Here is a 69,859-nt window from a genome sequence, read left to right as displayed (position 1 = left end):
CAAATTTCGCCCAAATCACGCTCCCCTTAACAGACTTGCTGAAAACCAAAGATAAAGGGGACCAAGCTAAAAAACCCTCTTCCAAACTACAATGGACCCCTGATTGCCAAACGGCCTTCGAATGCCTAAAAAAGCAATTTGTAACGGAACCCATCCTCTCCCACCCCAACGAACAATCCCCTTTCATAGTACAGGTCGACGCCAGCGATACGGCGATAGGGGGGGTTTTACTGCAGAAGGGGGAGGATGGGAGATTGCGGCCTTGTGCTTTCTTGTCTAGAAAATTTTCGGAGGCGGAAAGGAATTGGAATGTGTGGGAGAAGGAGGCCTTTGCAGTAAAAGCAGCCCTTACTAACTGGAGACATTGGCTGGAGGGGGCGCGATACCCTTTCGAGGTCTGGACAGATCATAAAAATCTGGAGGCCCTCCGAAGCCCGCGCAGACTGAATGCCAAGCAATTGCGATGGGCGGAATTCTTTTCCAAATTCAACTTCACTCTAAATTATCTCCCGGGCAAGACTAACTTTTTGGCGGACGCCCTATCGCGCATGCCCCAACATAAGAGCAAACGGGAGGAGACTGTCGACACGGTCTTCTCGCCTACGCAACTTGGGGGCGTGGTGACTACTCGCAGTCGTGCCAAGCAGCCCCTCCCGGCCAACCAAGAGTGGAAATCGAAACTTAAAACTGAAGTGGAGAAGGAGGGGGATAAAGCTCCGCGAAACAAACTGACCCAATCCCCACACGGGGATTGGCTAGCTGGGAGCAAGTTTTATGTCCCAGACAGCCTCAAGCTGGAGGTCTTGCAGCGCTGTCATGATGCTCCCACTGCTGGACATTATGGGTATCTGAAAACTTTGCACCTAATCCAAAGGCAATTCTGGTGGCCGGGCATGCGCAAAGACATTTCCCAATACGTTAGTTCCTGCCCTGTTTGCCTCAGCGCCAAAACCAGGAAAGGGAAACCTCCGGGTCTCCTGCAACCATTGGAAACGCCAAACAGACCCTGGGAAATAATATCCATGGACTTTATCACTGATCTACCTATCTCAAAAGGACATAATTGTATTTTAGTTGTGGTAGATCTGTTCTCCAAACAAGCTCATTTTATCCCCTGTACGGCTATACCCTCCGCTCGAAAACTAGCGGATTTGTTTCTGAAACACATCGTAAAATTACATTCTTTTCCGTCCAAGGTGATTTCGGATCGCGGCGGACAGTTCGTTGCCAACTTCTGGCGGGAGCTTTTGAAAATGTTGAATATTGAGCAAGGTATCAGTTCAAGCCACCACCCACAAACCGACGGGCAATCCGAAAAAACAAACCAAATATTAGAACAGTTCCTTCGTTGCTACATCAATTTTCAACAAGATAATTGGGTGGACCTTCTCCCTCTGGCCGAGTTCTCATATAACAACAGTGTACACGCTTCAACGGGAGAGGCCCCCTTCAAAATTGTCTACGGAACTCACTTCAATCCCTTCCCGTTGGACGCACCCCCTCTCCATTCCTCTAAATCGCCAGAGGTGTCTTCGTGGTGGGGGGAGGCGGCGCAGCAATGGACTCTTATTAAGAAACACCTTGAAAAAGCCAAACTGGATTACAAAAAATACGCAGACCGCCATCGTGTGGCCGAATGGGAATTATAACCCGGAGATCATGTGTATATTTCCACAAAAAACCTGAAACTAGCTCAGACAAGCCGCAAACTCGCTCTGAAATTCCTGGGACCTTTTCCTGTGCGCAAGATAATAAATAAAGTGACTGTTGCTGTAACTTTGCCCAAGAACCTGCGCCATGTGCATGATACGTTCCATGTCAGTCTTCTAAAGAAAGCTCCCACCGACAACAAATGGCACATCAAAGCTCCACCCATTCCAACTTTAATTGACGACCAAATACACTATGAGGTACACCAAATCTTGGACTCTAAACTCAAACGGAATCAGCTTTTTTACCTCATTAGATGGAAGGACTTTGATTCTGGTTACGATGAATGGGTGAACTCTGCACATGTTCATGCTCCTAGATTAACCAAAGCTTTTCATACTCGCTACCCATATAAACCAGGGGGGGATCTGTTTTAAGGGGGGCAGAATGTCAGGTCCAGTGTATATCTAAACTGTACTGACTCCATTTTCTAATGCTTCTAGTGTTTGAGTGTTTTCTTCCCAGGTGCACCAGTTCCCAGGCAGCATTCCCACCGGAGGAGACTGTTTTGTCTAACACCGTTCCACCAAGCATTGGCCTTGAAGGAGAGCAGCTTCCCAGGACTGAGAGATGTTGTTTTGAGAACTGTGGGGGGAGGCTGATCCAGATGGGTATTGTTACTCTGTACCTTATGCTTGCTCTTCATTGGTAACAATGATCATGTACCATCCTGAGTCTCCTATTCAGGACAGTGGACTATAATGGACCTTTTCTGCAGTAAAGTTTCCTTTTTCAAACAATGGACTTGTGTTTGCTTCTAAAGGGAACCCTGTAGTGAGCGCCTTATTTAGCCACAGTCTGACAAGAGGCACCTAAGAGACCAGGAAGATTTTCAGAGAATGAGCTTTCGAGAGTCAGAGCTCCCTTCTGAAGAAATAGAAAGTTGTAGGAGACTCCAAGGCTCATCTAGTCTGCCCCCTGCATAATTCAGGAAATTCACAGCTCTCTCCTCTACCTCGCCAATCCCTGCTGTATGCCCAGAGGAAGGCAAAAAAACTCCAGAAGGGAGCTCTGACATTTGCAAACTCGACGCTGGAAAGTCTTGATGCTCTCTAGAAAACCACTGGATTCAGAGACTGGGCACACGTCTAAAGACCTGAAGGCTGGCCAGGATGGGCTTATTTTCAGTTGAGATGGCATTGGCAGCCCTAATGGAACAAGGACCTGTGGCATATTGCGACATGGCACTCATCTGCAAGAACTTCTCTTAGGAAACAGAGATCCACTTCACTCACGTGCCTGGTACCGCCTGCATAGCCATGGTGTCAACGGAGCAATCCTAAACAGTGTTACTCCAGTCCAAGCCCACTGAAACCAAGGATTGCACTGACAGTCAACTGCCTGCAACATAACCACAATGGTGGTGATGAAGAGCTGCCAACCTGTGGGTGGGGTCTGGAGTTCTCCTGGAATTATAACTGATCTTTAGCCTACAGAGGTCAGTTCCCCTAGAGAAAATGGTGGCTTGGGGGGGGGGTGCAGATTCTATGGTATTATAGCCAGCTGAGGTCTCCCCCAACCCTGACTTCCCTCAAACCCCCCCCCCCAAATCTCCCAGAGCTGGCAAGTCCTAATAGTCTCGATATATTAGTCCTAGTCCTAACATAAGATACTACAAGACTTTTATCTTTGGATTTTGCTTTGGACCCCTGTGGGAACTTGCAACCTCCACTCAGCTCCTTCTAGTTCTCTAATGCCATTCATAAGATCTCAACCCGTAGCTATTAACTGGTGACCATGGGCCTGCCTTCCAAAGATTTCCCTACTGATTTCTGGTCATCATCTGTTTTCTGGTGGCCACTTGGCAATTTGACCTCTACCCCCCCACAGATCCCAGTATACCCAACCGTTTCTGCACAAGAGATTGTGTGTCCATTTCCACCCAGTGCCTCCAGCCTGGAGTGGGGGGGAGCTAACTCACCTGCACGGAGCTGGGAGGTTTGTGAACTTGTTCAGCTGAGATCTCATGGGAGGGAGCTGGACTGCCGGGTGGGGGAAGATTTGTGGGGAGGCATCATAAATAGTCGTGGTGTTTACAAGATGCAGCCACTAACATGAGCAGAAATATTGGTATGGGTCAGTCCTTGGCAAGTCAGCATTAACAGGAAAGGAATTCTTAAACGATTTTTAAAGAAATGGGAAAAGGCCAGGAAATGCAGGCATGTGGGAGATTCTTCAAGGGCATGGGTTCTGAGGTCTTGTATTCCTGATGCTTGGAAGTCCCAACTAAAGGAGTGTCTGTCCGGTGGGTCAGTTCTTACTGATGCGATTTGCATGTTCCCTGTTCACGTGGACAGTGAGGTAGGACATGTTTTTTATTATTTATTATTATTATTTTTACAGCAACTAAGTGTACGTGTGAATGAATGAAACCACACCTCTCCTACTGTTGTGCGTTGTTTCTTCTGTTTTTGGCACCATGTTAAAGAAGCGGGCAGTAAAGACACCGAATCTAGACTGAAGCTGATATTTTGCAAAGGCGTTTTGTTTCATGGCGTGCAGAACTTCAGTTCTCTGAAATCCCTGAAGATCAAAATGGAAGTTCAAAATACGGAGCTCCAATCTTTCTGAAACTGAATGCAATATGCTGGCAGCTTTGGAAAGATAGATCAACCGTTTACTAGCTAAATGTCATGTGGCTAATTTTGTCCACAGTTCCTATGAGATTTACTGTGTATGGTGATGTTACATGACTGTAAAGATCCATGTTTAGTGTAGTGGTGAAGAGCGGCAGGACTCTAATCTGGAGAGCCAGGTTTGATTCCCCACTCCTTTGCTTGAGGCCAGCTGGGTGATCTTGGGTCAGACACAGCTCTCTCAGAGCTCTCTCAGCCCCACCCACCTCACAGGGTGATTGTCATGAGGATAATAGCAACACACTTTGTAAACTGCTTTGATTGATTGTTAAGTTGTCCTAAAGGACGATATATAAAACAAATATTATTATATTATTATGGGGTTTTTGAAAAAAATCCAGATTTAGTTAATACTGAAATCTGTAGGGCTACACAAAGTCAAGGGCTTTCTTCAAAGAGCTGGAAGCAGTTTGAAGGAGGGGCTGTGTTTTCTGAAGTGTGCGTAATCCCCACGAGCAGCAAACTGGACTGCTGGGGTGTATTTTTCTCCAGCGTAATCCACACAGGTTTTAGTCCTTCTGGTTTAGCCTTGTTCACATGCCTCTAAAACGGAAGTGTTTTCCACAGAGGACCCGTGCTTTCTGTGCCTGCCGTTCTTTTGCTTATGAGGTGAGGTAAGCAGAGTGACAGATGACAACTGGGTCAGTCTTGGCTCAGAAACACTCACTGGGCATCTGTGAGCCAGTTACTGCCTCTCAGCCTAATCTACCTCACAGGGCTGTTGTGAGGACAAACTGGAAGGGCAGAAATCGTATTTACTGCCCTCAGCTCCTGTGAGGAAAGGGAGGACAGAATACAAGACAGACCTTGTGCGAGGTTTCCTTCTGGGTGTCTTTGCTGTCTTCACAGTCTGCCTGACAACCTAGCCTCCATTGCTCCTCGTTCTATTTTGGAAATTTCCTCCTCTTGTTTTTTATTTTTTCCACACAGACTGATGCGAACTCTTCTCTGGGAGGTGCTGAGTGCCTGGTGGTGCCTTCCCGTGGAGCCCCATCCCGGTCTTTTCCTCAAAGGGCTTTTTCTCTCCTTTCCCACCCTTATCTGCCGACAGATTTCTCCCACACTTTTTTAAACGGAGTATTCAAACCAGGCTTCCTTCTTTGTCCCTTTGCTGAAACTTTTACATTGTTGTTGGTGTGTTGTCTTGTGTGTGTGTGTGAGAGAGAGAATGAGAAACAGCTTTGATGGTGAGCTTATTTCCCACTATTTCCCCCCCCCCCCGCTCACATTTTCTCTCAGTCTCTTTTGGACCATTAATAGTATCTCCTTACACGTTTACCCCTCATGCTGCCTCCTTCCTTTGCCCTGCAGGGTGCCAGTTTTTGCTCCTTGGCGGGGGGGGGGCCTTCAGCCCCCCCTCCATCTGATGGCGCTCTTTCTTTATTGCCCTTGTGAGAACTCAGCCGCCATTCCGCTCCAGCTGCCCCACCCCGGTTGTGTTTTTTACACACATCTAGAAACAATCTTGGTCTCCTCAGACAGCCGTTGCTTTCTGTCCCTGCCTTTTTCTGGCTCTGTAGGAAGCTTTGCTTTTTGGGTGGCCTGGGTATGACTTTCTCACCGCCTTTTTCATGGTATATTCATGCCAGGCTTCTTCTGCATCCCTTCACTCGATGACAGGAATCTCTAACGCTGTTATTGGTATTTTAGGAAAGCTGCCATGTTCTTCTCAGCCTTGAGTGTTTTGATGAAAATTGCCAAAGTGCGTTTTGTTCATGAGCGTCCTACAACTCTTGACATCAGTACAGTTCCAAATTACAAGAGTGCTGAAGTCCAAAATTGGCATACTCTGAATCGAGAAGGATTCAGGTGGGTAGCCATGTTGGCCTGCCCTGGAACAGAAACATTTGGGTCCAGTAGCTTCGTAAAGACCAACAGGATTTCCTGGACGTGAGCTTTCAAGAGTCAGCACTCCATTTCTCAGATACTCCCAACCTCTAATACAATGATCTGAAGAAGAGAGCTCTGACTCTTGAAAGCTGGCGCTGTGGAAATCTTGTAGGTCTTTATGGAGCTATTGGGGCTCCGACCTTTCTGAATAGTGAAGTGTCCCTTCCCCCTGTTACCAGAACTGCTCTTTATTATAATGGGGAATTAGCTGTAGCAGTCTGTAACTATTAATATTAAGCGAGGATCATAACCTATGTTTACGGAGGTCCCGATCCCAGACACTCTAGTGAAAAAGAGGCAGACAAGGAGTAAGGTTCAAACACGTGTATTGAGTGTAGCGTAAGCCTAGCTTGCACAATCATACAAAGAACATACAAGGTCTAAGAAATATAGCGTAGGAAATACAGAGACGTTCGCATTAGCGGGTTCCCAACGATGGTAAGGGAAATACTCACAATCCTGGAGCGAAGCAGAGACACGACAGCGAGGGTGGCCCAATGCCAGCACTGGAACCACAGACGGACAGCAAGGAGGTCTGGATAGGGAATGGCCGAGGCACCGAGTGGTCTGGGAGACCAGCTTAAATACCCCAAAACGTACCCTGGGGCTGGTGCTGTACTTGGTGGTTCTCACAGATTAAAACAAAGGGTCTAATGGGCTACTGAATGGCTTGGATGGGCCACTTTGGTAATCAGATTGTGATAAGTGACACCTCAGGAAGAGGGGACAAAAGAGGGAGGGGGAAATCCAAGTGGGCTGAAAGGATGTTCCAGCGGACAGGGCTTGTCCTGATGTCATCAACTTTGGAATGCGGAGGTTTCTTTGAGATGCATTCTTTAAGTGCTTGGGATGGTCGGCACTTAGTTCCTTCTCCGGGGCGGCTCCTAAGATATGCAGAGCGGGGCGAGGTACTCTCGCTGCGGACGTGGTGTGCCCGCTTCGCCGAAATGGCTTCTCAAAGCAGTCTTCTTCCCAGGGTCTTCTGGCTGCCTGAGAACATGGATGCCGGCTGGGCATAGCTGGGGCTGGATAGCAGGCTGCCCGGTAGCGAGGGCAAGCTCGGCGACCGGCTCGCGGGAGGCTCCAGGCGGGAACTGACCAGGGAGCGCCTAGCCAGGCTCGCTGGAGGTTTCCCCGGCAGGCGCCCGGCTGCTAGCAGCGGCTTGGGCCCATATGAGGCAGACTTCCATGGAGGCAGGGGAAACAACACTTTAAAACACAGTCCAAAGCAGGGAACAGGCACGGTCCGTGGCAGATGGCAATGCAGGCACGGGGCACACTTGTAACACAGTCCAAACACACACTGGAAATCCAGATATAGGTCAGGGCAGGGCTGCCCAGAAAGAGAGTCCTTTGTGCAGTTATCCAAACATGGAGTCAGTAAACTACACAGTCTATTACAGCAGCAGGGCAATTGACACGCAGGCAGGAAACTGACACGTGCATCAGAGCACACACGTGCAAAGCAGTCTTTGGTGCAGCAGTAAAACAGCAACGCAGGAAACTTTAACACAGTCCATGGCAGGCTTTAAAGCAGGGGAGGGGGCCTACTTGGCAACAATTCCCCCCCTCGGAGACCCCGGGACGTCAGGCGCGCGGGTCTCCGAACTTGACTTTAAAGGCGAGGTGGTCGGCAATGTCCGGTGGTCGAGCTTCGAGCGAAGAAGGAGTGGGAAGGGAAGGAGGGGGAGGCGTCACTCAAAATTTTAGTTTGGAGAACCACCTAACCGAATAAGTGCAATTTAGATCAGCCAATGGGCTGCAGGTCTCTGGGTTCACACCAGGGGGTGTGCTAAGTGCAATCGTCAGAATAAATAGCAATAATTCATAGCAATAGTAATTCATAGTAATAGGCAGCAATGATCAATTCATGCATATAAATAGCAATAATTCATAATTGTGTACATTGATTAATTCATGATTGAAGGCAATTCACACGGAATTCATGATGGGTTAAAAGCACTAAAAACCAGGAGCAATTAATATACATGGATCAATTCATGGATAGTTAAAATCATAAATAGATACATAGGATTAAAAGCAGGGACAATTAAAAGCAATTCATACAGGGTAAAGTGAAATGTGCAAGCATGGCATAATTCATAGAGTAATTCATAAATGGCTAAAATCATAAATACATATACGTGATTAAAAGCAATAGTTCATGAAGTCAAAAGCAGCAAGAATAAAAACAAGTGCGTGGAAACAATTCATGAGGGGTAGGCGGCGGAAGGGCTCATGGGGGCAGAAAAATACACTCTGCAATTAAAAACCAAATCAATATGGCTGGATTAAAATCAAATTCATAGACTAGAACTGCCTCGGCGGAGGGAGTCAGGTTAAAAAGGCAATTCAAAAGGTTAAAATCAAATTCATAGGGATAAAGTTCATGGGCGCACTTGCAGTAGATAGAGGGAGGGACTAGTTCGGGGCTAAATTCATGGGAGTAAAATTCATAAAAGTAATGGAAAGAAATTCATAAGAAACGTAAAACAATAGAGCAGCAAAGATCACAGACGGCTCAGTCCGCAGTACAGCTGCTAGACTGGGTTGCATATTTACAAGAATGAGCAAGCTTAGTCCATGTGTTCCCCAAAACACACTTCCACCCCCCCTTGCTGTCTGCGTCAATCCGCAGAGCAGGGTCGGCTGGCGGCAAGAAGGGCTTCAGGCACACAGTTCTAGTCCTCATGGAGGTGGCGCTGCTGGCGGTCGTTTGGAGACGGGCCGTGGGCCGGGAGGTGGGAAAATATGTCCCCCCCTAGTCCACAAGAGGGCCTCGGAGCGGTGTCCAGCAGCAGAGCGTCCATGGGGCTGGTTCAGGATTCGTACACATAATAAAATACAAGCATAGTTCATACCAGCGCAAGCAATAAAACAAACAAGGGTGAAAGGAGGGCGCCAAGAATAACCATTAGGGCAGGAGGAGGTCGGGGTTGTAATGATCCAAACGGTAAGACAGCTGGAGTTGCTGGAGCTGTCGGCGGCTCCAACAGCCCAAATAAAGTATTGAGGCACATAATAAAACTTGAAAGGCCAAAATGACAACGATCGGGTGCAAAGCCAAATTGTAAATTCCAGTGGCAGTGGGGCTCCAGCCAAAGAGGGTTTCCCACCACGAGTGCTCGCCGGTGGTCTTAATCCGCTGGACCAGATCCAAAATCTCCTTTCCGTTGTGGGACACAACCAAAGCAGTGGTGTCCCCGTCCCTCTGGATGCTCTGGAGGGTGCGGTGGAGCTGCGGGTGGGCCAGGAGCTCGTGGATTAGCTCCAGACCGATGCCAAGGGGAATGGGCTTCACATGTCGATAGATGGAGGGTGCCACCAGGATCTCTTCTTGGGTCCAGACCGGTACCGTGTAGGTGAAGTCGCAGGCTGCTACCGAAGACAGGTTGCAAAAGCAGCGATTGACTCCCGGGATCACGGGCTTCAGCTGGAACGAGTTCAGGACCACAAAATCGCAGGCCGTTCGCACGCAGGCACATCCTTTCCCAATGTAGACGACAGCGGAGCTGTTCTCCCGGACGACCTCGAAGGGGCACTCGTTGAGGGCGTCGACTTGCGGGGCTACACAGGGGTGATGAGGTGCAAAGGCTTGGTCTTGGCAAATGAAGCCGGTCTGGTCTCGATGCTGGCACCCTTGGAGGCTGACGAGCTGCCATCCGGTCGGGGTGAAGCGGGCCCAATGGTCGGGGTGTCTGGCGTAGAGGACTTCGGTGTCGCTGACTTGGAGTCCCAGAGGCACGACTGGATACACATGGAATGACTCGTGCGCACTGGCCGTTAATAAAAATAATTTAAGTTCCTGGGTGGTCGGTGAGAATGAGGAATTTACAAGAGACCACCAGGATTCAAGCTCCAGTTCAATGGGTGACAATTTGGGCGTAATCAATCTTTTAATTTCCAGGGGCAAGTGCCCATCCGTGGCTTGCCGAATTAGCCCCATGGCCACAGCCTGGTTTAATTGTTGGGCTTGCATACATGCCATGGCTATTGACACGTTGCGTTCAAAAGACTGTGTCCCTTTGAGCAGCAGAGAAAAATCTCTTTCAATTTGACTCTCCCAGTTAACTAAAATGGAGCTGATCTCGTGTTGCCCATTTGAAATGGAATTTAGGGACTGCACCACTGGTTTACCTAAGTCGGAGATGCTAGTCGTGACATGGGCAAACTTATTAGCGAGAGTCTCTATATTGACCGAATCCATGATTGCTAAGCCTCCGGCTGCAGGAGCAGTCCAGTCGGCAATGCTTCGTCTGGCACGCGAGAGAGAAGGAGAGGGATCGATCCACAGTTGCAGCCATGCATTCCAACCCTTGCTACCGGCCTCCAGATAGGGAGCGCACTGCGGCAGCCTCTGGGTTATATTTAGCTCAGCTAAGTCTATGCGGATCTCTTTTAACGACATTTGCGGGCGGACTAGAACTCTCTCTCGAATGTCAGTTTTCAAAACATGGGAGCCCACTATATGCGTGCCGCCTTGGCTCAATTGTTCATTGCTAGCAATCAAAGGGTCAATTTGGATGGTGTGGGTCTCCTGGGTCCGGATCAGCAGGGAATAATTGCCTGGTTCGTGAGTCAAATTTACAAAGAGCAGCCCCAGCCGGTGAAATTTCTCTACTAGGGGCTTAGTTTGGCATTCGGGCGTCTGCTGAACCAGTATCCAATCGGGTGGGCCATGTTTGGCTAGGTCTTCCTCCTTTACAATCCAGGTCAGGTTCTCCCAGCGTTCTATAGCAAAGGAGAGAGCTGCGCCTGAAGGGGGCGTGATAGTGACTGATGCAGATTCAGTGGCAGTAGTGCCTAGTAGGATGGTCATTCTAAAGGGGTCTCCTGCCTTCCATACTGCGGCCGACACTAAAATAACTTCACAGTATGGTCCGAAAGCCTCAGTGACAAATGGCGAGGTTTCGAAGTTGGCAGGGGTGGTATATTTGTCTACCACCGGGACTGCGGTGGGGGCTGGCCTGATGCGGGGAAGAAACATACAAGGAATCGGAGCGAGTGGTGAAACTGTATCGGTAGGTGAATAGCATACTAGCTCTTGGGACATGGTTTTCACTCCCACACATAAAATAACAAGCTCTGGGGGTCGGATCCACTGCTCTTCGCAACTGCGGAAGTTAGTGCGATCCATGGGGGTGGTCATATTGCTCTGCTGTACAACCTTGCAGACCATCATTTCATTTCCTGCCAATGTATTGATACATCTCCAGTGGGGGTAGGGCATTAATTTGGACGGGCGTCCCTCTATTAGGGTGCCTGCCAGCACGAGCAAACACAGAGTAGCCAGGTGCCTCATCTCCTGGCCTTCCTTTCCTTTCTGTAGTGAAAATATCCTGGGGAGACCTGCGGATATAAGTACAGGTTCCCTGAGTTTATTGCAGCAACATAAATGAAGTGAAGTAGGGAAAAGGAAAAGGGAGAGCGTTTTTTTCTGCCAGCACTGTTTATTAAGCGGGGTTCGAACGAGAAGTCCCAGAGCACTAAGCGAGCCTTCCAGCTTGTTGCTCTGGGGAACTCCTGTGCGGGGGCTTCTTCCTATAGCATGTATATTTCAGAGGGGACGTCTTTGCGTCGGGCAAGGGTCGGCTGTACGTTAGGCGGGATTATGCAAACTCGCCCCAGGGGTCCCTGGGTGCCTAGGCTATGTGGCCTTCAGGTGCCCCTTGCTCGGTGGCGGGCTGTTTTTATTTTGCGGGCTGAGAGCTATCGGTCCGGCTCGGCCTGGGCTTGCCGTTTTAAAAGGAAAAAAACTAGAGAGCGGTTTCCATTAACTATAAGGGTTGCTGCAGACGGGGGCCCTCGTTTTAATTTTTCAAAAATAGGCCTTCGTCATATGTTTGCAGGACAACCAATTTTTGGGGGGGGACTCCCTCGGGAGGCCCCATTTTCTGGTTTAAAAAAAAGGTACACCGGGCAAAAAGAAAAATGCACTGAGCACAAAAAGAAAAATACACTGAGCAAGAAGCATACGGGTGTGGGGTACTTTCGGGTTGCCCTCACTTGGAAGGCCTGGCAGGGCTTCATTATAACTTCAATATGTCTCCCCCCCTTCTTTTCCCTTGTACGGTACGGGCAAGGGAAAAGATTTCGGTACGTGGGGCGAGCAGCTGCTGGCGGAAAGGGCCGAAGTGGAGCCGAGGGCGCTCGGCGGCGTTTATCGAAAAGCGGCGGAGACGGCCGAGATCTGCCGGCGCCACTGTGTCTGGGTTGTTCGGGGGTCATCTTGGCGCAGGGGATCCTGGCTATGTAAATGAGGCACGCTGCCCCTTGTGCGTGGCGAACGCACCCCAATGACATATTCCAGAGGGTACATATTTACAAAATACTGGCGGGTCTTTTACCTTTGCACTAAAGCGTACTGGATGGTGGCGCCGTATAGCAACTCACCATGACGAATATGAACATCAGTAAAAGAGGGATGTTGGGCCATCTGGGGGTCCTTTTCCAGGGGAGGCACGGCCCTCAAAGCCAAAGCCGACCATCATGCGAAAGCGTGGGTCTGGCAGGTGAGACCCCGAATCTACGTAGATGCGGGATCTTCACCAGCACGGCGGGTGATATATTTTCGAATACAGGGATCACCTTTATTGGTGTGTCTCCAATATTGGAAATGCATTCACTCTTGGGCTAAAGCCTCTCCAAACACTTTCACACACAGCAAATCTCTTTTGCCTGTGCAATTTTTTTCCCGAACATGCGGCTTACAATCCAATTAAGAATCACTCTCGGTGGTGGTCCTATTTGGCTTTGGTTGCCGTGTCTTCCCCAAGGGTCCCAACTGTGGGGCCCGCCTAATGAAGTTAAAGAATAGAATTGGAAAAACTTTGGACATTCACACCTATATCTACATATTCTACTGTTTCTTTTATACTAAGGCTACAAAGGTCTGGTCTAAGGGAACACAGGGTATCTCTGGCCCAGGGTGAAGGGATATCTGGCGAATCACTGGGCAGAGGGGGGCTGGGCTGGTGGCGGCTCCCCCAGGATCATACACAGGAGGGGCAGTTTGCAGCGGCTTCCCTTTCCATTCTTTTAACTGAGAGGCGTGAAAGTATTTTAACCAAGTGCCTCCTGTCTTTCTCTGGATAGCTACCTGATAGACAGCTGGGGAGACTCTTTTCGTGATGGGGACTGGGCCCTGCCATTTGGCTGCTAGTGAATGCGCCTTTTGCGAGAACTTCCTGTACAGAACGAGCTGTCCTTCCTCCCACTGCCTGGGGTTCCTGACCCATCCTAATTTGCGGTCCATCTCTTTCTGAGCGGTGCCCAACTTCTGGGCCACTTGCATGTGGACGGCGTGTATAGATGAGAGCAGGTCTTGAACCCAAGCGTCATTAATCACTACGGGCTGCATATCAGAAGGGAGCTGCGTATCTAGCCAGAAGGCTTCCGGGAGCTGCATTCTTCGCCCTGTCATTACCATATGGGGGGTGAGCCCGTGAACTGCGGTGGTGCCTCTGATGGCCATTAGGATTATGGGGAGTTTTTCATCCCAGTCTCTCCCGGAGGAGCGAACCATTTTGCGGAGAGCCTCCTTGAGGGTCCGGTTGGTTCTTTCTATGGCGCCCGAGGCTTGAGGGTGGCCAGCTATGTGGAAGCGCTGCTGGATGCCTAGCGCCTTGCACAGCTCCTGGGTGACTTCTCCGATGAAGTGTGAGCCTAAATCAGAGTCCATGACTCTCACGATGCCCCATCTTGAAAAGACATTGTTGAACAATAGTTTGGCTGTGGTGGCTGCATTGTTGCGCTTGCACGGAAACGCTTCGACCCATTTGCTAAAGGGGTCTATGACAGTGAGACAGTAGCGATGGCCGCGAGGAGTGGGGGGAAGGGGGCCGATAAAGTCAATCTGTATGCGAGCCCAGGGTCCGTTAATTCTCTGATGCTGGAGGGGGGCTCTAGGTCCGGTGGGGTCTGCATTGACCATAGCGCAGGACAGACAGTTGTCCACCCATTGCGCTACTTCGGTGCGCATGCCAGGCCACCAACCAACCTCTTTTACCCTTTCCAGAGTCAGATCCTTGCCTCGGTGTCCCTGCTCGTGGACAAACTGAATTAAGTCAGCCCTAACTTCCAATGGCACTACCCAATGGCGTTCGCCGGCTGCATCCACTGCCCAAACTATGCCTTCCTCTTCTCTGATCATGAGTCTCCCTGTCTGATCCCTTCCTGCGGCTAGGAGGTCAGTTATTTCTGGGTCTGATTGCTGCAGTTGTGCTAGGTCTAGTGTTCCCGTAGTTCCCCGAGCCTGGCTGCGGGCTTGTGCGCGAGTGGTGACAGGGTGTAAGGGGCAATCGGTGGCTGGTTCCGGTAGGGGAGCATTTTCAGTGGCGGCTGCCTTGGCTGCGAGGTCTGCCTGGTCATTCCAATAAGCGGTCTCTGAGTTTGTCTTCTGGTGTCCCTTGACATGGGTAACCTGCGTTGGGCCTGAGCGGGACTGAAGGAGTGCTGCTACTTGCTGCCATAGCTGTAGGTGGGCTACGGGTTTCCCATCGCTAGCTCTCCACCCCTGATTCTGCCATACCGGGAGCCAGACCGTGGCGGCTTTGGCCGTCCAATCCGAGTCTGTGTAAATGGCAAGCGGGCTTTCTGGGGGCTCAAACTCAAGCACTGCCAGAAGCGCTTGCACCTCAGCCGCTTGGCTGGAATGGGGGCGGGCTGGACCTTTGAGAGTATGGGCGTCGCTCACTCGCACGGCGCCGTAGCCTGTCCGAGGAGAGCCTCCAACGTGAAAGGAGGAGCCGTCACAGAACCAGCATGTGAAGCCGTTCTGTCGGGCTTCCTCTAGCGGGACTCCCCAAGTGACTGGCCAGACAACCTGCGGTGGCGGGTCCAGGGGGCACTCGTGCTCGGTCCCGGTTACCAATAGGCCATAGGGGGCTGGAGGCTCGGTGGTCTCCTTTTTAAATTCCACTCCGCGGTTAACTAGGGCCAGGGTCCACTGCGCTATGCGGGCGTTTGAGACTTGTCCATCTTGTATTTTTCCCGACAGGATATATTTGAGAGGCGTGTGAGTGGTTTGAACTATTGTACGTGAACCTCCTATGATAAATTCCCAATGGGTCAGACTCCAAACTAGAGCAAGGCAAGTCTTTTCGCATGGGCTGAACTTGGTCTCTACTGCGGTTAGGTTGCGAGAGGCATAGGCTACTACTCTAGCGGTCCCCGCTTGCTGCTGGGTGAGCGTGGCTCCTATGCTCTTGTCTGATACTGCCAGCTGAATAAAGAATGGCTGAGTTACATCTGGATGGGCTAGGGCCGGGGCCGCGGCCAGGCTACGCTTTAGCTCGGCTAAGGCTGTCTGTTGCTCCGGTCCCCACTCCCAGGGAGTGTTCTTCTTGAGGAGAGCATAAAGGGGGCGAGCTTTGTCTGCAAAGGACTCAATGAAGTCTCGGGAAAAGTTAAAAGTTCCTAGAAGGGCTCTGAGGGAGGGGACATCGGTGGGTGCAGGCAGCTTGGAAATGACCTCCATTCGCTGGGCGTCCGGGGTGCGACCCTCGGGTCCCAGGGTCAGACCCAGGTACTTGACGCTGGTCTGAACCAATTGGGCCTTTTCCCTGCTTGCCTTGAACCCAGTCTCGCGGAGGAGTTCCAGGACTTCCCTAGTGATCTGGTGGGCTAATTCTTCCGTGGGGGCGTGGACTAAAATGTCATCCACGTAGCTCAGTACATGGGGCCTCGAGGAGGGTTGGAGGCGTTCCCACATCTGAACCACATGGGCATGACAAATGCTGGGGCTGGAGTGGAATCCCTGGGGTGTCCGCTTGAATGCGTATTGCTGGCCGCGGAAAGTGAACGCGAACTTGTACCAGCAAGACTCATGCAACCGGATGGAGTGGAAAGCATTGGCCAGGTCTATGACCGAGTAGAACCGGGACCCAGCGGCAATGGCCGTTAGGATCTCATTGTACTTGGCCACAACCGGGGCAACTGGAGGGGTGGTGGCATTCAGGGCACGGAAGTCGACCGTCATTCTCCAGGTCACTCCATCTGCTTTTAGAACTGGCCACAATGGGGCGTTGCAGATGGACTGCATCGGGAGTATGACGTCCCACTCAAGGAGTCCTTCTATAGTTTTGGCTATCCCTGCCTCAGCTTCCGCTGGGTACTTGTACTGTCGTTGGGGAGGGGGGTCCTTTCCTTCAATCAGGACGCAGGCGCCCTTCACTATCCCACACTCGGCCTTGTCTGTCACCCACACTTCGGGAAAGTCCTGAACCCAGGGGTCTCCGGTGATGGGGGCGAGAGGGAGGGGGGCCTTAAGGGCTGCGCACCGATGGATTGCATTGACGAAGTCTGGGCCTCCTGGGATGCGCCACAGGAGCCCATTTGCTAGGTCGATGGTCAGTCCCTCGGCACGGAAAAATGGCATGCCCAAAAGTCCATCGTCTTCTCCCCGGTTTGCGCATGCCGAAATCCGGGTGGCCAGGTTCCCAACGGAGAGGGGAATATCCTGCCAGACCGGGGATTCCTGCATGCCGCCTCCAAAACCGGCGAGTTGCATGGTTGTGGGGGTCTGGGTGCCCTTCGTGACTAAGGTGGGCCGGAGTATGTTAAGTGAAGCTCCGGTATCTATGAGGAGAGTGGCAGGCTTCTTCTTTTCCCCGGGAGTCCCGATCCCTGCCTTCACTGTCGGTCTCCCCCATGTGTCCGGCTTTAGTTTGGCAACTATGCCCACGGAGGGAGACTGGGACTCGGGGCAACCCTATTCTGATCCTGCACACTGGTCGGTGGAAGCGGCGCTTCCTCTAAAGGGGTTGTTGGGGCTCGGTCGTTCCCGGACCGCAGCTATCGGGGGACTCGAGAAGGGAGGGTCCGGCGGTAAAGGGGGCGCTGACAGAGGTACTGGGGGCTGTTGCTGGTCTTCCCACTCCATGATCGCCTTCATTAGAACGGACGTGGGCTTCCCATCGAATAGCTCCATGTTCGCTCCAATGTTTTTGAGGCGCATCCATAGCTCCCAACGGAGGGAGTCCCTGGACTGGGGCGTGCTGCCGCGGTCCCGGTAGCCCTCGTGGTCGCCCTGCGATGCTCCCCAAGCGTTAGACTGATCTGGAGGCGGGTATACCTGATGATTGTACGGGTGTGATGCTCGCGAGTGAGAAGGGGCTAGGGGCGCCTCCTGTAATCGGGGCTCGTGGGGTCCCTGCTGGGAGGAGGAACTGTAACTCGGGGTGGGCGCAAAGGAAACTCCCGGGCGGTAGTCCCTTGGTCCTCTTCCCCGGTTAAAGCTACTGCTCCTTCCCCTCAGGATCCCTCCCCTTGCCTCCGGGTACGGGCTGCGTCCCTGCGGTCGGTATTGAGAGTGGGGGCCATGATTGGCATAGGTGACTGCACTTATCGGCTCGCTCTCCTTTCTACGAGAGGCCGGGGACTTCACATGGCGGATGGCGCCGGTCTCTCGCAACAGGCCAGCAATGCTCCTGATGCGGGATTCCAGCTCTCCCCATGTAATGCTCCCGGGCTCGACTCCTGCTAGGGCTAGGCGAGTGGTGCTGTTGAGCCCATCTATGACTGCCCTCCTGAATTCTAAGTCGTCGAAGTCCGGCATGTCGCTCAAATCTAAATCTACTTCGTCTGCTAGTTCGGCTAGGAGCTGTTTCCTGGCTAAATATGCCTCTGGATCCTCTCCGGGTTTTTGAGACTCTGCAATATACAGGGCTTTTAAACTCTTGGTGGGCCACAGGAAGGCACACAACTCTTTCATGGCACCATACTGACTGCGAGTGGCTAGTCTCCTGTTAGAAATGTATGCATTAAGAGAGGTGACTATTTCGGGGCTGGCACAATGGCGGGCCAGCTGAGCTACATCGGAGCCACTGGCGGAGGGCTGGGACATGGTCACGTGTGCAAACCATTGTATAGCTGAGTCTCGGTTCAGGGGTCCCATGCGGTCTGCTATGGCTTGGAGCTCATCGGGCCTCCAATTGCGGGTTTCTTTAACTATTCGGTCTGTCTTCCTGCCATCATCGTCTGTGGTGACAATTTCTTTAGTAGCTATTGGATGGAGGGGCTGTGGAGCTTCCTCGGGCTGGGACGAAGGGGGTGACCAACTGTCGGTACTACCTTCGGGGAGGGCCAAGAGGGCTGAGGGGTGCACGGCGGAAATTACGGCCTGTTGCATCCCCAAGTGTCGCTTCAGGGCCTCTAGCTCCCTCTTACAAGCTGAATGGTCCGCGGCTGCGGTTTTAGACTGGTTGTGGTCCGCCATGAACCGGGCGGCATGGGTGAGCTTAGTAATCTCCTCTTGTCCCTCAGTTAATGCGTGCTCAGCCATATCGGCACGAGCGGCGGCCGCTTCAGCCTTGTGCTGGGCGTCCTGGAGGGCGGTAGTTAATCCCTGTTTCTCTAGTATGAAATTGACGCGTTCGGCGCGCCACTCAACTGCCTTTTCCTCATGTTCTTTCTCCTGTTTGGTTAGCTTGGTCCTGAGAGTCTGGATTTCTAGGCGCAAGGCGTCCTGTTCTCGTTTGGACCTCTCCTCTAACTCCTCCTGTGTGGTTTGTAACTTACTAATTAGGGACACGCTGTCCTGCAGGGCAGTGAAAAGTGCCCAGGCTCCATATCTGTCCTTCTTGCTAGACCTAGGTTTCTCCTTGTCACAGAAGTCCTGGAAGGCGCTTCTAACTATCTGGAGTGGGTCGGGTCCCTTGAAGGAACCGGCTTCCCAAGGGCAATCTCCCTTCTTAACTAGCCACTTCTCCAGGCGGGGCACGGTGGGGTTTGCCCGGTACATTTTGCTTTCGTTTAAGGCTGATCACGGGGGAGGTTAAAGAGTGGATCAGCGACACCAGGGGTGGGGCGATTAAAGCTGCTCAAGGGTTTTAACAACTTCTTCCTCTCTATGTTCCTTTTGGGAGGTTTATCCTTCCCTCCGGTTCTCAAGGATTTTTAACTGGGTTCTACACAGGTTTTTACCAGGGGTGGTTTTAAGGTCCTACTTTTAGGTTTGCAAGGGTATTTTTAAGGGTTCTACACTCAGTTCTTCTCCACCGGGGGAGAAGGAAAATTCCTATTCCCGTTTCAAGCTTGCCTACAAGCCACGGGACCAGGAAAAGTTTACTGGCTCAGAGGGTGCTCTCAGGCTCTCTAAGCCCAAGAACCAAAACGCTCAGTGCTCCCAAGCCTCTGCCTAGAAGCCAAAGCTCAGGGGTCTCCCAAGCCTATACTCAGAAAACCAAAGCTCAGGGGTCTCCCAAGCCTATGCGCTCAGAAAACCAAAAAGTGTTCCCAAGCCTCTGCTCAGAAACTGCAATTAAGGGGTCTCCCAAGCCTATGCTTAGGCAACCAGAAATGCTCCCAAGCCTCTGCTCAGGCAACCAGAAATGCTTCCAAGCCTCTGCTCAGAAGCTGCAAATGCTCTCAAGCTCTCTGCCCAAGAACTGTACTCAAAAGTGTCCCCAGGCCTCGTGCTCAGAGACAAACGGTTAAACTGTCTCCAAGCCAAGACCAAAAGACTAAATGCGCTCAAGGACTGCCTCTGCAAGTCCCCAAGCAAAATTGCTCAGGAGTAAAGCTTACTGTACTCCCAAGCAGAAAGCGCTCAAGAGTTCTAACAACTCCCAAGCAAAAGTGTGCCCAAGAGTCCCACTGACTCCCAAGCGAGGTGCGCCCACGAGTCTGACTTAAAACTCGCAAGCGGAAAGGCGCCCAAGAGTCTAACTTAAAACTCTTAAGCACGGTGCGGCCGGCTGCCGCGGGGCTTCAGGAACCTGGCTTTAGATTCCCAAAGCTAAACTGACCAAACGGACTAACAATCCCTTCACGTTTCCTCCGGAGCGGGGATTGAAGCCTAAGTGCTGGCAGGAACGGGGTTTGGACGGGCTTAGGAGAGACGGGGGAGGGCGGAAAAGAATTTTATATGTGCTGCTTCAGGATGTATATATGCGTATATATCTAGAGCCTACTTCTGGGATCCCACCCACATAGACGCGTTTAGGCGGCCCGGAAGGTGGCCAGGAACTTCACCAGTTCAGAGGTCCTCACCCACAGTACACCGGTTATAACGGCTGGAGGGCCTCGCGGTGCACCACAAAAGGCAAGTAGTCCAAAGCTGGCTGAAGGAGGAAATGGGGGAAAAGCCAACCCACAAGATAGAAATGCTCACTAGAGCCACACACATTCACACTTTTAATTCCCTGAGCTAAATTGCGCTCTTTACACTGAGGTCTGGAAAATTTTCCTCTAAGTCAGTTCACTGAAGACACGCGTGTCGACTCACGTGTATTCACACGAACTGGGTTATGCCCGCATTCTCCACCAGTAAACTGTTACCAGAACTGCTCTTTATTATAATGGGGAATTAGCTGTAGCAGTCTGTAACTATTAATATTAAGCGAGGATCATAACCTATGTTTACGGAGGTCCCGATCCCAGACACTCTAGTGAAAAAGAGGCAGACAAGGAGTAAGGTTCAAACACGTGTATTGAGTGTAGCGTAAGCCTAGCTTGCACAATCATACAAAGAACATACAAGGTCTAAGAAATATAGCGTAGGAAATACAGAGACGTTCGCATTAGCGGGTTCCCAACGATGGTAAGGGAAATACTCACAATCCTGGAGCGAAGCAGAGACACGACAGCGAGGGTGGCCCAATGCCAGCACTGGAACCACAGACGGACAGCAAGGAGGTCTGGATAGGGAATGGCCGAGGCACCGAGTGGTCTGGGAGACCAGCTTAAATACCCCAAAACGTACCCTGGGGCTGGTGCTGTACTTGGTGGTTCTCACAGATTAAAACAAAGGGTCTAATGGGCTACTGAATGGCTTGGATGGGCCACTTTGGTAATCAGATTGTGATAAGTGACACCTCAGGAAGAGGGGACAAAAGAGGGAGGGGGAAATCCAAGTGGGCTGAAAGGATGTTCCAGCGGACAGGGCTTGTCCTGATGTCATCAACTTTGGAATGCGGAGGTTTCTTTGAGATGCATTCTTTAAGTGCTTGGGATGGTCGGCACTTAGTTCCTTCTCCGGGGCGGCTCCTAAGATATGCAGAGCGGGGCGAGGTACTCTCGCTGCGGACGTGGTGTGCCCGCTTCGCCGAAATGGCTTCTCAAAGCAGTCTTCTTCCCAGGGTCTTCTGGCTGCCTGAGAACATGGATGCCGGCTGGGCATAGCTGGGGCTGGATAGCAGGCTGCCCGGTAGCGAGGGCAAGCTCGGCGACCGGCTCGCGGGAGGCTCCAGGCGGGAACTGACCAGGGAGCGCCTAGCCAGGCTCGCTGGAGGTTTCCCCGGCAGGCGCCCGGCTGCTAGCAGCGGCTTGGGCCCATATGAGGCAGACTTCCATGGAGGCAGGGGAAACAACACTTTAAAACACAGTCCAAAGCAGGGAACAGGCACGGTCCGTGGCAGATGGCAATGCAGGCACGGGGCACACTTGTAACACAGTCCAAACACACACTGGAAATCCAGATATAGGTCAGGGCAGGGCTGCCCAGAAAGAGAGTCCTTTGTGCAGTTATCCAAACATGGAGTCAGTAAACTACACAGTCTATTACAGCAGCAGGGCAATTGACACGCAGGCAGGAAACTGACACGTGCATCAGAGCACACACGTGCAAAGCAGTCTTTGGTGCAGCAGTAAAACAGCAACGCAGGAAACTTTAACACAGTCCATGGCAGGCTTTAAAGCAGGGGAGGGGGCCTACTTGGCAACACCCCTCCCCACACCATTTTTTCGCAAGTCACACTCCACTTCACCATTTAGACCCCGTGGAAAAGAGCAAGAGTCCAGGAGCAGCTACAAAATGAGTGGTAGGGTAGGAGCTTGCGTGAGCCACAGCTCAATTCTTCAGATATTCTGGCTCACGAAAGCTCATACCCTCCTACTAATTTTGTAGTCTTATAGGTGCTACTGGACTCTTGCTCTACCTGAAGAAGTGAGCTGTGACTCACAAAAGCCCCTATCCTACCACAAATGTTGTTAGTCTTGTAGGTGCTTCTGGACTCTTGCTCTTTTCCATTGCTAGATAGACTAACACAGCTACCCATCTTGATATATCAGACCTAGTTTGTAAAAAATATTCACTTTGGCACCATTTGCAGATAAAATTTGCATGTAGCTTTATTAACACTTGCTCTGAGGGAAAGCTCTGAGTCAGTTGTCTAAAGTTTGCCTTGCATGGTATCTTTCTAACCAACCCAGGGTCTGTCTACTGCTGTGAGGGGAAACATAACCTTCAGCTGTCCAGCATGGCGGCATCTAACCACACTGAGGGCACCCTTTCCTACTTCATCCTGAATGGGATCCCGGGCCTTGAAGCTGCCCATGTCTGGATCTCCCTCCCCTTTTGCTCCATGTATCTCATTGCTATGGTGGGGAACTGCGGCCTCCTCTACCTCATCTGGACGGAGGAAGCTCTTCACAGGCCCATGTACTGCTTTCTCAGCCTGCTCTCCATCACTGACCTTGCTGGGATCAACTCCGTGATGCCCAAAACTTTAGGCATCTTGTGGTTCAAGCTGAAGGAGATTGACCTCAGCTCCTGCCTGGCCCAGATGTTCTTCATCCACACTCTCACCGGGATGGAGTCTGGGGTCCTCATGCTCATGGCCCTGGACCGATTTGTCGCCATCTGTTACCCTCTAAGGTACACCGCCATCTTGACCAACTCCGTCATTGCCAAGATGGGCCTGGCCACCTTTCTCCGAGGAGCTGTGTTGATGCTACCCTTCCCCTTCTTGCTCAGAGGATTGCCGTTCTGCCGCACAAATGTCATTGCTCACACCTACTGCGATCGACGCCATCTACGGCTTGGTGGCAGCCTCAGTCATTGGAGGGTTTGACATCTTCTGCATTTTCATGTCTTATGTCTTGATCCTCCGAGCTGTTGTGGGATTATCCTCCAAGGATGCACGGAGCAAGGCCGTCAACACTTGCACTTCCCATATTTGTGCAATCCTTATCACCTACACTCTAGCATTCTTCACCTTTTTCACACATCGCTTTGGGGGTCACACCATCGCCCCCCATATTCACATCCTTATGGCCAACCTGTACTTGCTTACACCTCCCATGCTCAACCCTATTGTTTATGGGGTGAAGACCAAACAGATTCGGGAGAGCGTCCTGAAACTGTTCCAACAGAGAAAGGCAATTTCGACTCATTCTCCCTAGAAGCTAAAATGATAAAACTAAAGCTATCATACTTTGGTCACATCATGAGAAGACCAGATTCTCTGGAAAAGTCAATAATGCTAGGAAAAGTGGAAGGCAGCAGGAAAAGAGGAAGACCTAAACCGAGATGGCTTGACTCAAATAAAAGAAGCCATGTCCTTCAGTTTGCAGAATCTGAGCAAGGCTGTTAATGACAGGATATTTTGGAGGTCTTTCCTTCATAGGGTCACCATACATCGGAGGCAACTTGATGGCATATAACACACAAACGCACAACCATAAACAGCAAGGCTTGGATCTCTGGAGCTGCCTCATTTGCTAAAATAGTCTTTTTGTCTTTCTGGTTTCTGCAGGATTCATATCTTAACTACCAATGATTCGTTCCGCTCCTCTGTCATTAGCCATTTTATTTTGCTGTGACTCAGTATGCAAATGTTTCTCAGAACAGCTGTCAGTTTTACTTACACAAGAGGCATATCTCCTAATCAGTACCTTATGGAAGGCAAGATGGATCCCCTCCCCTTTCCTATTCTGTCTTTTAGCATACACTTCTGGGTTATTTGAAAAAGCATTACACTTCCAGCTAGAGCATCCCACTGTTGACATCAGTCTTGTTGATTGCTTGTGTATTTATGCTGCAATTGAAATCCACCAGATCATCCAAAAATGCAAATAATCTCTGGCTACGCCCAGTCTGTTCCTTGGTCCATTCACACTTTGGTTCAGGCTTTTCAGCCTCGTTAGAAGTTAATTAGAAGCAAAAGAAGATTTCCCTGGGCAAGGTCAGAGCAGCTTCCAAGTCAGGACACGGAAGGGAGTTTTTGCACCTGCGTTCCATCTCATTAACGCATGGCACTCTGGGAGCGGAGTGATTGGTTCCCCAGCTATTAAGACTGGCAAGCTGCAGAAGCAGGTTGTCAAACAAGACAAGCCTCTTATTGATTGGTCAAGCCACACTGCTGGCAGGCAGCCTTAAAACTTGAATCTTCTGGTTTTGTCCTAAGGATCAAGATTAGACCTCTGGGGATTAGACCTCTGCTCCCGAATGCTATGGTTCTGGATGGAGGCCTGTAACTATACAGCCAGTTTGGTGCAGTGGTTAAGAGCAGCGGGACTCTAATCTGGAGAACCAGGTTTGATTCCGCACTCCTCCACTAGAAGCTAGCTGGGTGATCTTGAGTGAGTCACAGCTCTCTCAGAGCTCTCTCAGCCCCACCCACCTTACAGGGCGTTTGTTGTGGGGATAATAATGACAAATTTTGTAAACTGCTCTGAGTGGGTGTTAAGTTGTCCTGAAGGGTGGTATATAAATCAAATGCTATTATTGTGTTGTTATTATTATATGCCATCTTGTTTTTATTGTCTGGACTTGAGACTCTAAAGCTCTATCAGGATTTCTGAGCCCTAATTGAAAGGTAACTCCTGGTTTAGAACTGAAAGCCTTCCTGTTTTTGCGAGTGCTACTTTATTTACTTGCACTTCTTTTAATGAACTTTATTAATTGTATCTTTGTGGAGTTGTTTGGCTTTGCAATGCATCAGTCTGCATCCAGCACCCTGGCCAATTTGCCCTAGCTATCCGAGTAATTGTTTCCTGGAACTGAGTGTGCAAAGTGCCCTACCTTGCAGGGCTGATTGCTGTTCTGCTTAAACCGTGTAGGACGTGGGATTTGCCTCTTAGTCTCCAGCTGAGGGTTCTTTGAAGAGGCTGGTGGTGGCATCGCTGCTCTGGAAAGTGAGGACTCACATTACAGCTTCTGAGTTATGCTTCTGACCCTCCAAACAAAAAACAAGCCCATGGAACAAAGAATCATAGAATCATACGGTTGGAAGGAACCAAGGTTGGATTTTTCTACATTCTGGTGAAGGATCTCTTTTGGGGAGACAACTTGCTCTAGTAGCAGAGAAACAGAGCCCAGTATTCCTGAACAGGCCCTTCTCATTTCTCATTCCTTCTGCAGAACTAATCTTTTCGGCATGCTTTGGCTGTCTTCCCACTGATTATTCCGGGGAGGAAGCAGGACAGCACCTGCTTTCTAAACCACGTCTCATTCTAACTCAGCATCCAGCCAGGTCCTTTAAAGACTTCTCCCTGATAAGCAGCTAATAATATAAATATTAATATTTTTCAAAGACTACAATACAAGAATTTCAATGCATACCTAATTATATCAACTATTTGGTGGTGGAGAGTGCCCTCAAGTCATTGCTGACTCCTGGTGACCCTTGGTGGGGATTTCATGGCCAGAGACTAACAGTGGTGGTTTGCCATTGCCTGCCTCTGCAACCCTGGTCTTCGCTGGAGGACTCCCATCCAATTACTCATCAAGGCCGACCCTGCTTAACTTCTGAGATCTGATGAGATCATAGAATCATAGAGTTGGAAGGGGCCCTACAGACCTTCTAGTCCAACCCCCTGCCCAGTGCAGGATCAGCCTAAAACGTCCCTGACAAAGATTCATCCAGCCTCTTCTTGAAAACTGCCAGTGAAGGGGAGCTCACCACCTCCCGAGGCAGCTGATCCCACTTTTGAACTACTCTGACCACGAAAAAGTTTTTCCTAATATCCAGCCGGTACCTTTGTGCATGTAATTTAAGCCCATTGCTTCGGGTCCTACCCTCTGCTGCCAACTGGAACAGCCCCCTGCCCTCCTCCAAATGACAGCCTTTCAAATATTTAAAGAGAGCAATCATGTCCCCCCTCAACCTCCTCTTCTCCAAACTAAACATTCCCAAGGCCCTCAGCCTTTCCTCGTAGGGCTCAGTCTCCAGACCCCTGATCATTCTTGTCGCTCTCCACTGCACCCTCTCGATTTTGTCCACATCCTTTTTGAAGTGAGGCCTCCAGAACTGCACACAGTACTCCAGGTGTGGCCTGACCAAGGCAGTATAGAGAGGGGCTATGACCTCCTGCGATTTCGACGCTATGGCCCCTTTGATACAACCCAAAATTGAATTAGCCTTTTTTGCCACCGCATCACACTGACTGCTCATATTCAGTTTACAGTCCACTCTTACCCCAAGATCCCTTTCACATAGACTACTGCCCAGAAGTGTATCCCCCATCCAGTATTTGTGCTTCCCAAGGCCCAGATGTCATACTGTGCACTTGTCTTTGTTGAATTGCATCCTATTCACAGCTGCCCACTTCTCCAGAGTATTCAGGTCTTGTTGAATTTTAACTCTATTTTCTTGGGTGTTTGCCACTCCTCTCAATTTGGTATCATCAGCAAATTTAATGAGTAGCCCTTCCACTCCTTCATCCAGATCACTGATAAAAATATTGAAAAGTATCGGGCCCAAAACTGAGCTCTGCGGCACCCCACTGGACACCTCCCTCCAATCTGATGAAACGTCGTTGACCACCGCTCTTTGAGTGCGGTCCTCTATCAGGCTTGCCTGGGCTATCCAGGTCAGATCATTAACGGTTATTATCACAGTAACTTTAATGAAATATATACCCCACCCTTTGTTTGGTTGTTCAGACATGGCAGCCTTGAACCAAAGAGCCCTCCATTCCCACCGTTGCTTCCATCATTTTGCACTCTCCAGCTACACCCTAGGCAGGATTCTCTATAAAGATCGATCCAAGGCACTTGCGATGGTCATGCCAAGGGGCTCCATGTGGCAGCAGCGGAGTGGGCTGCTTCTGGGAAGGCGGCAGAGGCGTGGCTCTGGTTCCCAACTCAAAGAACGAAATACACATACTGCAGAGCATATTGGGAACTCGAGCACATCTGGGACTGTTTGCAAACGACAGCCTCGATCATCATGGTTATAATAGGTCCAGCAGGAAATTTTCTGAATAGGGCAGCGGTCCGATGTTAGCCTATCATGCAGTTAGAGTGGGAAGTGGACAAAAAAGGCCCTTCCCAGCACCGTAAGAGATTTCTGAACCCAGGGCACACTGAAGTCACAGTAGTAGGTAAGCCCTAGGACAGAGAACCCCCCCATCTGTACACACTTGCTATGCACCCCCTATGCTTCCAGAGCTGGGAAAAAGCCAGTGTATTTGTGGAACTCAAGAGGCTTGCTTGCCACTTTAGTTAGGTTGAGATATTGTCTGAATTTTCAGAAGCCATGCAAGTTTCTGGCATAGAAGGACTCTAGCCTAGTAAACTTTAGGTTAAAGGATCAAATATCTTAAAAACACCTTTCTGTGAGATAGCTCAAGATGGGTAGCTGTGTTAGTCTGTCTGTAGCAGTGGAAAAGAGCCAAGAGTCCAATAGCACCTGTAAGACTAACAAAATTGGTGGTAGGGGATGAGCTTTTGTGAGCCACAGCTCACTTCTTCAGAATCTCACTTCCTGTGAGATTCACACCCTCCTAGGCCAAATTGCCCTCCTTTCCAAGGAGGCAGATGGAACACACCTCCTCTCTGCTCCCAACCACTCTTATTGCTGAGGCAAGTCCAGCCCTGCCTGCCTTCTATGTTCTATGCAAGACACCAATTTGTGTTAGCAAATCCTGGCTCAGTAGCCATCTTTGCAGCAAATGAAAACGTCTTGGGACATGTGAAAGACTTAATAGATTTACTGAAGCGTACTAGCTTTTGTGGGATAGCATTCGTGTTAAATAAAAACCCCTGTAACTCCTTAAAGACTTATTTCAGCATACGCTTTCATGGACTACAGCCGACATCACAGAAACCACAAGATTGAACAGAGAGCTGTCCCAGTCCCTTCTTTTGCTTCCCTGTATGACTTTTTCCACCTTGTGAGCAGCTAAGATCCTCCTCCAAAAAAGTGAAATGACAGTCTGGCAAGGAGGCAGAAAGAGAAATCAGCTTCCATGCTGGGAATGGTTTTGCCAAGTACGCTCATTCTGAACAGCTACGGGCTGCACTCAAAGCACTGCGAGCAAAGCTCCTTCCTCCCCTCGCTGCAGACTGAGGCTGCTGAAATTCTGCTGGGGGAGGAGCTGGCCAAACAGATCCCTCCCGCCCCATCCAAGAACCGAAGAGCAGCCCTGTTGGGGCAGCACCGTCCTGCCTGCAGAGCAGCCTCTGCACGCACCACCCAGGGGCTTTCAAGTAATTGTGCCGGAGGACTTCCACCGGCCTCCCCCTCTTAATGAGACGGTCCAGTGTGGGCCTGGTCTAGGGGAAGTACCAGGCTGGTCCTCTCCTCTAGGCTTAATGCTTGAGCAAGTGTTGCATAACCCTTTCGGAAGCTCTGTGCTGCAGGAGGCAGGTGAGCCCTTAAACCCCACTCCAAACACAGGGTGCTTGGAAGAAGAGTGCCATGCCCAGTCCAGGTGCGTTGAGTTAAAGGGACCAACCAGGGGGAGGAAGACTACGCAGAACAATCATTATCCTCAAAGCATGCAAATGTGATCAGGTTTTAGGATTGGGGGTCAGTGGCACCGCTGGGACTCTCCTTAGTTAACTAAGGAGGTTGTAGCTCTGGAAAAGCAACATTTACTGCACCATGATCAGCTTCTAGCCCATTCTGGTCCCTCATAGCCCCCCACACCCTTCTTTTCATAGCACAAACATGGGCTACGTGCTAAGGCGAAGGCAGCAATGAGGAACAGGTTCCCTTCATTCAGACAGAAACCCTGTCCTAGGAAGCACCTGTGCACTCTCAGCACAGTTTGGTGTAGTGGTTAAGAACTAGGTTTGATTCCCCACTCCTCCGCTTGAAGCCAGGTGGGTGACCTTGGGTCAGTCACAGCTCTCTCAGAGCTCTCTCAGCCTCACCCACCTCACAAGGTGATAATAACAACACTTTGTAAACTGCTCTGAGTGGGTCCGTAAGTTGTCCTGAAGAGCAGTAAATCAATCAAATATTATTATTACTATTGGAAGTGGAAGACTCAAAGGAAACAAAGTTGCTGCATTCTCCTGGCTCAGTTCAAAACAGGTTCTACTAAGATCAGAGGACCCAAAACAGTCCCCTTTCATATTCACATGGCCCTATGTGCAAAGTGTGCGTCCTCCTATTGAGCTATGTTACATGCCCCCCCTCCCCACACCCCAGGGCTGGGCTTCCAGACAGGCGTGAGCCCAGCTCCCTTCCACTAGCAAGCTTAAGCTCCACCCGCTTTGTACCACCCTTAGCAATCCAGTCTCTCAGGCCAGCTGGGTCTTTACAAAAGGTTTATTTGGGCATCCCAACAGAGAACAATAGACTTCAGAACTTCTGGAACTGCTTCTTGGTACCAGCAGCCTTGGTCACCTTGAGGACGTTGAAGCGGACCGTCTTACTGAGCGGACGGCACTCGCCCACCGTCACAATGTCCCCGATCTGCACATCCCTGGAAGGAGGAGAAACAGCACAACAGCTTTAGGGAGGGCTGGACCGACACGGCAAAGAGAGTTTAAACAGGCAAGCAGTCCAATTCCTTAGCCAGCCAGCATGGTGACCGCCACCTATTCCACACGGATCAAGAGGGATCATTAGGAGATAACTGAAAAGTTCTGCTTTAGGAGGGGAAAAAAATCAAATGCCTAATTATACGATGGGCGAGACTTGTACGTGTGAAAAGGATCATGGGGTCTTAGCAGATCATATACCGACCATGAGTCAGCCAGATGACGCAGCAGCTAAAAAGGCAAACGCAATTCTGGGCTCCATCAACACAAGCAGAGCATCCAGATCATGCGAAGCGATGGTATCACCATACTCTGCCCTGGTTAGACCTTGCTTGGAGGACTACCACGTTCAAGTTTTGGGCACTACAGTTTTAAAAGGATGCTGACAAGCTGGAAGGTGTCCAAGGGAAGGCTGTGCTGATGGTGAGAGGTCTGCCGACCAAGTCCTATGAGGAAAGGCGGAAGGAGCTGAGCACATTCAGCCTGGAGAGAAGGTGGCTGAAGGGTGATATGAGAGCCATCTTCAAACAACTGAAGGGCTTGCACTTAAAGAGGATGGAGTGAATTGTTTTCTGTTGCCCCGGTGGGGGGGGGGGGGGGCGCAACAGGTTAAAACTAAACCAAAGGAGTTTTCAGCTAAACATGAGGAAGAACTCCCTGATGGTTGTGGTTCCTCAGTGGAACAGGCCTCCTCGAGAGGTGGTCAGATTTCAGCCTTGGCTTTTAAGCAGAGGCTAGGTGGGCCATCTGTCAGCAGCACAATTCTATGGCTCAAGAGGAATTCAATACGAAGGCAGATCCCGAGACGGAGGGCAGGAAGGAACGAGCCAGTCCAGGGCAATGCCAATCATCACTTAGGGGGCAGGTGAGATTGGCTGGGGATTCTGGAGGCTTTTTGCCTTCCTCTGGGCATTGAGCAGGGGTTGCTGGGGGAGGGAAGGAGCTGTGAATTGTTCAGGGGGGTGTAGATGACCCTTGGGGTCACTTCCAGCTCTGTGATTCTAAGGAAGCAGGCAGAGGGGACTGGAGAAAATGCTGAAAAGCACGAGGCAAGAACAATATAAAGGAGGGCAGCAGGATGCCAGGAAGAGCAAGAAGCGCCACAAAACATGCCAGCAGCAGGGCCTGGCTCCTTTCCAACACCACCAGACACAAGCTTAATTTACAGCAAGCTCAATGTTCAGCAGGCCATAATGGCAGCTAAGAACATGTTAAGACTGCAGTGTTTGTTGGACAGTAGGGGGTGTTACAGAGTAGCCTATTAAATGGAAGGGAAACAAGGCTGTTTCTCTCCCCCATATACTATTTAATGGTACCTTTTCTGTATTGGGACTATGAGCCAGCCTAGCCTACCTCACACGGCTGTTGAGAGGGCAAAGTGGGGAGGGGGAACCAAATACACACACAATGATTGATTGACAAATGATTGACAATGATGGGGTCCAAACTGGAAATGCACAATGATGGGGTCCAAACTGGAGGAGACTGACCAAGAGAGATACCTTGGAGTTGTAGTGGATAACTCACTGAAAATGTCGATACAGTGTGCGACAACAATAAAAAAGGCCAGTGCTATGCTGGGGATTATTAGGAAAGGAATTGAAAACAAATCAGCTCGTATCATCATGCCCCTGTATAAATCAATGGTATGGCCTCATTTGGAATACTGTGTACAATTCTGGGCACCACACCTCAAAAAAGATGTTACAGCCCTGGAAAAAGTGCAGAAAAGGGCAACTAGAATGATTAAAGGGATGGGACACTTCCCCTATGAAGAAAGGTTAAGGCGCTTGGGGCTCTTTAGCTTGGAGAAACAACAACTGAGGGGTGACATGATAGAGGTTTACAAGATTATGCATGGGATAGAGAAGGGAAAGATTTTTCTCCCTTTCTCACAATACAAGAACTCGTGGGCACTCAATGAAATTGCTGAGCAGTCGGGTTAGAACGGATAAAAGAAAGGACTTCTTCACCCAAAGAGTGATTAACACATGGAACTCGGAAGGTGGTGGCAGCTTCAAGCATAGACAGCTTCAAGAGGGGATTGGATAAACATATGCAGCAGAGGTCCATCAGTGGCTATTAGCCACAAGGTACAGATGGAACTCTGTCTAGGGCAGTGAGGCTCTGTATTCTTGGTGTTGGGGTGTGTGTGTGGAATCAGTGGGAGCGCTTCTAGTGTCCCTACCCCACTGGCAGACCTCCTGAGGACACCTGGTTTTTTTGGCCACTGCGTGACACGGAGTGTTGGACTAGATGGGCCATTGGCCTGATCCAGCATGGCTTCTCTTATGTTCTTATGTACACCAACCAAAACTCCTTGGGAAGAAAAGGGGGGATAAATATGGGCAAATAGTAAGGACAACCTGCATGCTGAAGAATCTTTTAAAAATGAGCCAACCTCTACCTGCACTCTAATGCAACCCAATTGTTTTGCTTCACAGCCTCCTGCGGAAAATCAGGTTTAAGAAACCTGTGTTCATACGTTTGTGCTCAGCACCTGGGCAGGTAAGGCAGGAGAGTCACCCGAGTCCCTCCCTTTGCTCAAGCTGCATGGAATTAATGCTCAGGGGGGAAAGAGATCTCACTAGGGCAGCCTGCCTCAGGAGAGCACCAGTCAAGTCCTTAAGTTGTCCTTAAGCGCCAGCCCTCTCCAGGCAGCTTCCCAAGGGGAGGGGGCTGCCCCTGCACTCCCTTACCTGAAACAGGGGGACAGGTGCACCGACATGTTCTTGTGGCGCTTCTCAAAGCGGTTGTACTTGCGGATGTAATGCAAGTAGTCCCTCCGGATCACAATGGTGCGCTGCATCTTCATTTTGGTGACCACGCCTGCAACAGGGAGAGAGGTCAGGCCAGCAAGTTCCACACACACACAGCTTTTTCCAATCACCATTAATATTTGAGTCAGAGCTGGAAAGGGCTACCAAGTACAACTTCTTGCTCAGTAAAGGAAATCCAGTTTTACAGCATTTTTAAATGATACAATCATCTAGGTCATATATGACCCTAAACACAACATCTAGATCCTATAAAAGAAAAGCGTAATCAGCATTCTTGACCAACAGCTTTCATTCCACTACAGCCTGCGCAATAGATGTTCTGCAGCCTAGACATGTTGCCTGCTACAGTTTGCTCACTACAACCACACACGTCCCTCGCGTCCTCCAAGCAGCATCAGTTAAGCCACAGGGCAGTTTCATCACAGCCCCTTCACCATGGGGTTCAGCAGACCATCGTGAGAAAAAACATCACTTGCAGCTCAAGGACTGTGGGAACAGCTATGGCCCTCGCTTGGCAAGCCACGAGCAGCCCTTCATTGGGGAGGGGGGGGGGGAATGGTGGCAAAGCATAGCCCTACAGCGGTAAAGTAGCCAAAGCTCACCACTTTGATATGAAACTTCACTGGCTTATTAGACCCAGGGGACTGCAGCTGTTTACGCTGCCTTAATAGCCCCTCAAGTTCATTCCTACTGAGGGATTTCCAACAACTAAAAGGCTCGCATTTCATCTAGTTCAGAGATGTTTATAAGAATATCCTGCTAGATTATCTAGTATCCCGCTAGAGATGATGATGAGAACCACATGCATCTGACGAAGAGAGCTGTGGTTCTTGAAAGCTTATGCTACAGTAAAGTTGGTTAGTCTTAAAGGTGCTACTGGACTCTTTACTATTTTGCTACTACAGACTAACACAGCTGACTCCTCTGGATCTACCTCACAGAGTTACTGTGAAAACAGATAAAGGGACGCTGATATGTGAAATGGTTTGTGTCCCCATATGGGAGAAGAACAGAGTATAAATATAAACATTAAATACTGCGTTCTGTCTCTGAACAGGGAATGCCCACCTCTGGCTGTAATTGCCCTTTATTTGATCCTTCCATTGCTAGATCCAAGAATTTTCTCTCTTTTGAATAAGAGCCTCGTGTTTGTGGGCATCTAATCCTGCAACTGACTTTTAGAGACCACAGCAGACAATGAGGTACAGTTCAAAACAGAACACTCTCTCACCTGACAAAATACGGCCCCGAATTGACACATTACCAGTAAAGGGGCATTTTTTGTCAATGTAGGTGCCCTCGATAGCCTGGAAGAAAAAGAGAACGTGAGCAGCAAACTCCAAATCCAAGGGGTGGGGGGAGGGGAGTACTGCCTCCCTTGTCTAGAAACAGCAGAGCCCCTTCCCCTTCCAGATGCGGTTTCAGCTTCTCAACAAATACCCTTTTAAGGAGTTTTCCAAAAGAGGTCTCATTCCCCAAAGAGAAAGCAAACCTGAGGCTGAACTATTAGTTTCTACGAGAGGATACGTGGGCCCGCCAGGATCTTCTATTGCTCTGGCAGGCCTGCAAGACTGAGATGTTCCGCCAGGCGTATGGTTGAGGTCGGTCCAGCAGTCATCCGGAAAGCCTCCCAACCGGCCTCCTGTCAGGGGGCTCGTTTGATCACCTGAACCCCCGCCCCTACGAGTTACAGCTTTCTGAAAATCCTGTTCCCCTTGCTTTTTGCCCACTCTGTTGTGTATTACTGGCAGGGATGGGATGTAAGGTGGCTGCTGTCTGGAGGTGGTGCTAACAGGAATTCTGTGGTTTTACTCAAGTTTTAATGTAAATTATGCTTTACTGTTGTAACCCGCCCGGAGCCCACTTACAGAGAGGGCAGGATAGAAGTTCAATAAATAAATAGAAAATAAATACTAACTGCTAAGAATGGACTGAGAGAGCATGCACCTGCACACAACTAAAGCACTGCCCTTGTTGGTGACACCTAGTTTTCCATGCAGACGCATTTCACCATTCCTCACCTGTAGCCTGGGCCCCACATTAGGCTACATGGAGATCACTCGTTTTCCCGCAAAGAGCCAGCTAGTTCCCTTGCACACAGACAGATGAGCTGACTTCAGTCAAGGCCTTTTGGCCACTCTCGTCAAAGTCCCCTTCACCAGGGGGGCTTGGAAGACCATCGTGAGAATGTGCATCATGAGTCAGCAAAGGGGAAAACCCTCAAGTGGCCCAGTCCCATTAAGCCTTTCTTCATCAAGTTACTAAACCCTCTCAAGTATCTTGCCAGGCAAGTGGCTGCCTTCACAACAGAAGGTGCCCTGAGGGAAAGGCTCTCAATAAATCAGTCACCATGGGGGGGGGGAGCCCCCATTCTTCCTCTGTTGATTTTTCTCTTCCATAGAGCCCTTCATAATATGACAAAGATGGGGTTCCCACCCCTCCACCTCCAGCAGCCCATTACCTCTTTGGGGGTCTTGAAGCCCAGGCCGATGTTCTTGTAGTAACGGGGTAGCTTCTCTTTGCCAGTCTCCCCCAGAAGCACGCGCTTCTTGTTCTGGAAGATGGTGGGCTGCTTCTGGTAAGCCCTCTCGGTCTGCACCCCCCAAAAGAAAACAGGGTAAGGTGAAATGCCCCACACCAAAGCCAAGGAGCAGATCTCTGCACTCGGGGTCCTCCCTTCTCACCCCCACCCAATAATAATAGAATAACAACATTCGATTTATATACCGCCCTTCAGGATGACTTAACACCCACTCAGGGCAGTTTACAAAGTATGTTATTATTATCCCCACAACAAAACACTCTGTGAGGTGGGCGGGCAGAAAGCCAGGCAGGAAAGGGGCTGACTGGGGGGCCGCTTGGCCAATAGGGCTGCAGATCTTCTCTGGGCATGGGAGCTCCTATGAGTCTCCTTGTTCAGAAGGGCCTACAAGGAAGAAGCCACTGCTAGGCTTGCCAGGCCAGGCTGGGAAAGTCCTGGAGATCGGGGGGGGGGGGAGGCTGATGGCATCTGGGGAGAGGAGGGGGCGCAGTGCCATAGGGCCCTTCCCAACAGCCACTTCCTCCAGGGAGAGGCAACCTTGGCCGCCTGGAGACCAGCTGAAATTCCGGGAGATCTCCAGCCAGCCCCTGGAGATTGGCAACCCTGCCCCCCACCCTCCAGCCGGGACCGAGAGGGCCGCCGAGAAGGGGGGGGGGTCGCTTTCCCTCGGGCAGGCCCCCTCCCGCGCCCAGGCCGCCTCCTCACGAGGCGCCCGGGAAGGCCTGGCGGCCGGTGTGGGGGAAGCGGCCCTCTCTCGGCCCTCCTTGCCTGCCCGCCCGGCCGCAGCGCCCACCTGCGTGTCCGCCATCTTGGCCCGCGCGGTGCGGAAAGAGGCCGCCAGAGGGATGCCGGGAGACCTCGTGCCCGCAGACGGGAAGTGACGCTCGCGCCGGGGCCCGCCCCTTGTGCTCTCACCATAGAGGCGGTGGAAAAGGGCGCGGAGGAGGGAGTCCTAGAGCGGTCGCCCGAGCCGCCTGGGCCTCGGCGGAAGCGCTGACTGCGCCTGCGCCCCTCAATCAGCCCAGGGAAGGGGTTCCGGCTGGCTGGAGGCTCCTGCGGGCTGCGCTGCCTGGGCGACTCCCCGCCGCCCGCCCCAGCCACGCCAAGGCCGCTCCGGCTTCTGCCCACCGGCCACGAAGGCGGGTGGGGGTGCGTTTATTTCTGCCCTTCGGAGCCCGCCTTTCTCCCCGAGGCGGAGGGCAGCGGGAGTCCCTCAGGGCGGGGCGCTCAGTAGACAGTGCCGTGGGGTGCCTGAGTGCAATTTGCAAAGATTTAGTATTTACTTACGGTGTTCATAGTCCGCCTTTCTTGCTGAGCCTCGAGTCGGATCACGTGGTGTGAGATCAGTACTGTCCATATCAAGGACATTGCCATAAACAATGCCAGAGGGGAAATAAACGCAAGCTTTCAGAGACCTGGCATTAGCAGGAATCCAATACAGAGTAGAAACTATACTGAAGCCGAACATAAGCAATTCTAGGATTGACAGTAGACAACATGAAGCGCACAGGAGCACATATTTAAGGCAAGAGATGCTATGAAAGGCAGCGTAGCAGGAACCCGGTAAGGAAATGCTGGGGCAGAGTATGAGCAGTTCTAGGGCTGACACATTGAGCAGTGCAGGAAATATCCTGTAGGGTCATCCTTACAGCTGCAGACTGTAGTAGAAAAACCTACAGCTCCTGTCTCTCTATGGATGTAGTGCAGCCCTCCTAGCTGAGCAAAAAGCCCTCTTGGAGGCTAATCTTGGGGGTCTGGGATTACAAATCACCCCCCCCCCCCACATGACAGAGAAGGAAGACAAAAAGGGACTTCAACAGGGCTAAGGGAGGAATATGGCAGATAGCAGAAATTTCATGCCAGGAAACGCTGGCAGGATGCCGTGTTGGGGATTGCCTGGTGCCTGTTAAATCCATACAGGTTGTTAGAGGAGGAGGATTTAATGCTGTCCCTTTCCTCAGGTTTCAGAGAGTTAGAAAGGCAGAGGTCAGGGCATCTGTTTACTCTGTACTTCACTGCCCTGAACTATCCTTTGATGTGTAGATTGCTAATCTCAGGATTTCCTCCTCATGACATCCTTCTGTCCCTCCCTTTGTCACACAACTATATCTCTTCTTTCCATCTTGCACCATAGATGCAGGACTTGGCGCGAGAAAACGTGATTTTTCACGTTTGTAGCGCGATGTTCCAAGGCCCAGGAGGCAGTGTGAAAGGGGCCGTAGATAGGAATCTATCCTCTTTCCTATCAGAGTATGGAGTTCCTATAATGAAGAGCTCTTATTTCTTTGTCTCTGTGATTGATATACTCTGCCCAGATATATGTACCTTTTAAGAGGTTTTGTTTTAATGCATTGCTGCTTGCCTTTGGGACAGACAGGACTACCAGCTGCTAAAATCATTAAAGACAACCAATTAAAGGATATTTTGGCATTTGGTCATTTCCCCATTAAGCATTTATTTCATCTTTTAAATCAATGTACATATTGCCAGAACATCAACATGAGTGCCCGTTTGAATTTTGTATGAAATCTTTAAAACAAAAGATGCTACAAGGGTCAAGCTATATAAAATAAAATATAATTATTTATTATATTAAACTAATTATTTATTAAACTAATTATTTATTATAGAGTGTACACAATAATATCATTAAAAACAAATAGCTAGAATTTCAGGCTGCATTAAGAGTCAGTGCAAGCTGTACATAAACTGTCATATTCCAAATACAGTTGATGAACATGTCGACCAACTCAAGACCATACACGTTTCAGCCCCAGGGGCCTTCCTCAGTGGTCAATAAGACACATTTTTACAATCATACAAACAAACACACACATCTAGAAACTATTATGCATTAATTCTGGAAATACAAGTGTAAAAAAATTGGGAGGTAAAGACGTCAGCTTGCCCCAGTGAGCATTTCATCCTATAACTGGGTCGTGTATCTGTGTGTCTGTTCTGGATCCATCCATACACCTCCAAATTGGTCTGGGCCTCCTCCCTTCATCATGAACTGGTAGTAGTTTTCCTGCTGTCTTCCTGGATCTCTTATCTTTGAGGCTGATAACTATCATCCTCCCTGATTTTCTTAGAGCCAAACTACAAGTGACGCCTGACACAAGTTGGACACTTGTCAGCTTCCCTCAAGTTTTGATGGGAAATGTAGGCATCCTGGTTTTACAGCTTGGCTCTCCATTATAGCTGCAAGACCAGGATGCCTACATTTCCCATCAAAACTTGAGGGAAGCTGACAAGAGTCCAACCTGTGTCAGGCGTCACTTGTAGCTTGGCTCTTAGTTACCCTTGTTTGTGCACTGTGGCTAGCTTTCTGTATATTTGCCCTTTATTCCTCTTTAATAAAAAGACGTTTCCAGTTGAACATCTGCCTGATTTATTTGGGAGTTCCCGTAAACCTTGGTGGAGATTCCTAGTTACCCCCTCTCACTTGCTTCCTTAATGCTAATTCCCCCAACCAGTTAAGGAGACCTCCTATTTGGGTAACGTAGCAGTCTAAGGTCAAAGGGACACGAGCAGAGTGGATCAAAGGTGTAGGAGTCCTGATCTCTCTTGCCTTTCTAACACTATTGCCCCCTCTGAAGCTGAGCTCTGCAATCATAATAACCCTTACATGGAAGTTAGACCCATTGCATAAAATGGGACTTACTTCCAAGTAGACCTGCTTAGGATTGCACTGTATGTTGCTTATACTAAGACACTGCAGCCCCTTCCTCCACGGCAAGAACAAATGTCGCCTCACACACACAGCAGCCGTCTCCCCAGACAGGACCAACCCCGCTTCATCCAAGATGACAAGAAGCCTCATCTCAAGCCATAGAGCTGCTTCCAAACTTCTCCTCCTCTGAATTTCATTTCATATTTTAGAGTTCCGAATTACCTTGTCACATTTCTTTTTTAAAAAATGAATTTTATTTTTTAAAAGCATTGAAGGGATACAGAAAAAGGGGAGAGGGGAACAAAAAAAATAAATTTAAGAAAAGATTGAAAATACATATTACAAGGATTATTAGAATGCTACAACCATAAAACATTTTTCAGGTACGCGATACGGATGAATCAGTAAAATATTAACTCTTTCCATCCTAATCACCTCTCTCTCAGATCAACAATATTAAACTATGTAATCACATAATTACCTTGTCACATTTCTGAAGGGGAACTGAAGTACTGCAAAACCCGCACCTTTTTAACTTCCAGATTTTTCCTGGCACGCATGGAGTGCATGTCTGCTTTGGCCTACTTTTAATTTCATTCATGCCTTACTCCTTCCTCCATTTCAGTGTGCGTCCTGAAAGGCAATCTTTATGTGACTGTATCCCTGTTGTGATTGTGCAGTGTTTTGCCCATGCCCAGATGTTACTAGTCAAACCTGCCCTCACGCTAATAGGGAAGCTGATGAACATGGAATACTATAATCCCTTCTCCTCGTGTGTTTTAAACACAGACAAACTGCCTGGCTAGGCAAGAAATAGATACTGGCTTCCAGCCGGGAGATGGAAAAATGGTGGCATGTGAGCGATGAGGTAAGACTGGCTTCCAGCCCCATACCCCCCAGAGATGTGCAGAACGGTATAACGAAAGGGTCTCCAGAAGCTTCTGAGTTAATCTTGTCACCCACCCTGCCAATCTATTCCTTATCCCTTTTTCCAAACTGGGCTATTCAAAACCTGATGAGACTCTCCCATCCAGCCATTGGGAGTCATCAATCACCTTTTACACCATTAGTTGCTCACAGGAAGGTTTAATTGCGCTTTCCCAATTTTATTGTCTCGCCTCTTGAGACAGCCATCAAGTTATTGTTCAAAAGCAGAGACACACAGTCTCAGCCCAGGATACGTTTTGGTCTATAATTGGCCTGCCCAGCTGCATGCACAGTGTGTGTCCTGGGACCTCCCCCACACACCCTCAGAGTCAGGCCTGAGCCCCTCTCCCTGCCATGAAGTGCTGGTTGTTCAAGGCTCCTACTCTAGAGGACGTCCTCCTCCTCCTCCTCTCCTAGGCTGGTAAATATAATCCGATCCTGAATCTCTGTCCATTTTCCTTTCGGTTGCCTAATTAGCTCTGTGTGAGTGAGCCATATGTATTTTGTGCAATTGATTTTTTTTATTTTCTAAATAAAAACCGTATTGATTGAACATCCTGTCTATTAAAAGAGTTCTCTAGAGGAACAATCCCCGTACATACAGGTGAAAGATCTCGCAGTCACCCTCCTCTTGCTGCTGTTTCTTGTTGCTAATTCCCCCAACTCACAAGGACACCGCTTATTAGGGTAACTCAGGAGTGCATGGATGCATTAACAAAATGCAACATGAAAAGACCCTAGATACACAGCAAAATGACTTTTTTGCAGTATTTGATCAATGCACATGAGCAAATGGGGAACACGGGGTGGGGAGATGCAGATGAAAATAAACCGAAGGAACCAAGAGTTGAAAATCCAACTGCAAAATTGCTCTTGCTCCTTTGCAGGAATTGATTTTTCTTCCAGAATTGAGGAGCGGAATCCAGAATAGAGGAAACATCCTAAACAGGACTGGAAAAGAAATTGGGAAATCAGCTCATCCTTATTGAGGCTCCCCAATGACGCTGCTGAGCCGGGGCTTGTAGGGCACATTGTGCAGCTCGCCTGTCCCCTGAGAGTCCTGAATGGCTGCTGGTCCAAGACTGAAAACGGCAGCATTTGGGCTGGCCTTGGTTCTCCCCTTCACAGCCTGACTGGGTGCTTCTCTAGCTTACTCCTACTTCTAGGAGACGTCCTTTTTCCTCGAGAGCAGGCCGACCACCTTGTCACGGATCAGCTTGGTCTTTATGCCATACACAATGGGATTGCAGAGCGGGGGCACCAGAATGTAAAAGTTGCCAATGAGGATGTGGATGTAGGGGGCCACGTTGTGGCCAAAGCGGTGTGTGAGGAAGGAGAAGAGGGCGGGCGTGTAGGCCAAGACAATCACACAGATGTGGGAGCCGCAGGTGTTGAAGGCCTTGGCCTGAGCTTCCTGAGATGGCAGCCTCAGCACCGTCAAGATAATCTTGGCGTAGGAGACCCCAATGAAGAGCAGATCCAGACCTACCACAAGCAGAGCCACAGTGAGGCCATACAGGTTGCTGACAATAGTGCCAGCACAGGCCAACCGGACGATGCCCATGTGCTCACAGTATGTGTGAGGGACCACATTCGTCTGGCAGTAGGGGAGTCTGCTGGCAAGGATGGGAAACGGGGAGGTCAAGACTGCCCCTCTCACAACGGCCAGGCAGCCGATCTTCATGATGGTTGGATTTGTCAGGATGGTGGCGTATTGCAGGGGCTGGCAGATAGCCACGTAGCGGTCAAAGGCCATGGCCAACAATATGGCCGACTCAATGATGGAGAGTGCGTGGATGAAGAACATCTGCAGCAGGCAGCCTTCAAAGGGGATCTCGTGAGAGCCAAACCAGAAGAGGCAGAGCATTTTGGGCACCACCGAGGTCGAGCCGGCCAGGTCCACAACTGCCAGCATGCAGAGGAATAAATACATGGGCTCGTGTAGGCTCTCCTCCACCCAGATGGTCCGCATGATGGTGCAGTTCCCCAGCACTGTCACCACGTAGATCAAGCTGAGCGGGATGGACAGCCAGACGTGGGCAGCCTCTAAGCCTGGGATGCCCACAAGGAAGAAGACCGAAGGGTGGAAGGGGCCACTGTAGTTCCCACCAAAAGCAGACATGCTAGGCTGGAGAAGGCCTGGAACTCCTCCTGGGGCCTGTGCAAAGGGGGAGCATCTTGTTACATGGTGCGCATGTGTCTGGGGAGGCAGCAACTGAGGTCTGGCTTTTGTTCCAGCAAAATACGCCATCCTGAGCTCCTTGGAGGAAGGAAGAACAGGATAAAAAGCAATAGGTAGAGTTCCAAGTTGCACACAGGCATAAATGAAACTGGCCATTCAGTCCATCCCTTCCTTTAGAAAAACACACCTGGAGGAACAGTCTTTGGCTGCTTTCGCACATGTTGGAGAATCACATAGTGGGAAGGGGCCATACAGACCTTCTAGTCCAACCCCCTGCCCAGTGCAGGATGAGCCTAAAGCATCCCTGACCAATATTCATCCAGCCCCTTTAATGCACTTTAGCGATCCTTTGCAATTTGATCTTCCTCTTCCACACAGTAAAACCCAATTGCAAATAATTGTTGACGTGCACTGCGCGTGCATGACCCAATGTGCATGAAAGCAGCCTTGAGTACTTTCAGCAAGTGTGTGTTATGTGTTATGTGCCATCAAGTCACCTCTGACCTATGGTGACCCTATGAATGAAAGACCTCCAAAACATCCGCTCATTAACAGACTTGCTCAGATCTTGCAAACTGGAGGACGTGGCTTCTTTGATTGAGTCTAGCCATCTTGTTTTAGATCTTTCTCTTTTCTTACTGCCACTTTTCCTAGCATTATTGATTTTTCCATGTGGGACAGAGAGGATGAGAGTATTTCATCCTGAACAGAAAAACTACTGTACAAACTTGGAAATAATTTCTAGTGCCACCCATTTCAAAGTAACAATAAGTATAGACCTTGTTCCTTTTACAACTAAATGACAAGCAGAAATTTAACAGGTGCATCTTTTTCCAAGTTACAGTGTTGCAGGTAAGATAATTTTCCCCGTTACATTACTGGCCCATCTTCTACCACTTTCTGAAACAAGCAATGATCACACATTTGAGAGAGATTCATGTATGTGGGCAAACATCTTTTTGGCTTGTAGAAATTCCCAGGTTCAACAGCCCCCCTCAATATCTCCAGTCAATGGGGCCAGGGGGGAGGTGATATAAAAATGGTGAGAACCGGCGTGCTGTAGTGCTCAGCGTGTCAGGCTAGGATCTGGAAGACCCAGGTTTGAATCCTGGCACAGCCATGGAAGCTGGCTGGGTGACCTTCAACCAGTCCCATACTCTCAGCCCAACCTACCCCCCAGGGTCGTTGTGAGGATAAAATGGAGGAGAACGATGTAAGCCTCTTTGGAATAGGGGGGGGTATAAATAAATAAATATGTAAATGAAAATAAATACATCAATAAAAGTTGGATAAAATTTCACTAAAGCAAAGTTTTCTGGGCCAGATGTAGAAATGTATGCCACCACCTGCAAAATACAAGTGGGCAGAGAATTGTCCTGTTGTGCTTTGTGTGTGTGCTTGTGTCTTTGTCTTTCTTAATTGTTCATAGGCTCAGAAGAGGGCTTCCATCTGGCACAGCAGATACAAGCTGCGGCCTCTGAGTACATTTCAAAGAGCTCGCTTTCATCTGAAGCCAAGGTTGCTTCCCTCCCATCTCTGAGGTCTCTCCCTATGCTGAACAGAGAAGGGTCTTCCTATATATAAGGAGGCTGGTAAAAGCAACATCTCTGTTGATAAAGATGCAGGCACAAGGAAATGATTTCCTCCCTCCCGCTTGTCCACCTACCCCCTTTGCTGGTAGCTATTTATAGGGGAACCACACCTGACTGATGCACCCATTGGAGGCCCAATACAGTCCCCTACCTTCTCAGACTGCAGAATCCTCCATTGCAGATGCACCCAGTTCTGCCTTCCTGAAAGCACTCAAAGATCCCGAGGAGGGAATGGCTGGGGCTTATTTACAGGTGATTCTGAATTCCCTCAGTCTTTGCCAGCTGTTTTCAGAGACCTCGATGGGCACCGCTGGCTGGTCTATCTTTGGATGCCCAACGGGCTCTTTCCACTCTGGAGCAAAGAGGAGTATTTCTGTGCCACTCCCCCCCCCCCTACTGGCACAGGGCTTAGCTGCTGGACCACAACTGAAGCAAATCTTTTGGGAATTCTCAAAGAAGTTTTTTTCTCCCTTGAATTGGTTTGCAAAAATGTGAATAAACATTCTCCTGTTCTGAGGGGGTTTTGTGTTCCTTCAGCACCTCTAAATAAATATAGATGTAAATAAAAGGGCCTCCTCAGTCATGCTGCCAAAATTTTGGAATTCCCTCTGCAGGGAGATTAATCTCCCCCCCCCCCCCCCACAACTCCTGCTGAATTTCGCCAGAAGGTTAAGACTTGTTTGTTTTTTCTGGCACCCCTCAATAACTGTTGCTGGCCCTCCTCCATGTTCTTGGTGTTGTGTGTTTGCATGTTTGATTCCCACTGCTGACCCCACCTGTGGCCTTTGCCCTGTTTGTGTGGCCTTTGTGTTGCTGCTTCCTGCAAGGTGTTCGCTGCCGCCGAAGGCCTTTGCTTTAAACCTCTCCCATTTAACTGCTATTCTAGGAAGGATGATATAGATGGTAGTATGACAGAATGGTCAGCACATAGGGGCAGCTGTGAGGTCAGAAGGGAATCCTTTCATGTTTAATCAGAAGTAGAATTTATTTATAAGAACGTAAGCATGATGGCTGCAGAGTCTTGATAAGCGTATTGGTTGCAGAATGGCTTCGTAAGCTTGGTGGTTTCAAAATAGTGATATATTCTTAAAGGTATTTTCACAGACCCAGACACACACTGTGATTTTCCACACAGTTCTTCACTAGTAGAATAAGCTCTCTTCTCATCTGCACGGACATATATTCACTCAGGCCTTTCCTCACAGCTTGCCTGACCTATTTATTATTTATTTTATTTATGTCATTTATAGTCTGCCTTTCTCACTGAGACTCAAGGCGGATTACATAGTGTGAGATTAGTACAATCAGTTTCAAGGACATTTCAACCAACAATGCTATAGGACAAATAAATGCAAGTTCACAAAGACATAACATTCACAAAAATCTGATACAGAGTTGAGGAAATGCTGAAACAGAGCAAACGCAATTCTAGGACTGACATTAGACATAGAACTACCCAGTAGGCTCATACTTAAAGCAACAGTAGGGCCTTTCTTGCTAAGACTCAACGTGGATTAAATTTTTTTCTAAAAAAAAATGCAATAGAAACCGTACAAAGCATGTAATAAGCGATGCAATAAGGCCGGTTTACAAATTAAGAAAAAATGCAATAAAACAGTACAAGGCAGGAACAATGCAAAACAACAACAACAGAGATTACAAAAAAGTCCATCCATATTTTAAAGACTTGCTGACACCACTTTCAACGGAAGTCTCTCCACTACAGTTGCATGTGGACCTCTCTGGTATCTAGCGGAGGAAAGCAGGACTTGAGTCCAGTGGCACCTCAGAGACCCACAAGATTTTTTTCAGGGTGTCAACTTCCGAGATTCCAGATGGGCTGGAGCGGCCCCTGTCCCTGTGGGAGAGCTGCCATTGTTTAGGGGTTGCCATTGGCCAGTTGTATATGCAAACAGTAAGCAAAACTTGCATCTCTTTTAGAGTGTTTTCATGGGCACACATGAGCCAGAGGAAGGTTTTTTGATGCTCTAAAGCAGTTAGTCGTCCTCATCTTATTGCATCAGGAGTGGTTGCTTTCATGAAAAAACAGGATGTTTCACACAGGATTGGGGTACTGAAGGCAGCAAATAAAGAGGTTTGTTTTACTCATGAGTCACCCCCCCCAGTGGTAAGATTGTGGGGGTGTTGGTTGAGGGAGGGTGGAAGGCAGAATTAATGTGGCTGGGACTGTAGTAAGGGTGGGGCGGGGGGGGGGGTCCAGGGAGCCAAGCGCAAGGCGAGTCATGCTTCACTACCGCAAAACCTGGGATGTTCGACATCTCTTTCCCCATCAGCAGCACTCCAGGTGCTTTCTGGAGCTCTGACGTTTGCCTCTTCCCCCTTGCAACACTTGAGCAAACCTCCCTCCACACAGGACCAGTTCTAGGTTTTGGGGGCCCTGGGAAGAAAGTGCTCAGCCCCCCCTCCCCGGTGTCTGCTACTTGCTTCCCATTCTTGCCCTCCCACCAATGTGCCCCCACCGCCCTGCGCATCCTTCCTTTGCCCACTCACAAGCTCTCCCTCTACCTGCAGTCGCAGATGCCCACACGGCCTGCACACCTTTTCCCGGATGGTGCTGGGTGGTGGGTGCAGCTAGGAGTGCCACTGCATGGCCACCAGGAATGCTGAGGCTGTGTGCACCACCCACACGCCCTTCTCCAACAGCGCACGGCAGCAGGTGCAGCTGGGGCCGGAGGTGACAAAGCCCGCACAAGCAGGCAGTGGAAGGGCGTGAGGGCTAGCATAAGAGGGCATGTGTGAGTAGGTGTTCAGCAGCAGTGCCCCCCCCCAGGAGCCATGGGCCTTAGCAGCTGCCCCACCTCACTGTGGGCTGACACTGGTCCTGCTTGCACATGAGGAAAGAGCTTGATCATAAAAACAGGCACGATGCGTCTAATCTTTAAGTTCTGGAAGCTACCCTATTATTTAGGAATAAATTTTGCTGAGCTCCCTGGCCAGAAAAGGGTCAGCACGTCCCTTCAGTACTTATACAGTCTTTTAGGAAAAGTGTTTTCTCTTCAGGACCAAGTGGATCACTCGGTCTCGGATCTCCTTGGTCTTTACCCCGTACACGATGGGGTTCAGCATGGGAGGGAAGAGGAGGTAGAAGTTGGCCAGGAGGATGTGGACGTGAGGCATCACATGGTGCCCAAACCTGTGTGTTAAGATGGTGAAGAGAGCCGGGGTGTAGGACACCAGGATGACCACCACGTGAGCGGCGCAGGTGCTGAAGGCTTTGTGGCGTGCATCTTTGGAGGGCAAGGCCAAGACAGCCCTGGCGATCATGCAGTAGGACGAGGTGATGAACAGCAAGTCCACCCCCACCACGAGAAAAGCCACAACCAGCCCATACACAACGTTGGCGAGGATGCTCGAGCAGGCCAGCTTGACCACGGCCATGTGCTCGCAGTAGGTGTGACCAATGACGTGGGTCCTACAGTACGGAAGGCGCGACGCCAAGATGATGATCGGGGCGATGAAGGCGGAGCCCCTCAAGAGCACCACGAGCCCAATTTTGGCCAACAATGGGTTGGTCAGTATGGAGTCGTACCTCAGGGGGTTGCAGATGGCCACGTAACGGTCAAAGGCCATGGCCACAAGCACCGTCGACTCCATGATGGAGAAGGAGTGGATGAAGAACATCTGGACCAGGCAGGCGCTGAAGTCGATCTCCCCGGCTCGGAACCAGACGATGCAGAGCATCTTGGGCAAGGTGGAGGTGGACAGCACCAGGTCGATGAGGGCCAGCATGCAGAGGAAGAGGTACATGGGCTTGTGGAGGCTCTGCTCTGTTTTGATGGTGTACAAGAGGGTGCAGTTTCCTAGCAGCGTCACAACGTACATTGATAAAAGAGGAATAGAGATCCAGTGGTAGACCGCTTCCAGGCCAGGGATACCCAGGAGGACGAAGGAGGAGGGGGCGCCATGGCTTCCGTTAAAGACGGACATCACACATTACAGGCATTGTGCACGAACACGGAGCTGAGGGAGGAGTTGCACAACAAGACATTGTGAATGATTCAGCGCTTCCCTTGCGGGTTTTTCCCCCCATTGGATCAACGTCTAGCGGGCAATTGCTTTAGGCCTGGACAACAATGCAGAAATGATGCCATTCCTTGCTGAAAGCCGCTTTGGGAGGCAGAAGGGGCTTTGGGGGTCGCGGTTGCTTGCTTAACCCCTTGTGTGCCCACCATTGTTCAGCTCTGGATTATTCCCAGGTTGTCTTTCCTCCTTCGGGTCCCTGTGCACATGCATCTTGCAGGGCTTAACACCCATCCGGACCACCAAGAGGGAGAAAGCAGATTGGGGTGGGGGTGGGGGACTTGGAAGTGGTTGGCAGTGAAAGGGTTAAACACGCCCCCATACACAGAAAGAGAGCTTCCTCCATTCTAACTCTCAGCCTCCTGGGATTGCTTTGCTTAGGAGCCCCCAACCCCAGTCCAACGGGGTATTATTGCCTTAGCCAGGGCTTTTCTTCTGGGAAAAGAGGTGGTGGAACTCAGGACCACACAATGACGTCACTTTGGGTCAGCTGGAACAAGGGGTGAGCTTTTTAAAGTTTAAATCGTCCTCGGTGAAAATGGTCACATGGCCAGTGGCCCCGCCCCTTGATCTCCAGACAGAGGGGAGTTTAGATTGTCCTCCACGCTGCAGTGCTGAGGGCACTCTCAACTCCACTCTGTCTGGAGATCAGGGGGTGGGGCCACCGGCCATGTGACCATTTTCAAGACGTGCCGGAACTCCCTTCCACCACGTTCCAGCTGAAAAAAAGCCCTGGCCTTAGCTGTGTATTGTGTGTCCCATCCTCCTATGGTCAATGGACCACTTTGGCGACTCAGGTGGTTGCCTTGCATTGTATCTCCAAGAGACAGACGTAGTCTGTGGACTATGCAACATCCCAGGAGATGCAAACACAGATTTGGGTGCAGTTGATGAAACTTCAGATGGGATAATTCAGAATCAAAGCAGGGAATGGCTCTGCATGAGGCAGATGGAACCGCTTTCTTCCAAGGGTCTTCATTTCACTCAGTACTCCTAATCCCCTTTCCCTCCACCCCCTGTGGCAAGATTAGTCCCTGTTGAGAATTTATCTTACAAAATCACCCCTCAAATGCCTTTGAATACAATTCACATGCTAATGTGCTCCTGAAGATATCAGGGCCAAGCTACAAGTGACACCTGACACAGGTTGGACACTTGTCAGCTTCCCTCAAGTTTTGATTGGGAATGTAGGCATCTTAATCTTGCAGCTTGGCTCCCCGACTGCTGTCCAATGGACTTTTCAACTGTCACTTGTCCAACATTCCACCAAGCTGCCTACATTTCCCACCAAAACTTGAGGGAAGCTGGCAAGGGTCCAACCTGTGTCAGGCGTCACTTGTAGTTTGGCCCTCAGACTTTCTAGTTTATGTCAAGATTCTAACACATTCTGCCAACATTTCTAGCTAGTCTGCAACTCTAACAGAGGTTTAAAGTTTGCATTTTATTTGCTGCAATGTCAACATTGTCCAGAACAACCTGGGTATGTTTTTCTTGTCTCTAAAGGCAGTTGATATCAGCCATAACACTTTCTTTTGTATTGATTTATGTATTTAGTCCACTTATGCATTTAGTCCACTTTTATCCTCCTTTTCCTCCAAGGCATTTAGGGCCTCATTTTCCCCCCCTTCATTTTATCTTCACAAGAAATTGGCTGCGAGTGAGGATTCAAGAGTAGACATGGGCACAAACAGTAATACTAACGAAAAAACCCATGAACAGCCCATCCGTCTGTTCACGAATGGGCCGTTCGTGAGTCCCCATTCCAAACGAACAGGTTGTCATCGCAAGCCTCATTAGGCCGCGGTTCAAGAAGCCAGACACTCAAGCGCCTCCAATCAATTCCCCTGGCAACGGCAAGGATTGTCTGAATTCCTTCTGGCTTTCCTTCTGGCTTTAACCTTTCAAAGGACTTCCAGCAGAGAATCCCGTTTTTGCCACTGTGAAGAGAAATAGACGGCAAAGGGGAGGACCCATGGATCATACCTTTCCCGGGCTGCAATCTCTCTGAAACTTGGGGGGGCGGGGTCCTCGGAGGACAATGAGGACTATGTCCCCTGCAAATTTGGTGGGTATTGGACATTGGGAAGGTCAATTTTGTGACCCCTCAAAGTAGCTTCCAACAGGCAGTACAGTTTTTGCCACTGTGAAGAGAAAATGACCGCAAAGGGGGTGGTGCCGGCTCTCCCTGTACAAGAGGGACGGAGAGAATCTCTCCATCCTGCTGGCACCCGGAAGGAGCAGCCCCACGGCACTGGCTCTGCCCACTGTCAGAGGGATGAGGAGATTCTCCTTGCTCTCTAACAGCAAGCAGAAGCAGCCCTGCAGTGGCACCAGCTCTGCCTGCGTCAGAGAGACCAGGGGAGTCTCTCCTTGTCCCTCTGACAGCGGGCAGAAGCGGCCCTGCGGCGGCACTGGCTCTGCCCGCTGTCAGAAGGATGAGGTGAGCCTCCTCGTCCCTCTGACAGCTGGCAGAAGCGCCCCACAGCGCTGGCTCTGCCCTGTGTCAGAGGGTTGGAGAGAATCTCTCCGTCCTTCTTGCATCTGGCAGCAGCAGCCTGGTGACACTGGGGTGGGGCAGGAGGGTGGGGGCTGGGGTTGTGGGGTGTTTAAAGGGCTCTGCCCCTTGCACGTGGCAGGAAAGGGCCCTTTAAACTATCAGCTGGCAGGCGACAAGGGTGAATCCCCACCTGCCACCTGATAGTTTAAAGGGATCTTTAAAGGGCCACGAACAGGAACACTGAACATGTTTGTTAAGGGGACATGTTCGGTTCTGTTCGTTGTTTGTGGATGGCAACAAACAACAAACAAGGTGTTCAGAATATTTTTCCCGTTCGTGCCCGTGTCTATTCAAGAGCACTATAGATGGCACCCCTGTGCAGGGCTCTTCAATGGAGCTTATGCCCAGAAAAGTGTTCAGGTTGCACGATCAGTAACGCCCATGGCAGAAAGGGCATTTCAGCGTGCGTCTCCTGTGCCCTCTGCTACAGTAGTCCACATTTCTAATGATTTGCATGCCTGCTTTCTGCCCAGCGGGCATGCAGGAAGGGGGGCTGACAGCCATAAAACCCTCTAAAACATTTCAGTAACCCCCACCCCCACCTTCATTACAACATGCATCAAAAACTGGCTGAAAATTCATAATTGGCTAACACCAACACACGAGGTTCATTGTTGGTGAACAATTTTTTTTTTTAAAATCACACTGCTCACAAAAAAATGTTTGAAGAAAGCAACTGTAGATTCAGACATTGCCTGGGTGGGGAGAGCAGGCAGCGACAACTGCTTATAATGGCTCATAAAAGTGTTTAATGGATAGGAAGGCCAATCACCCACTTGCTGCTTTAGCCCTCCACAAAGGGACCCCCAGGCCCAAGCCAGGGGCCGCTCACTCACCCCAGATCCTGCATCGCCAGTGCTTCATGCAAACCCTGCAGCGAGCATAATGGCATGGTGGCAGCAGGAGCTGTTTGCCTCTCTCCGCCTCTTTGTGTCTTTCTGGTCCAAGGAGAGCCGAGGGGCATTTGTGCAGCCTGCTTCCCCTCTGCTCTGGGAAGGACGACCCCAGTGGCTCTGCAAAGCTTCCTTGCCGGAGCTCCCTCCGGAGCTGTGGACGAGGCACCTGGCTATCTACCAGGCCTCCTCATGGGGTCCTACCCTCCAGGCACAAAACCCCAGAGGATCTTTGAATGGAAGGGGCCAAAGCAGTCCCAGATGCTTTGCTAATGAGTTGGGAACCATAAATTTCACCATTATGCTGCCTTATATATTATCTGTTGCTTTAAATATGTACTCCTATGTACTACCTGTGCTTCATGTTGTTTAATGTCAGTCCTAGAATTAATTATTTTTTGTTTCAGCAATTCTTCAACCCCGTATTGGATCCTTGCTAATGCTCTGTCTTTATAAACTTGTCTTCATTTACGCCATAACATTGTTTATGGAAATGTCCTTGACACTGTATGGAAATGCCTGCCCTTGTCCTTGCCACTGATTATACTACTCTCACACTATGTAATCTGCCTTGAGTCTCAGTGAGAAAGGCGGAATATAAATGAATGAATGACTGAATGACTGAATGAATGAATGAATGAATGAATGAATGAAGTACAAGGCACAGTGGAAGACGACCAGCAGCAGCTGGGCTTGTTCCATGCCAGCAGGGGCTATGCCTAGGATCTTTTTTTTCAAGCAGAGTCTCTGCCTTGCCAGGAGAGAAGATGAGATGGCATCTGAGCATCTTCAGAGAGCAAAAGAGCATCTCCAGAGAGCCTCTCAAACTGTGCAAGTAACAGATTAAAGGTCATGGCTTCCAAGAGGTTTTAAGTACCAGCACTGCCCTTTTGAGAAATCAAGAGCTTTGTTCTAAGTGCCAGTTGAAATCCTCAGTTCCTTCAATGGGAAAATAAATGGCAAAAAAACCTGAGGATACTGTAACTGTTCTGATATCTACAGGCCACTGCCAACTTCCACCTATCATGGAGTGCCTTACTGTGCCAACTGCTCCTTGAAGCGGACGATCAATGCACGTCAACGCAGCACATCTTACTGAGGAGAGGTCCATCAGTGGCTGCCAGCCCTGGTGATTGAATGGAGCCCCCCCCCTTCAGAGGCAGTAAACCTCTGCATACTCGTGCTGGAAGGTAGCCGCAGGGAAGGCCTTGGCTGGTGTGCCATGTTTGGCCCTCCAGGGCAACTGGTTCGCTGCTGCGTGGAATGGAGTGCTGGTCTGATCCAGCAGGGCTTTGCTTATCTTCCACCACCACCACCAAGCATCTGCCTCGGGAGGCACCTACAGTTTGCTGGGAGGTTCTGAGACGAGCATCCAATGATGGGGGCAGCAGTTTCTTAATGGAAGTTCCCTGCAGACCCCAAAGTGATTCTCCCTGGAGGCGTCTGAAGCACTTCTGCTCAAGCGAGGGAGAGGATAGCCAGAACCAGCTCTTTGCTTTGGTGAAGAAACAAATGGGCACCCACAACAGCAACCACTGTGTGCTTATATACCACCCTTCTGGACAGAATTGTGCCCCATTCAGAGCAGGGAACAAAGCCAGTGTTGTTATTCTCCCCACAATACAGCTGGGGAACCAGGCTGAGAGGAGTGGCTCGCCCAAGGCCACCTGCTGAGCTCATGGCAGTCGTGCGAGTTGAACCAGCAGAGTGCTGATCCACATCCCAGCCACTTCACCACTATGCTACGGCAGCTGCCATGTCTGTGGGCACCATAGTGCCCGTGAGTCCCACCCACGCACTCAGGCAACTTCATCTCTTGGTTCTGTTGCGGGCTCAGGAGGTGGGGTGCTTGGTGAATCAGATCCATCCATTGGAGGATTGCCTGCAAAAGAGACACAAGGACAGTCATGAGTGCTGTTCAGTGGAAGCGGTGGCCAGCAAGAGGGGCAAGAACTCTGCACGTGGCACTCTGTCCTTTCTCGTTCCCCTCCCCCTGAGGACTGCCAAAATGGTGGGTTTCACTTGTCACCATTCGGCCAGTGAAATAACCCAGAAGCCCCCCCGGCACCTCGCAGTCCAACACACAGGCAGAGGTGGCACAAGAAGGCGAAGTGTGAGGCTGACGGTGCACCACCTCCCTGCAGACTCAGAACAGAACACGGAGCGGGAGACTTCCTTGCAGGGTTGTGGCCAGAGCGAGCCGCAGCCTCCTGAGCTCCCACGCCTGCCAGCAAACGCAGCTGAGCCAGGTCGCCCCTCGGCCTGTTTGGGCTGGAGAACGCTGCATTGCTGGATCAGCTGGTCCACGAGTTGCAAGCCCTGCGTTCAGCACCAGCTCCTCTTGCCCGAGAGGCCTGCCAGCCAGCCAAGAGGCCGATTCCAGATGGCCCTCCCCATGCCGAAATGTCGCGCGATGTCGCGCAAAACTCGTGCGACGTTTCGGCATGGGGAGGGCCGTCTGGAATCGGCCACTGACTCTTGAGGAGCCCAGCTGACCAGGCACAGGACAGCCACCCTGGCCCGCCCCTGGTAGGGAGCTGCCCTGGGCGAGGGTCTGCACCATCTCCCGTGGCTGCTCCATCGGGCTCTGATCCTGCACGGCAGTGGACGTTGGGGGAGATTGTTCAGGAGCAGCAAGGGGTGGGGGTGGAAAGCACCCAGAAATGTGGCTGTGGTCCTTGTCCCCCCCCTCACTTAAGGGCACGAGAAGAGCGCTGCTGGATCAGACCAGTGAAGGTCCATTCAGTCCAGCACCCTGCCTGACACGGTGGCCAACCTGTTGCTACGGAGGGCTCAGAGGCAAAGGCCTTCCCCTGATGTTGCCTCCTGGCACCGCGACTCAGAAGTTTTCTGCCTCTGGCTGTGGAGGCTCCCTTTAGTCTCTGTGGCTAGTAGCCTCCGGTAGGCCTCTCCTCCTTGATTCTGCCCAATCCCCTTTGAAAGCTGTCCCTGCCTGTGGCCCCCACGACATCCCCTGGCAGGGAATTCCACTACTTAATCACGTACTTCCATCAGTTTCATTTGGTTCCTTCAAGTTCCACTATTCTGCAAGAGGGAGAAAAAGTCCTTTCTGTCCACTCTCTCTACCCCATGCATAGCTGTATAAGCCTCCATCGTGTCCCCCTCAGTCCTCTCTATTCTAAACCGAAAAGTCCTCCCCTCTTCAACCTTCCCTCGTCAGAAAGGTGTCCCGAGCCCTTGATCATCCGGGTTGCCCTCTTCTCTACTTGTTCAGCTCTTTTTGAGACATGGAGACCAGAACGGCACACAGAATTCCAAATTAGGCAACTCTGTAAACCTATACTGGGGCATTATAACATTTGAGTTTTATTTTCCTTTCCTAACAAGTAATTGTGTTCATGTGACCAGTGCGAGGGTCTCCCATGGCACCTGTAGCACAGATGCCCGTAAAAAAGCTGGGCAACCGTCTCAAATTCATGCTAGTATATACACACAACAAATGTTCCCTGCACTCACTAAGCCAGCATCTAAAGGTTTAATGGCCCTTACACTTGCCTGACGCCACGTGTGCATGCTCTGCTCGTGGATTTCAAATATTACGAAACCCCACAACTTGCCCTTGCTCTCTCTGGCAAAATACTGCGTATGGGATGAGGGAAGGCAGCCAGCTGCCTCCCCCTTCTATCATTTCCAGTTTATCTTTGTGCTTTCTTCTAGGGCCCATATCTGTCTTAAACATGTTTGACAGCTGTTGCTAGCAGAGAAAGCCTTCCTTCTCTGCTTCACTAAAGAGACTCCATCTTACATTTCTTCTGTTATGGTTTCTGGGTATTTCCCATGCAGGGCTTTGAATTTCCATGTTTTGTATTTTCTTTTTCTCTTGTTAACGTTGAGGCTGCCTGGATGGATTCATCACAGAGGTTTAGACGAGCGGCATTTTGATCCACCGGGTGATCAGATGCCTGAATTAATTTGGGGGTTTTAGGGTCTGTTTTGTTTTATGTAGTTTTGATACCCAGTTTTTAGCACCATGCATGGACGAGAACTAATCCTCTGCCTCTTGGCACGTATAACCTTTCCTTTCTACTGGGACATCTGTATGCTGCATTCTGAATTTTCTTGAGTGTTTGGGTTAATCTGTCAAACTAATTCAGATCAGACCGTTTAATTATACCCACGATGTCTGTCAGAGCTGGAACTGCCAAGGTGTTCGTTGTGTTTTCTTATTCTTCTCTGTGGGCTCAGCGTTTTAAGACAGATACTCTGTCCCGAGAGATGCCGGTAAGAGGATTTTACAGCTGAGTGAACTATCTGGCTGTTGTGGCAGGTCCACTTCTTGGCAGAATTTCTGTCCACTGAGGCCAACATACTGTTTGCCAATATTCTGTTTTGATCTTCAGTTTTGCCTTTCCTTCAGCTCCACTGTATTTCTGTGTTAGTTGTCAAAATTTTAAAAGAATCCTGCTTTCGATTGAGCGAATGCAGCTCAACAAAAGCAGGGCTGGATCTAGAAAAGGACAGACTAGTGGCTACAGATTCCTTGTGATGTATTTGCTAGTAAAAAGCCGACCCTTTGAAACAGTGACCCGTTTTCTCTACCTGTCAGCAACTAGGTAGGAACATATTTCTAACTGACATATGAATGTAGAACCTAAAAAGACAATGAGAAGATACTTCTGGGATCCCAAAATGCACATGGACTTTGTAGGGAGAGAATTGTAACGCTCTGAAGACCAAACAACATGTTTTGACTCTTCCTTGAAATGTTTTGTGGTGTTTGTGAGGCTGCTGCTTTTAGTTGGCATTTCGGCAAAAAATGTGATACCATTCGTATATTAACAGATGTGCGTATTTGGAACTTTCTCTGCCTTTTGGAGGTTTATACAGCTATGGAAATGGAGGCTTCATGTATTAATTAAAGTATTTTAAATCTCCTTTCTCTAAAGTTGGTGCATAGCCCATGACACAGTGTCAGAGAAAATCAACAGAAAAACAAACCAGGGGAAGACTGGCCCTACAACTCACAAGGAAAAGAAAAGAGAAAATAGGAAAAATGTGCTCAGGTGCTCTTTGTTCCTTGCTATCCCCACAACTGGCATCTTGTGTTGGAGCATGCTGCAGGCAGTTCTGGCCACACAAAGGCCAGATGCCAACCTGATTGAATAGCATCCTAATATATAAAAGACAAACCGTGTTGCTGACGACTCACTTTTTATCCGGGTGCAGGCACAGTGAGCTGCCAGCAACACTCTGCCCGTGCCAGGATAAGCCCAGAAAAGAAGCCCTCCCTTGGGAGGGGGAGCCGCTCGCCACACTTCTGCTGCTCCTGCTTTCCTGGCCACCCCTCCCAGGTACTCCAGGCAGTCGAGCCTCTGCCTGCCATCCCGGAAAATTTGCCTCGAACGCCCACGTGTGGCTCATCCAAAGTGAGGCCAGGTGGGAGCGAGACCAGGGCGAAGCCGTGGGCCGTCAGCACCTGCCAGGTCTTGGCGCAGCTCTGCACCCCACCATCAGCTGGACAAAGGAGTGCAGCCAGTCCCAGCAGCGGCTGCAGTGGAGGCCCCGTCCTGTGAGGTTAACAGCACCTGACCGGGGAAGGCAGAGCTGGGCAGTCGCCCCAGCGCCGCTCTGTGGCGCAGCCCACCCGCCTGGGGAAGGAGGCACCCCCCCCCACAAGCCGTGTAGTGCTGGTGGCCGCTGAGACAAAGGGAGCATGTGGCCACTACCCCCGGGCCCTAGAACCAGCCACCAGGATGGCCATACAATGGGCCCTTGAGGCAGGCCAGGGCGGGGTCCCAGCACCCTCACACTTCACCCTGCCCGGGTGCCCAAGATGGGGGAGGCGAGGGCCAAGCGGGGACGTGGCAACCAGAGCCACCAATGCTGAGATCTGGAAGGAAAATTCCACACTGGCCATAACCAGAAAACAAACAGGATAAAACGTCTGCTCTCATATTGCTCTTATGTATTTATTTATTTATAGTCTGCCTGTCTCACTGAGACTCAACAGGTTACACAGTGTGAGCTAGCACAGTCAATTTCAATAAACAATGTAATAGAGTCTAGACATGCAAATTTACAAAGATTTAAAGCCAGCAGAAATCTAAATACAGCGTTGGAGAACTGCTGAAATAGCACACTGGCGATTCTGAGAACCATACATTAGACAACAAGGAACAACCAATCTATTGAGAGACCACTTTTGCGTCCAGTCCTGGTCGCCACACCTTCGAAATGATATTATAGAGCTTGAAATGGTGCAGAAAAGGCAGCAGTTGCTTCGGAGGCCGATGTAGGAACGAGCGAGTCGGAGCTGGGAAGGAGGGGGCTCCTCGGGGAGCTTTGCCTGGGACAGTATTCCCATCCCTGATTTCAGATGTGAAAGAGAAACTTTGCCTCATGCACCCATTCTGGGTGGTGCTGCCACACACCTTCTGCAGCGACAAGAAGGGGGCAGTAGGCATATTATGCCCATTTTGCAGTCCCTTCACTGGCTGCCCATCAGTTACTGGTGCCAATTCAAGGTTTGGGCTATTGTGTGCAAAGCCTCTCCTGGCCCTGGCCCCTCATATCTGTGGGACCCCCTCTCTCCCTATGTTGCTCGGCCATGTCAGCTTCACTCATCTGGGCAGGGCTTCCTGCAGGTGCCACCCTGCAAACAGGCAAAATCCACAGCTGCCCGTACACGGGCTTTCTCTGTGGTGGCCCCCACCTCATGGAACGGCCTGCCTGAGGAAGTCAAGAGAGCTCTCACTCTCCTGGCTTTTGGCAAACTGTGCAAAACTGAAGCATTAGTAGTGGTAGTAGTAGTAATAACAACAACAACAACAACAACAACAATAATAACTGCACTTATATACCGCTCTTCTAGACAGATTAGGGCCTCACCCAGAACGGTGAACAAGTTAGTGTGTTATTATTATCCCCACAATACAACTGGGGAGCTGGACTGAGAGGAGCAGCTTATTCAAGGTCACCTACTGAGCTCGTGGCAGGAGTGGGATTCGAACCAGTTGAGTGCTGATTCACAGCTGAACCACTTAACCACTGTGCTACAGCAGCTCTCATGAAATATTCATGAGGTGTTCTCACCAGAACCTTGAATTGGGCCCAGAAGCAAATCTGGATCAACTGTAAATAGAACACAACTGGAGTGGTTTGGTTCCTATGGCCCACTCCATTCAACACTCCGGCTGCACCAGTCTTCAAGGGCAGCCCTGCACTGCAGTAAGCTAACCTGGATGTTTGCAGGGCATGCACCACAGTGGCCAGGTCTTTCCTGCCCAGGAAGGACCACAGCTGGTGAAAGGTGCCCCTGCCACCCATTGCTGCCTGTTTCTCTAACAGAAGACCTCGGTCCAGCAGCACCCCCAAGCTATGGACCTGCTCCTTTAGGGGGAGCGCAGCTCCATCCAGAAGAAGACATATCTGCACTCCTGGTTCAAACCTTTCTGGCATTAGCCACCTGCTTTCACCAGGTGAACCAGACACACCAGGGAAAAAGTGAGTCATCGGCAACACGGTGGCCCTCTGGAAGTCCCAAGCAGGCCACTGTGAAGGCCCTCCCAAGGCCCTGCTAGAGCCTGTTGTATTTTTCGCCACAACGGGCTTTGTTGCTAGTTCTGTATTACTTTAATACACTTAACTATCTCTCCTTTCTTCCTAATCTCAAAAAGCATACATCATTAATTCTTCTCATTCTGTTTCAAGCATAAAATCGATACCAGGTTTCCATATGATTAAATGTTTATCCAAAGTCTTTTCTCTAATCAAATATGTTCATTTAACCAGCACAGCATAATCCATCATTTTCTTCTTCAACTGTAGGTAATGCTGAAATTTTCCATTTTTGAGTATATAGCAATCTCGCTGCCGTTGTCAAGTACAGAAACAATATACCATATGTAATTTCCAACTGTTTGTACATGAAGCCCAACAAAAACGTCTCTGATTTCATTTATATATTAGTCTTTAAGATCTTCTGAACAGTTAAGTGGATTTGTTTCTAAAACTTCTTAGCTTTATTGCACATCCACCATAAATGGTAAAATGCCCCTTCTTGCTGACACTTCCAACCCCTATTTGAAACATACATTTTGCATAGTTTCTCTGGTGAAATATGCCATCTATACATCATTTTATAAAAGTTGTCTTTCAAATTTGAACGTAAATTAAATTTAAGGACCTTCAACCACATATTCTCCCATTGTTCCATGTGGATACTGTATCCAAAATTCTTTGCCCATTTTATCATACATACTTTAACTTCTTCTTCTTCTGTATCCAATCTCAACAAAAGCGTATACATTTTAGCAATAACATGATCATCATTTATATTCATTTCAGTCTCAAAGGTCAACATATTCTGATCAAATCCAAACATCTTTATATCAAAGGCCAACAAGATTTTTCGAGGAGAGTCTGAGCTCCTTTCGTCAGACACCTGACCATGGAACTGACTCTTCAGAAAACTCACCCTGGAACTGAACCTGGGAAATTCTGCCTCCTGAGTCTGTTTTGCTAGTCAGTTATGGCGTAAATGATGCCTCTGTCCTCCTGGAAGAAGGAGCATAGCGATAACTTTGTCCCTAATGGTCTTGGTTTTCACCCCATACACAATGGGGTTCAAAGTGGGTGGTACAAGAAGGTAGAGTATGGCCACCATTATGTGCACTTGGTGGGGAACATTGTGACCAAACCGGTGTGTGAGGAAAGTGAAGAGAGCAGGAATATACAAGGCGAGGATGACACAGATGTGAGCGGCACAAGTCCCAAAGGCCTTGAGTCGTGCCTCGTTGGATGGCAGCTTCAGCACGGCCTTGAGGATCAAGGCATAGGATGTGGCGATGATGAAGACATCAAAGCCAACCACAACAAAAGCCACAAAGAGTCCATAAACCGTGTTGGCTCGGGCGTTCCCACAGACCAGCTTCACCACAGCCATGTGCTCACAGTACGAGTGGGCGATGAAACGGTGGCCGCAGTAAGGAAGCCTGCTGGCCAGGAAGCAGAAGGGACTGATGAGGAGAACCCCACGCAGTAAGATGAAGCCGCCCAGCTTCACTATAACCAGCAAGGAGAGAATAGCCGAGTGCCGGAGTGGAAAGCAGATGGCCAGGTAGCGGTCCAGAGCCATGGCCATCAGCACACCGGATTCGATGGAAGAGAAAGCGTGGATGAAAAACATCTGGGCCAGGCAGGCATGGAAGCCAATGGCTCTGGAGCCCAGCCAGAAAACAGCCAACATTTTGGGCACGGTGGACGTGGAGAGAACCAGGTCAGTGACCGCCAGCATGGCCAGGAAAAGGTACATGGGCTCGTGCAAGCTGGGCTCTGTCTTGATGATGTAGAGAATGGTGCTGTTTCCCAGGGTTGCAGCGATGTACATGATGCACAACGGGATGGCGATCCAGCCCTGCACCGACTCTAACCCAGGGATGCCCACCAGGAGAAAGAAGGCAGGGTGGGAGGAGGTCCGGCTGGCGTTCAGGGAAGGCATGGCGTGCGGCTTGCTTTGTCCTCAGCCATGAAGGTTTCCAGCTCATGCAACAAGGAACCTATAATGGGAAGGCAGGCAAAGACGTCTTCCCAGTGCAATGCTCTGATTTGGATGCTTTTTAGGGAGGGCAAATTAACCATAGTCTCTTTCGTTAGAATGTGTTTTACTCCGGGGTATGGCAGCTTAGAGCAGGGGGAGTATCAGGGGGACACTGCTGCTCATATTTGGGGGGGGGGGCTGCTAAGTCATGTGATTTCTTTCCAGAGGGTGTTTGACCTGGATCTGGGGGGTGGATGAGGGGGGCTCTGGCAACATGCGACGGCTCTTGGTTCCAGGGGGGAGCTGGCCTCAAATTCTTGCACTCAGTGAAATTCTAAGAGTAAGCCCCATTGAATATACCTGCACAGGATTCTGAGTGAACCTTCTCAGCCTCAGAGGTCTTTCTCTTCAGTGGAGGTGACTTCTCGGGATCAGGGCCCTTCTGCACATAGAGCAGGGAGCCCAGCCCCTCCGTTTATGGGTGTCTGATCTTAGATGGGGCTGTAAAATTACCTCTAGAGAGAGGATCAATCCTGAAAGCCACAGGCAGACCTTCCTCTCCCCAGTCACTGAGCAGTTGCAGTGCAAAATGGTCCCCTGCCAATGCAGCCCAGCTTACCTTGGCCTCCCCCATCCACTCAGCAGTGAGCATGGCCGTAGCGCCAAAGGAGACATCGCCCTTTCTTCTTCCATGTGACCCCTCCTCTGGATGCACCAAACCCTTTATGTCTTCATGTGAACCCCACGGAAGAATGGACTAGTGGCACCCCTGGGAATTCCTCTTGCAGGCATACTTCTGCGGTGCTAATTGTGTTTTTCCCTGCTGGTACTTTTGGCAAAATTACAAAATAATGAAATTGTATTTGTTTCCTCCCATGTCCACATTGTCTCCAGGGGGGGGGGGGGGGGAGTTGTGATCCGTGGAACTGACTGGGACCTGTCCGAGCAAACCAGCAATATGCGCAGAGATCATTTGCAGGCACTTCAAAACCAGAGGCAGGTTTTCAGCTAGTGTTGGAAATATTGTCTGCCGTCAGCGTTCAACGGAAGAGGAGCCCTGCTGGGTCAGACAGTAATTCCTCCTCCAGCATACAGAAGCTGAGACCCCCTCCTGTTGGTGCCCCCCAGCGCTGGGATTCAGAGTTTCACTGCCTCTGAACGTAGAGATTCCCTTGAGTCCCCATGGCCAGTAGCCACTGATGAATCTCTCTTCTGTCAATCTTTTTAGCCCTCTGTTTCCGCAGCCATCTCTGCATTCAATGGCAGTGAATTCAACAGCTTCCCTCCTCACTGAGGAAAGAAGTATTTCCTTTTGTCTGTGCTGAACTTCATTGCATGGTCCCAAGTTCTAGCATTAAGGGAGAAGGGGGAAAACTCCTTCTATCTATGGTTGTTGTGGATTTTCCGGGCTGTATAGCCGTGGTCTTGGCATGGTAGTTCCTGACGTTTCTTCAGCAGCTGTGACTGGCATCTTCAGAGGTGTAGCACCAAAAGACAGATGACTCAGCCCAAACCCACCTTCCTGAGTAGATATAAATGACCTGCCAACATCATCTCCACACTGTGACACTGAGAGATCTCTGTCTTTTGGTGCTGCACCTCTGAAGATGCCAGTCACAGCTGCTGGTGAAATGTCAGGAACTACCATGCCAAGACCACGGCTATACAGCCCGGAAAATCCACAACAACCATCGTTCTCCGGCCATGAAAGCCTTCGACAAGACATCCTTCTATCTACTTTCTCCACCCCTTGTGTAGTTTCATAAACCTCTCTCACGCCAGGCTTCTTTTTTCTAAACAGAAGATCCCCAGACTCTTCAGACCCCTGCTGGATCAGGCCCATAAGGACCCCCCCCCTCCCGTCCACTATCCTGCCTCAGACGGTGGCCAACCAGTTGCTCTGGTCAGCCCACAGCAGGGAAGAGAGGCCGAGGCCTTCTCATGATGCTGCCTCCATGCGTTGGGGTTCAGGAGTTCACGGCTTCCGAACGTGGAGGTCCCCTTTAGTCACCAGGGCTAGCAGCCATTGATAGACCTCTCCTCCGTTAATCTGCCAACTCCTCTTTTAGTAAGGTTGCCAACTCTGGGTTGGAAAATTCCTGGGGATTTGGGGGTGGAACTTGGGGAAGGTGGGGTTTGGGGAGTAGAGGGCCCTCAGCAGGATGTATTGCCATGGAGTCCAGTCCACCCTCCAAAGCAGCCATTTTCTCCAAGGGAATTTGCAATCTGGGGGTCACCTATAATTTCAGATTGCCAGATGCCACCTGGAGGTTGGCAACTGTACCTTTTAAAGCTGTCTATAACTGTGGCCGTCCCTACTAGCATTGCTAGCTAAGCCACTTGCTCTGCTGTTTGAACTGTAGGCTGTAGCCGCTGGAGCTCATTGACCTTCGCCTGGGATCCATGTAAGAATCCAGAGGATCCATGCCTTGGCTCCGTGTTTTTGCTGCCTATAGACTAAGACATGGTCTGCAACGTGACGGTGGTTTTATTTCCAGCCAGCCAATCACAGAGACCGAATGATTCCGCATGAGACTCGGAGCTGCCGTGGCTGCAGGTAGCTGCTGACACATTTTTGCTACAAGGACACAGCTACCTGCTATACATTGACTACTTCTCCAAGTTCCCATACGTGCCTCCCCTGGCTGAGGACAGCCATGTTCCAGCAAAGCTGAAGACAATATTCAGAGAAAGGAAATAATCTGTGACCTCATACCATTTGCCAGTCAGATGGGGAAGGACTCGGCCACAACCTGGGGCACAACCTGCCTTGGTACACTCCAGTCTCGGACACCCCCAGTCAAATGGGCAGGCAGAGTGCACCATTCGAACCACCAAGTGCATGATCCATAAAGTACTACGAGATGGTGCAGACCCTCACCTTGTGCTGCTTAGTCTGAGAAATCCTCCCGCAACTGGGTCGGGTGCCTCCTCTGCCCGGCTAATAATAGGTTGATGTCGAGGAGCATCTTCCCTGCCACAACTCCTGCCGTGAGGCCCAGGGGACCGCTAGGGGTGCAGTCCAGATTGCACAAATAAGAACAATGTCAGAAGGCCCTGTATGACAGTGACAGGGGCATTCTTTGAATAGCACTCTGCTGCCAATGATAAATTTCCCTTCTACCACTTATCCAAATATAATCCAAGACACCAACCACACGGTGATATAGAGAAATATGAGTTTTATTGTTACACAAAACTCAGATGCGTGAGGTTCCAGTCCAGGCTTGAGGCAGGGCCTTCCTCCACCCTTGCACCCCACTGGGGGGAAGGGTCCAGTGTGGTGCTTCTGACCTGAGATGGGGGGCCTGGAAAGGTTCTGAGCAGAGGATGCTGCTGCCATGTTTGTTCTCCACTTTTTTGCACAGTGCCCTTTCTTCTGAGTTCCCATCACCCAAAGTCCATGCCCTCCCACATGAGTGTGTGTTGCAATGTGCCAAACCCAAGGCCAGAGAATTGCATCCCCAGGCTACGCACCGTTGCATCCGAAGGGCGGGTATCCTGGATGGGGGCTGTGCAGAAGCTCTGTCTATGCGTGTTTGACTCCTATCGACTTCCAAGGGAGTGTTTATGCTTACCGCAGTGTTTTCTCCGGCACAATGTTATGTTGCCACAGGGGCCTGATGGGGCCTGAGGTGGCTGAGGCCCTGCTCCTCCCAAAGCATGCCCCCCTCGCATCACCCACCCATTTCTGGCCCCTGCACTGATGCAGCCCTGTGCCCACCTTTCTCTGGATATGCTGGCTATCTCTCAGATACGCTGGGAGTCTTGGGTTAAAGTTGCCTCTTTTGCTGATGCTGCGGCCTTGGCTCCCAGTCACTGGGATTGGGTCCCTCTTATGGGCTTGGCTTAAAGTGGACCCCGTTCCCCCCACCCTCTGCTGGGAGACAGAGCCCATGACAAAAAGAATGGGGGCATCCAAGTGATATTTTCTTGACAGGGACCACACTGCGTTCTTCTGAAGGTTCTGGTAATGCACCCAGCTGAGACTCGGATTCCCATCCTCCAGGTGGCGGCTGGAGATCTCCTGGAATGACAACTTATCCCCAGGAGATCAGTTCCCCTGGAGGAAATGGCTGCCTTGGCAGCAGGGGGTCTATGGCATCATACCCAGCTGAGGCCCCTTCCCTCCAACACACCCTCCCGAGGCTCCGCCCCCAAAACTCCAGGGATTTCCCAACCCAGAGCTGGCAACCCTAGCTGAAACACATGGGAAGATGTACATCCACAGGTGAAGATGCAGCCTTTTTTGAATGGTGCTGAGAGAACGTGTAGAGACCAGGCACCTCCAATCTCCTATTTCTGGGTGCTGATAACAGCCACTCCAGACCCCTTTGGCAGAAGGAAGGCAACGGTTCATTTATTGTGTGAGGCTTTTCAGCCTCCGGGTTTCCCTGAGGATGTACCCAAGCGCAACTTGTGACTAGTCCAGATACAGGGCGAATCCACACACCCTCCGAGCGTCCCGGCGTCGCGCTAAATGTTTGCTAAACACCCAGAAGTATAGCGTCTTTCTAGTGCGATCACGTTAGAAAGATGCTATACCTCCGGGTGTTTAGCAAGCATTTAGCGCGACGCCGGGACGCTCGGAGGGTGTGTGGATTCACCCACAGGCTTGAATAAAATATCATTAGTTTATTGATTGCAAAGTTACAGAGAGTGTTGCCGAGCATAAAGCACTCTAATTTGGCCAATAGATATACAAACAAGTAAAGCTTTCCATTGCTAGCTAATGTTTGTCTAAAAACATTAAAGCTTGCTGCCTGTGCCTTTCTGATTTAGCTTCTTAGCTGGTAGGCTCTCACCCACTTGTAAGCCTGTACTGGAAAAAGGGTTTGGGGCCTAGGCCCTAGTAATAGACTGCAGATACATAGACCAGACTAACAGATAACTGAGCTGCACCTAGGGTTGTTTAATTTGCATGTCTAGCAAAGGCCCATGGGGCATGTATATAAAAAAGAGGTCACCATGACTAAGAGGAATGGTGTTATACAGGACTAGGCTAGCTGGAAATACTAAAAGGGAAAGGAGCAGCTGCTCTTGCTGCTGTTTGGAAGGCAAAGCTTGTTTCCAAGCTTTGGAGCTAAGATCATCACAGAGCTGAAACTACTGGCTGGAAGAGCTGAACTCTTCTCCTTGGAAGAACTGCAGTAGCTGGGAAGAGCTGAAGAAGCAAGATCAGGAATTTCTGGCAGCTGAACTCATTGACTGCTTGAGACCAGCACCCTGGTACAGAGCTGCCCCGCTTCATCTTGCTCCTAGGGCAGCAAGCAAGCCCCAGGATTCAGACAGCAGCTTCACAAGAAGCGTCCTGCTGTGGCAAGGCCTGCTAGATATTTGGGACGCTGTTCCAGGCAAAGCCTCTGGCCAGATCTACAGAACTGTCTGCACACTCTACCAGGGGGTTGCGAGTAGGACTGTACTCTGGGGCCACTGGTTACTGATCCAGTATTAATAACTTTGGGAATGTTTTCATAGTTGTGTTTAAATAAATTGCATTTATATTTGAATCGGTAAACATATTGAACCTGGTCCTTGGGACTCTGGGGGTTACACGCTGGTTTAGCAAAGGGGTCCATTTCCATGCCATGTGACACGAGGCATACTGATGGGAAGAGGCATGGAACCAGTCTCCTCTCTCCCAGGATGGTAAAGGAATGAATAGTTGGAGAAGGAGAGTCTGTAGAGAGAACTAGGCAGTCATCTTTTCAGGTCTGCCAACATCACCCTATCAACCAAGAGCCTCAATAGCGTTGCTAGCCATCTGAAATTAGGGAGTGAAGATTTGAGCTGTGAGAGCCAGTCGCCCCGAGATCGAATCTCCAGGAAACCGGCAGGTGTACAGAATTAACCAACCAGCACATTATTTTCTAGCTAGGCCAGAACCAGGCCTGCAATAACCGACAGCCTGAACCAAAGTTCAGCTACTCTTAGCAGGAGTTTAGGGCTTGACTGGACATCTTCCATACGGCTGAAAACCCCTGGGATCTCAATCTCTTTCTCTGGGAATCTAATGTGGTGGGGCAGATCGACTTCCTCCATGTTCTCTGCTTGTGAATTTGCACATTGAGCAAATGTTATAAAACACCACAAATTGCTCTGTCTGGAAAAATACTCTGTATTGGATGAGGCAGCCAGCTCTTTCACTTTCTTCCATTTTCAATTTAGTGCTTTCTACAAGTATCCATATTTGTGTTAAATGTATTTGACAGCTGTTGCCCCAATGATACAGCCTGGGGCAGAGAAAGCCTTTAGTTTTTGCTTCACTGAAGGGACTCCATCTTAAGTTCCTTCCGTTAGGGTCTTCTGGGCATTTCCCACAGAGGGCTTTGAATTTCCATGTTTCCTATTTTCTTTTATTTATGTTGAGGCTGCCTGGAATGATTCATCACAGAGGTTTAGACGAGCAGCATTTTGATCCACAAAGTGATCAGATGCCTGAATTAATTAGGGGGTTTTAGGGTCGGTTTTGTTTTATGTAGTTTTGATACCCAATTTTTAGCACCATGCACGGATGAGAACTAATCCTCTGCTCCTCGGTGCGTATAATCTTTCCTTTCCACTGGGGCATCTGGATGTTGCATCCTAAAGTTTCTTGAGTGTTTGGGTTAATCTGTCAAACTAATTCAGATCATACCATTTAATTATACTCACTCTGTTTGTCAGAGCTGGAACTGCCAAAGTGCTTGTTGTGTTTTCTTATTCTTTCTTGTGAGCTCAGTTTTCAGTATTTTAAGACAGAGACTTTGTCGGGGAAGAAGATTTTACACCTGAGTGAACTATCTGGCTGTTCTGAGGTCCACTTGATAGCAGAATTTCTGTCCACTGAAGGCAACATACTCTTTGCCAGATACTCCATTTTGATCTTCAGTTTTGCCTTTCCTTCAGCTCCACTGTGTTTCTGTGTTAGTTGTCATAATTTTAAAAGAATCCTGCTAACGACTGAGCGAATGCAGCTCGACAAAGGCAGGGCTGGATCTAGAAAGGGCCAGACTAGTGGCTAAAGATTCCTTGTGATGTATTTGCTAGTAAAAAGCCGACCCTTTGAAACAGTGACCCATTTTCTCTATCTGTCAGCAATTGGGCCCATGCACATAATACCTCCACATGGAGAAACAGAAATGGGGATGTCTCCCCCCTCTGCACTGTTTTTGCATGCAGAAAACAGCTTGGAAGAAAAGCAGGAGCTCTCCCTCCCCCACAGGCAGCTGCCTGAGCCCATTTTGGCTACAGATTCCTTATAATTTATTTGCTAGTAAAAAGCTGACCCTTTGAAACAATGACCCATTTTCTCTGAGCCAAGCTACAAGTGACTTTTTTCACGTGGAGAACACTTGATTGTTCTTGCAAGTTTTCCTGGGAACTGAAGTCCGAGTGTCCTTCCCCTCTCTGTTAGAATCGCTGCCTGAAGAGCTGGAGAAAGCCGGCGGCAGCTTTTGCAAATCGTTCCTCCAGTCACAAGCCTGCTGGACAAGAGGGCTCCCAATGATTGTTTGGGGGTAGGCAGCTGCTACTTTCGCCCTGGGCGTCCTGCTCCCAGGGAGCTGCTCTGGAGAAAGCCGCCACATCGGTGAAGCTCCAGCCGCAGCGACCGCAGAAGAATCTGCTGCTGCTCTAGCTTGGGAGAAAAGCAGGGAGCCCTCCCTCCCCCACAGGCAGCTGCCCGAGCCCATTTTGGCTCTCCTGTTTTTTTTATAGAAGCCGTTTCCCAGCGCTGCTGTGTGATCGTGTGGAGCACAGGTTGGCTCCCTGGCAAACTCGCAAAAGAAGAAACGTGTAGAGTGATGCAGAGATACCAGATCTCTTAAGCAACTTTGGGGAAGTTTATTTGCTGACATCAAAAGGAATTTAATCTAATAGTTGAAGAGTTATCAGGTACAACTAGATTCTCCATCTTTTGCTCTCTGAAATCTCCTAGAATGCCACTGAAGGTTCTGAATGTGGTTCTGAAAATGTTATTTGTGAAGTTTTCTTGTATTTCCCAAACTTTTGCCCTATTAAAAACCTTCCAGTCTTTTGGAAGCCATATTATTTGGGAAGGAGAAAACTCCATCTGGGTTTTCTCCTTCCCAAATAATATGGCTTACAAAAGACTAGTAAGCTTTCACTATTAATTGTGTGGAAATAATTACAACCTTTTAAAAGACCAAACTAAAATTTTAGCAAGAATTTTGAAGACCAAACTAAATGTTTTTATCTTCTTTGAAATGTTTTGTGGTGTTTGTGTGGCTGCTGATTCTAGCTGGAATTTCAGCAAGAAATGTGATGCCTTTCATACATTAAAAGGTGTGTGATTTTTGGAACTTTCCTTGCCTTTTGGAGGCTTATAGAGCTATGGAAATGGAGGCTTCATTTATTAATTAAAGTATTTTAAATCACCTTTCTCTAAAATTGATACATAACCCATGAAGCAATGTCAGAGAAAATCAACAGAAAAACAAACCAGGGGCAGACTGGCCCTACAACTTACAAGAATGTGAAAATAGAACATAGGAAAAATGTGCTCATGTGTATTTTGTTTCTTGCTCTCCCCACAACTGGCATCTTGTGTCTGAGCCTGCTGCAGGCACATCTGGCCACACAAAGGCCAGACTCCAACTTGCTTGATTAGCATTCCAAATAAAATCATAGAAGCCGTATTTTCTTCTCTCTGGTTTTACACAAGGTAAGCACGACAGCAAAACCTGGACCATTTCTCTTTACCAACATAAGCAGAGTGAAACGGAAAGGGGAGCAGTTAAAGATGAAAAGGCAGAGCCAAAGGGGAGGATCCAACGGGAAGGGGTGTGGTTAGAGCAGAAAGGGGCTGCACCAGTCCACTTATACACTCTCACCCAGTGCTTATGAAAACCTGATACAGTCAGCACATTGAAAACCCTCAATTCCAAAGCTCTCGACAATCTCCCCAAGTGGCTACATGTAAATATTATTCATCAAAGAAGATATGCTCAGTGGTAGAGTGCCTGTTTTGCCTGAAGAAGGCTCTGGGTCAATCCCAACATCTCCACTTAAAAGGATTAAGTATTTGGGGATGTGAAAGAGACCCCAGAGAGCAGCTACCAGAGTAGATAGTGTTGACCTTAATAAACCAGTGGTCTGATTAAGGCAACACCATGTATTCATGAGTTTGCGTCTTACCGATGCCAGGTCTAGGAGAGAGGAATCCAATGATGTTCTAGATGGTTCATATATTCAGGAGTATATAAATGGAAGATGGTTCTCTACACTTCACTCTCCGATTCCTCAGAAAATGTCCATAAGTTGTCATAATTTTAGGTGGGTAGCCATGTTGGTCTGCAGTAGATTAGTATGATGTGTCCAGTGGCAACTTAAGAGGCCAACAAGAGTTTTCAAGGGTATAAGTTTTCGAGAATCAGAACTCCTTTCGTCAGAAACCTTACCATGGAACTGACTCTTCAGAAAACTCATCCTGGAACTGAACCTGGGAAATTCTGCCTCCTGAGTCTGTTTTGCTAGTCAGTTATGGCGTAAATGAT

The 69,859-nt window shown here is 49.7% G+C and overlaps 6 protein-coding genes and 2 non-coding genes across 8 annotated transcripts in view; 1 reads left to right on the top strand and 7 right to left on the bottom strand.

The window, feature by feature from the left end:
- The first annotated feature begins 22,435 nt into the window (after positions 1-22,435).
- On the top strand, positions 22,436-23,360 carry LOC129326400 (olfactory receptor 52N1-like). The gene is given in 2 exon segments (XM_054974557.1): positions 22,436-22,977; positions 22,979-23,360. Coding segments are annotated over 2 exon segments (924 nt in total).
- Positions 23,361-29,443: 6,083 nt separating this feature from the next.
- On the bottom strand, positions 29,444-35,895 carry RPS11 (ribosomal protein S11). Its single transcript, XM_054973735.1, has 5 exons — positions 35,792-35,895; positions 34,918-35,049; positions 33,688-33,763; positions 32,376-32,505; positions 29,444-29,618 (listed from the first exon to the last, which is right to left on the bottom strand). The coding sequence occupies exons 1-5, from the start codon at positions 35,804-35,806 to the stop codon at positions 29,495-29,497; spliced, it is 477 nt and encodes a 158-aa protein (XP_054829710.1). The 5' UTR covers positions 35,807-35,895; the 3' UTR covers positions 29,444-29,494.
- Positions 32,842-32,933, bottom strand: LOC129326826 (small nucleolar RNA SNORD35). Its single transcript, XR_008596747.1, has one exon. It is a non-coding gene; the product is annotated as a small nucleolar RNA SNORD35 (small nucleolar RNA).
- Positions 34,564-34,659, bottom strand: LOC129326827 (small nucleolar RNA SNORD35). Its single transcript, XR_008596748.1, has one exon. It is a non-coding gene; the product is annotated as a small nucleolar RNA SNORD35 (small nucleolar RNA).
- Positions 35,896-40,760: 4,865 nt separating the features above from the next.
- On the bottom strand, positions 40,761-41,720 carry LOC129326399 (olfactory receptor 52P1-like). Its single transcript, XM_054974556.1, has one exon. The coding sequence runs from the start codon at positions 41,718-41,720 to the stop codon at positions 40,761-40,763; it is 960 nt and encodes a 319-aa protein (XP_054830531.1).
- A 4,649-nt stretch (positions 41,721-46,369) lies between these two features.
- LOC129326486 (olfactory receptor 52P1-like) lies at positions 46,370-47,347 on the bottom strand. The gene has a single exon (XM_054974661.1). The coding sequence runs from the start codon at positions 47,318-47,320 to the stop codon at positions 46,370-46,372; it is 951 nt and encodes a 316-aa protein (XP_054830636.1). The 5' UTR covers positions 47,321-47,347.
- Positions 47,348-59,348: 12,001 nt separating this feature from the next.
- Positions 59,349-60,323, bottom strand: LOC129326398 (olfactory receptor 52R1-like). Its single transcript, XM_054974555.1, has one exon. The coding sequence runs from the start codon at positions 60,321-60,323 to the stop codon at positions 59,349-59,351; it is 975 nt and encodes a 324-aa protein (XP_054830530.1).
- Positions 60,324-69,839: 9,516 nt separating this feature from the next.
- The window catches only part of LOC129326397 (olfactory receptor 52R1-like), a 975-nt gene continuing 955 nt past the window's right edge, over positions 69,840-69,859 (bottom strand). The window contains exon 1 of the mRNA XM_054974554.1: positions 69,840-69,859. This exon is cut by the window's right edge and continues 955 nt beyond it. Within this exon, the coding sequence (XP_054830529.1) occupies positions 69,840-69,859 (20 nt within the window).

This window comes from Eublepharis macularius, chromosome 3, assembly GCF_028583425.1.
Source record: "Eublepharis macularius isolate TG4126 chromosome 3, MPM_Emac_v1.0, whole genome shotgun sequence".
Taxonomy (NCBI): domain Eukaryota; kingdom Metazoa; phylum Chordata; class Lepidosauria; order Squamata; family Eublepharidae; genus Eublepharis; species Eublepharis macularius.
This window is presented reverse-complemented; position numbering and strand designations above follow the sequence as displayed.

Bases quoted from the DNA above. Each gene is read 5' to 3' on its own strand.
- RPS11 (XM_054973735.1), bottom strand. The intron at 32,506-33,687 runs GTGAGAGAGTGT...TCCCTGTTGCAG, and splicing joins TCGGGGCCGTATTTTGTCAG to GCGTGGTCACCAAAATGAAG. The intron at 29,619-32,375 runs GTAAGGGAGTGC...TCCTCCTTCCAG, and splicing joins CACCTGTCCCCCTGTTTCAG to GGATGTGCAGATCGGGGACA.
- LOC129326399 (XM_054974556.1), bottom strand. From the start codon at position 41,720: ATGTCTGCTTTTGGTGGGAACTACAGTGGCCCCTTCCACCCTTCGGTC.
- LOC129326486 (XM_054974661.1), bottom strand. From the start codon at position 47,320: ATGTCCGTCTTTAACGGAAGCCATGGCGCCCCCTCCTCCTTCGTCCTC.
- LOC129326398 (XM_054974555.1), bottom strand. From the start codon at position 60,323: ATGCCTTCCCTGAACGCCAGCCGGACCTCCTCCCACCCTGCCTTCTTT.